General features: G+C 34.5%; 4 protein-coding genes across 6 annotated transcripts; 3 read left to right on the forward strand and 1 right to left on the reverse strand.

The window, feature by feature from the left end:
* Positions 1 to 485: 485 nt before the first annotated feature.
* Positions 486 to 6,849, forward strand: LOC108980071. 3 transcript variants are annotated; one of them, XM_018950890.2, is made up of 8 exons: positions 486 to 717; positions 2,295 to 2,450; positions 2,662 to 2,724; positions 3,213 to 3,279; positions 3,522 to 3,622; positions 4,188 to 4,232; positions 5,180 to 5,650; positions 6,326 to 6,849. In XM_018950890.2, the coding sequence occupies exons 2-8, from the start codon at positions 2,316 to 2,318 to the stop codon at positions 6,494 to 6,496; spliced, it is 1,053 nt and encodes a 350-aa protein (XP_018806435.1). In that variant the 5' UTR covers positions 486 to 717; positions 2,295 to 2,315; the 3' UTR covers positions 6,497 to 6,849. The 3 variants fall into 3 exon arrangements, with proteins under 3 accessions (XP_018806435.1, XP_018806440.1, XP_018806446.1); XM_018950895.2 differs by having other exon boundaries at positions 518 to 717; positions 2,290 to 2,450; XM_018950901.2 differs by lacking the exon at positions 2,662 to 2,724 and having other exon boundaries at positions 519 to 717.
* Positions 6,850 to 27,265: 20,416 nt separating this feature from the next.
* LOC108980052 (non-specific phospholipase C4-like) lies at positions 27,266 to 35,684 on the forward strand. The gene is made up of 4 exons (XM_018950873.2): positions 27,266 to 28,097; positions 33,721 to 34,130; positions 34,237 to 34,407; positions 35,121 to 35,684. The coding sequence occupies exons 1-4, from the start codon at positions 27,454 to 27,456 to the stop codon at positions 35,471 to 35,473; spliced, it is 1,578 nt and encodes a 525-aa protein (XP_018806418.1). The 5' UTR covers positions 27,266 to 27,453; the 3' UTR covers positions 35,474 to 35,684.
* Positions 35,685 to 36,036: 352 nt separating this feature from the next.
* On the reverse strand, positions 36,037 to 44,954 carry LOC108980061 (gamma-secretase subunit APH1-like). The gene is made up of 6 exons (XM_018950880.2): positions 44,737 to 44,954; positions 43,465 to 43,620; positions 41,023 to 41,108; positions 38,248 to 38,373; positions 37,979 to 38,106; positions 36,037 to 36,439 (listed from the first exon to the last, which is right to left on the reverse strand). Exons 1-6 carry the CDS (start codon positions 44,847 to 44,849, stop codon positions 36,302 to 36,304), a joined length of 747 nt encoding a protein of 248 aa, XP_018806425.1. The 5' UTR covers positions 44,850 to 44,954; the 3' UTR covers positions 36,037 to 36,301.
* A 9,918-nt stretch (positions 44,955 to 54,872) lies between these two features.
* On the forward strand, positions 54,873 to 59,609 carry LOC108980046 (protein farnesyltransferase/geranylgeranyltransferase type-1 subunit alpha). The gene is made up of 5 exons (XM_018950866.2): positions 54,873 to 55,270; positions 57,478 to 57,587; positions 57,839 to 57,959; positions 58,228 to 58,323; positions 58,920 to 59,609. The coding sequence occupies exons 1-5, from the start codon at positions 55,034 to 55,036 to the stop codon at positions 59,349 to 59,351; spliced, it is 996 nt and encodes a 331-aa protein (XP_018806411.1). The 5' UTR covers positions 54,873 to 55,033; the 3' UTR covers positions 59,352 to 59,609.
* The last annotated feature ends 12,480 nt before the right edge of the window (positions 59,610 to 72,089 follow it).

Consider the following 72,089-nt stretch of genomic DNA (forward strand, 5'->3'; position numbering starts at 1 on the left):
AAAAATACATACTTAATCATTAAATAAAAAAAAATCAGCAATAACTCCTAACGGGAGCTATTAGCGGATTGACCATTTTTTTATATCTCAAAACAAAGATGGCAAGATAAAAGTAATGATTATTTAAAGCGTGAGGAGTAACGATATACATCAACAATATTTTTATATTTATTTTATAACCAACTGATTATGCCATTTCATTAAAAATAATTTTAATTTTATATAATTAATTTTAATTTCAATTTTATGATTTTCAATTTTATTTTAACTAATATAAATTTTACACGTCCAGAAGACAAAAACGACACGTCGACAGCAGACCAACCCTTAAGCCTTAACCCTTTCCACAAGAAAACTCACGAGTCTCAACCAAAGGCAAAATATCGTACCTGTCCGGAATTACCCTTATTTTCTTCGCCGAAACGCCGCCGTAATGTACCTCACTTACACTGGTTATTACTTTAAAACGAGGGGCATTGTTGGGGATTCAGTAGTAACAGTTCATGCCTGCACCGAAGCTTCTCCGTTCTCTCTCTATAAGCATCTCCATTTAACTTTGGTATTCTGTTTTGACTAGGTGGGAAGGAAATGATCTCTTTGCTCTGAAATTGTAATCTTTTAAGCGTTTGATACCTTGGATTGCATTATAAAAAGGGCCTTTGTTAGATTCAGAATTTCGGGTTGAATTCTTGCTTATCGCAGGCATTGACTTTGTTGGTAAGGTTTTGCTTTCTTCGTTTTGCGCAGTTCCTTTTTTTTTTCCCCAAGCAATCGTAATTGATTTTGCTCGCTGGCTTTTGGTCTTGGATGTGAAAGAAGAAGCTGGTTGAGCGAATATTTCTGCATAATTAAGTTATCATATGGTTTGTGAATTTTGAAGATTTATGTCTTGTGGGAACTTTTGGTATAATCGGATCAAGTGCCTTTTCTTTTGCCCAAGTTTTTGGTAATGCCGTTTTTTTTTATGTTTCTGAATTCCTCTTGATTGCTTGCAATTGTATCTTTATTGGCCTTTTAATATAGGCTTTCTTTTCGAACGTAATTGAAATGTGGGTCAGTTCCACTTTTCTACATCTCTCAGTTTTCCTATGTTAATGAACTCCGGAAGTATATTTCTGGGAATTTTATTTTTTTTTATTTTTTTACATTCTGTTGTGTTTGATTTTTTTATGAATTTTGCTTTTTGGAAGGTCTTGAAGATTTTAGTTGGTTTGTGTGTGATGTTAAATATTGCCATAGTTGTTATTATTCACTTTTGGTTCTTTCTTTTTCTTTTTAATACTCTTTTTCCTTCCTTTTGTTTGTTTGTATCTCTCCCTTGAATGCAATTGAAGATAAGGGCCGACTTCAGTTATGATATTCTGGAGTGATCTTCAAATATCTGGTCTCTGGCTTTGCTTGGCTGGGCTTATAGTTTCCTTTTATTTTCCTCAGGATTCATGTTGAAAATCATATCTTTTCTGGAGCACAAGTTGGATGATTTACTGGTTATCGTATTAAACTATTAATTTCTGAAATTATTGCCAGTGAGGTATTTGGATGCTCCCGTGGTGTCTGAATGAGTCAAATTAATTGAATGCTCCCATGTGAATCCTTTGCAGTTTCGATAGCCTTAAAGTGATTCTACTAGTTCTCTTTGGGCCATTTCCACTTGGGTGTTATTTTGTATTAAATGTCTTTTTTTATACCCTAAATTGGGTAGTGTAGCCATATCTCCATATAAGAGGTTCTCATTAGGATTTGTAATCACAGGTATCATTCTCTTAACAAGTCTTACTTTTTTATTTTTTATTTTTCCTTAGGTCTTTTGTTTTTCCTCCTCCTTAAGTACTTGCTTCTAAATTGGGTAGTATAGCCATATCTCCGTATAAGGGGTACGCATTAGGATTTGTAATCACAAGTGTCATTCTCTTAACAAGTACTGCTTTTTATTTTTTGTCCTTTGGTTTTTTTTGTTTTTTTTCCTCCTCCTTAAGTACTTGCTTGTTTATGATTATGACTTGTTGATTCTACATTCTATGATGATTCCTCACCCTTCAGATACATTCTTGTTGTATTAGTGTAGATTTGATATTAGCAGGACTGTTTAGATCTCTACTTTTTTTAGTATAAATTCTTCTTATCATATTTCATGTTGTTAGCATCATCATGATTTTATGGAGAATTGGAGTCTCAGCTGAATTTTTGTGTTTTTCATTATCTTTTTGTGATTACTATGCTTGTAGCATGTAATTCCTTAAGAAATGTTCTGCATTTTGATCTGAAGTGTTGAGTTTGTTCTTTCCAAAGTACAGTTATTTAAAGCTCAAGTGAGGATGCGTGCTCGGGTATTGCTTTCTCAGTGCTTGCCTGGGTTGGTGTCCCATGACCGTGGAAGTCAGAGCTCATCCTCCATTTCAGAGAGAGATGTGCATCTCCCTTCGCCTGCTGTTGAGATTCTCCCATCAAAGGTAGTTCCCTGATCCCCATTATGAACCATCTTAATCTTAGTGTGTCAAGAAAATGAAGAGCTATCACCATATAGTGTGGGATTCTTCAGCTGGACTTGAAAAAAAAATGGGATTCTTCAGCTGCAGCCTTTTTTCCTTTTTTATTTTGTGGTGGGAGGGGAGAGTTAAATTGTGTTCTGAGCTCTAAAACTCTCCTCATTCTCCTATGCAGACATCTCACCTGTACAAATATGCTAGGGAGAATGTAGACTTACAAGGGCTCAATGTATTCAAGGTGCTTCAGTCAGACCCTTAATTTGACAGTTGTGCTCGTCAGCATTTATACATTCAACTTATGTTACATGATCTTTCTGTTCTGATGGAAGAGGAAAAAGTAAATTCTTACATATCTTCTCTAATCCAGTTGTAGAGGCTTTCTTCAAACCCCCCCCCCCCCCAAAAAAAAAAAAAAAAAAAAAAACGAATAACATTTATAGGGGTGGAACCAGAAAAGTGAAGTTGGGGGGAAGTTTTTGGGACTTTTTAAAAATTTGGGGGCGGGGAGGCCTGAAGCCCCTCTCCGTCCCTGAGTTACACAACACCAATCTGGTTATGTGAATGCTACAAAATTTATAAGCAGTATTGTTTTGGTTCTTCCTGCTGCTACCATTTTAAAAACTGATCGAATCTTTTTTTTTTTTTTAATCATGGGTTAAATTGTGAGCCTTAGTTTTTTCCTTCAATGAGATATATGAATTGATGCCTTTTTCCAATCTGCTTCAGGGTAGAGTTAGTGTTGCTGATATCATTGGCTTCAATGGTTTGGAAATGATTGCTTCAAAACCTGATGGTAGGTACATGACAGTGTATTCATTTTCATGTGACTTTGTCCAATCTGAATTTGCCACATATTAGGACTGTTATTATTATTATTATTGTCGTCAGCATTGTTATTATTACTACTTTAGCACTCTCCTATTCTCTATATAGAGAGATTTGATATAATTTTGTTCCATTAGTGGCTTTGTTCTCCATGCAAAGATATATATCAAATGATTGATTTTAATTTACAACTAAAACTCTGGTTTGTAGGGAATATGAAATCTTGGGACAACTCTATTGATCTTGTTAATGTCCTTAAGCATGAGATTCGTGATGGACTATTGAGCTTTAGAGGCAAAACAGTACTTGAGGTAATCCAGTCAACGGGGAATTTCAATTACTTGCTAAGTCTTGTTAATATTCTTTAGTTTCTTTTTTTTACTTATAAAAAATAATATAGTAATATCAATCCCAATTCAGAAAATCAACATATTCATCCCATGGTGTTCTTGGATGGGAAAAATGTATATTTGCCGGGATTGTCTTGTTCATGACCATATAAAGAATAGCTTCTTTTTTTTTTTTTTTTTTTTTTTCTTTAATGGCTGATTCCATTTACAGAGGATTACCACATCCAAAGAATCATTGATGTGGATCTGCACTTTGAATATTTCTCTATGCTGGTTTAGTTCAATTTTCCTATTTATATATAACACTAATCTAAACATGCTTCTGATTTACATTCTAATACCTTAACTGTACTTCAGTTTTCAATATTATCTTTATGAGGAAACCTTTTTACTTGAACATTTTTAACGGTGTTGGGTGATGATTGCTTTGTCACTCATTTGATCCTTGTGACTAATTTTTCTTTTGATGCAGTATGAGTTAAGTTAAGCCTTTCAAATTAACATATCTACTTGCTGATTCTTGCAGCTTGGTTGCAGTTATGGACTCCCTGGGATTTTTGCCTGCTTGAAGGTAAATTCTGTTAACTGATTGAGACTTGGACCTTTACTTTTCCACATTTCTCGTTTATGCATCTACCTTGAAGTGTATCAAATGACTCGCTTTAGTTTTTTTTCTCTCTCCCATCTACTTCCAGCTACATTCTCTCCACACTTCTATATATAAAAAGCATATTTTTTATTCTATGCAGGAACTTGTACTTAGTAATTCATGAAAACACGATCAAGTTATTGAGGGGCACCATCTAATGTTTGGTTATTTCAAATGTTTTAAAAAAATATATATTTAATCACTGTTGATTTTAAACCAATGGACTTAAAATCTACCTTCAAGTAACACAGATGGCCTGTAGTTGGATGAAAATTTCATCTATATATAAAGGATGTCTGTCTGTTCAAGTCATTGTTTATAGTTAGAAGGCAAGTGTGCAAAACATCCATATAATTGCTTGCCCATAGAAGATATGCACTTTTATTACACCCCTATTTATTTATTTTTTTTCAAATTTTAGTCCCTGCATTCTGGAGTTCTTAAGTTTTTTGGCTCAAATCATTAGTGAATTGAAATTGACCTCATCATCATTGCAATTACTCAGTGAAATCTGTTAATTTTTCAAAATTTCTGCTTGCCTGCAAACTTTGAAAGATATTTCCTTTTCGTTTTTTTTTTTTTTTTCCTGATTGCTAATTTTGACAAATATACAGTAGGTGTTGAAGCCGCAGCCTTATCCTCCTCCCCCATTGTTATCTTGATAAGGAGTACAATTTGAACCAGAGACATTAACACTTTGGAAGATACACTTTATGAATGTATGCATCATGGAGAAAACACAAACCAGAAATTTTGCTTGAAAAATGAAAGAGGCCAGGGGCATAAACTAAATAAGGAAATACATAAAAGCAATTAAAATTGGTTCTCTGCTAATGTACTTGCTCTATATCTGATTAATTCATGTACAGGGTGCTTGCACAGTACACTTTCAAGACCTCAATGCAGAAACTATAAGATGCACAACCATACCTAATGTCCTTGCAAATCTTGAGCAAGCTCGGGACAAGCAGAGCCGACAGCCAGAGATTCCCCTCACTCCATCCAGACAAACTCTGGCTCCATCAGTTCACTTTTTTGCTGGGGACTGGGAAGAACTCCCCAGCGTCTTGTCTGTTGTGAAGAGTGAAAGCTTTGAAGTGACACCGGTAATGAGCTTGAGCTTCTCCGAGGAGGATTTCATGGATGGATGTAGCAGTGTAGATGGTAGCATCGTGGGGCAGGAATCCTCCTCGAGGCGATCAAGAAAGCTTTCCGGAAGTCGGGCATGGGAGAGGGCTTGTGAGAATGATCAGGGAGAGGGTGGATATGATGTTATTTTGATGACAGACATCCCATACTCAGTTATGTCTTTGAAGAAGCTATATGCACTCATGAAAAAGGTAAGTTTCTTTATCTCTTATGAGGGAGTCATTTTGGTGATATTATGTTAAATCAGCATACATGCTTCCAATCTTCCTCATGACCATATTGGCAGAGGATTTCTGGTAATCTCATTGTTCCTTTATAAGTACTCCTAGTAATCTGAAATTCATTGGTATCTATCTATATTTGTTACGCTGTGATTTATTAGTAGGTCTGAGAAAAGAGAGGGTTCAAGGATTTTTCTCTCTTTTTCTTGGCATATTTTGTTCAAAATATGTGAGTGCTTAAATTAAGATGATATAGTTGGGCTACCTATCCTCGAGAAATAATTGAGTAAGAAAATTATGAGATATGTATATGTTTGTCGGAGGCATGTAGATGCTGGCCGAGAGCCTTGTTGTAATAACAGAAGCATCTCATATGCCATCTCTATCCTTCTGAGATTAGAAGTTTATGCCCATTAACATATATAACATTTGAACAAATGCCAAACAATAGAAATAAATTAAAATTCTTGGTAGTGCCAGCGGCGGTTGAATATATGTAAACATCACTCAAGCTCTGTGGATTTGTAATGGGTATGTGTTACGTGCGTGATTTTTGCACTTCTGCCTTGTGTTGTTGATTTGCGCATGTGGAATTGAGCTGCAACTATCCTACTCATCTTTTACTTATTTTCTTTGGATAACCAGTGTGTGAGACCTCCATATGGAGTGTTGTACTTAGCCACAAAGAGGAATTATGTTGGCTTCAACAGTGGAGCACGGCACCTGAGAAGTCTTGTAGATGAAGAAGGCATTTTTGGAGCACATTTAGTCAAAGAGATGGCTGATAGAGATATTTGGAAATTCTTTCTCAAGTGAACAAAACATTCAGAAGTGCAGAAAAGTAGCCAGTAAACTCAGTTACAAATTTAGATGATATTTGTTAATTTGATATGATATAGATCACATTCATTCCTTTATTTTTTTCTCTTATCTGGGAATTTTTTTTTTTTTTTGGGTGGGGGGAGGGGAGGTGTCAGTAATATTGATGGAATTGAAATGTTATTTTCCTGCTATGCCTTCTGTAATTTTTGTTTTCCATCTTCTTCTCACAAAGTAGTGTTCCTTGTTTAAACTGTAAATCACAGTATTTATTTTGTTCTTCCATATTTTGTGTAATATTGTGTACTGGCTGAATTGGGAATTGAATATGTACAGGCAATTTTGAGTCTGATTTGGGATTGCAATATGTAAATGTGTTAATAATCTCAGTTTTGTTTGGTTTGAGTTTGAGAAATCTGATGAGTCTTGCTATTAGCGATATTTTTGTTGGTCTTAAAAGAGTATTAGTAGTGAAATTTAGTCAAGATTTAGCTAGCTTGCTTAAAAACCATCCACATCAAACTCAATATATCTATAGTAATTTTAACTTTCACATTTTTATATATTTTTCTGCGTTCACTTCTGCTAGTCTGTAGGGTGGCGCCCTTTTGCTTTACTTTTTATTTGCTATCATTGTGGCATTGCCCCTTTCCACTTTCCAGTATTATGTGGTTTTGGAGGTAGTTCTTGTCTTTACATGTGTAATGTGGTTTTGATTGAACTGGACCCACTTGTTGGTTTATGCTAATTGTAGATGCTTTTTTGGAATTAGCAGTAAAGTGTGAGATCTCTTGATTTTCACAGAGAAATTTAAGTTGAAGTGAATAAAATTATTGATTATGTGCACTTTTTAATAACGAATAAATATTTTAATTTTAGAATTAAAATAAATAAAAAGATCAAAATCAATATTTTAATAAAATAGTGATAAATTTTGAGAGTTTGTTATTTGTAATTGTTGAAAAGTGATTTAGGCTAACTAAATTAGAAAAAGTGAATTTCTTAGTCAAATTTTGGCTAAAGAACGGCTAAGCCACTATAATGTTCTTATATGTTTAATCATATTTAAGTGATTTATTTTGGATAGGCTCATTAAATCAGGCCAAATCTGCTTAACCTTGTCAACCCTGTTGTTAATTATGAAGCTTTATTTTATAATTTTTTCATAATAATATATTATAGAGTACTTGTATCCATCCTAGCTTAAGTTAGAATTGCATGCTATTTTCTATTCCAAAATTTGAAAGCTTTGAAATTTTAAGGGTATTTTGGTCACACAACTTCTATGTTAAGGGTACTTTGAGAATTTGACAAGTTCCAAATATTTCAAAGTAACTCTCAAATCTCCATTGATTTATGAACAAAAAATTTAACAGTATCCATTTATTACAAAATATGAAATATATTGGTCATCATGTTTTTAGAGAAAAGTCAAATTAACAAAGTGAAATTTCATGTTTCATACTAACTAGCTTATAATATAATATACTTCAAGTGGCATTGATAGAATTTTTATCACAAAATTACATAATCAACATTTAAAAAATAAAATCTATTTTTTATGGCATACCAAGAAAATTATTATTATTTTTAAATAAAAACAGTAAAATAGATAACCTAAAGTAAATTACCTGATTTATAAAAATAAATAAATTATTAAAGTAATATTAAAAATTAAAATATTCACTGGATAACTAGCTACGCAGTATGCAATGCGCTACTTACAAAATTTTAAATATATGATGTTACTACTACAAACTTAGTTTATGGTTTACTTATATTATATATAATCTCTTTTTTATAATTCCTATATAAATTGTTTTCATAGTTCACCTATTCTCTTAACTGCAACATATGTAAAACTTAGATGTAAAATTACGGCCTTTATTCATGGATCAGGAATGCAAGTTTGAAATTTATTTTTCTCTTTCTTATTTTTTACTCAGTTTTTTATCAATTTGTTAATGGTGTGTTTTCCTTAAAATTTTCAATTCAACTATTTATTCTAGACCTAAAAGTACCCCCCCCCCCTCCAAAGTTATAATCTTGGCTTCGTCCGTCCACGTGTTCTAGTTAATCAATTTTAATAAAAAAAAATAAAGAAAATAGTAGAAATTTGTGGAGCAATATTTTCCATATTGAATCATTTGACTCGACTCTCTAAAATGAAGCTATTATGCTTATAGCATATTATTGTTGTTGTGAAAACACATTTATATATGGAATGATCGTGAGACCCTTGCATGCATATGGGTTGTGCTATATACGTACACGTGGCCTCATGGCTGTGCAACACGTATACCTGTCCGACACTGGTTATGGTTTTTCTACTAACCTAGTTGATCCCATACATAGATCGTGTTACTTACTATGTATGTGTTCATGCAATTTACTTTTCTGCCGGCAGAGCTTGTATTGACACCTCTTGCGAAGGATATATTGCATGCCAGAGAACTATATACGTAGCTAATCAGTTCGTTAGGGAAAATGAAAATGAAAATGAGGATTTTGCAAAGGATATGTGTTTCTCAATGGTTGATGTTCATCCCTACCTTTTTGAATTTGGTTGGTTTGGAAGAAACTAAAAATAAACAATCTGTTGGGCATAAATACACACGGTGGGAGAGGATGGGCAACCAATGATACAATCACGAGAAGTCCATGTGATACAAGGCGAGGAGAGGCTAAAACTAAACGAAACACATCGTTTGGGACCATAGGATAAGGCAAGGAGTCATTGTAACCATCAACAAACCTCAACGAACAAAGTCTATCTCGTTTAGGATTTATGCCAATAAGATAAGTCTTGTTGAGACATCCTCGTTGTAAGGACACTATCAACTACAATTGGTGCCATTTATGAGATTCGAACCCACGACCACATGGTACTCTCAACCCACAAAGTGCATCAGGTCCGACGATATCCCTTTCAAAGGAAGTTCTTTTGGAGGAGACACAATGGGGCAAGGCAAACTCCTCAGCGGTGAAGGAGCGAGATGGGGGAAATTGCCTTTGGCAGCCAAACTAGCACATTCACCCGTCGGGTCAACTGAAGCATATCTCCCTCATCAGCAACAGAGGTGCTGCACTTGTCAGCATAGGCATCATACAAGATCTCAGCCCCTGGCATTACCTTCTCTTTCACTCTGGCAATGGCAACAGATGACACTTCTTCTGTAGCATCGCCTCCCCTCCTATGCGGGCATTGGCATTCGATAGAATTTCCTCCATTGGGGTTGCACCACTTCACTTAGACCCAATTGAATGCGTGCATGCCTTAGCACCCTTGGCGGGAACATCAGAAGCGTCCCATTCTCATCCACCCCTATTGACTCGACAGAATCACTAGAGGTCAGAGATGAGGAGAATGATGGCGACAACCTGAGAATCTAGAAGGGAGTCGAGAAAAGTGTTAGGGGTTGATTACAAAAAAACTTGGATCCATGAACGAATCAAAGTCTTAGGCTTCTTACCCAATCACTTCCACAAGGCGATCAACATGTAGGGGAGGAGGTGGTTGGCGAGTCTCCCTTTTGCCTTCAGGGATACACTACAATAAATAAGGTCTTTTAGAACAAAAAGTTTCATCCCAAAAAACTGGCATTTCATCCCAAAATATTTTTTGAGATAAAAAACAATTGTCCCAAGTTCATCCCTATAAAACTGTCCCAAAAGGTTTGGGACGAAAATCACAAATTCATACCAAAAAATATCTTTTGGGACGAAATTAAGCTAGATCGTTCGATCGCGTTCGAACGGATTTTTTTCTGGGACGAATTAAATTCGTCTCGAAAATCCGTTTGAACGTCGGAAATAACGTTCAAACAATGAGTAACAGTTCGAACGGGTATTTCATGACCAGTCGATCGATACCAGTCTGTTCGACCAAATACACATGAAGAAACGTTCGAACAAAAACATTGATGATCGAACGCAAATACTGAATTAGTTATACTAAAGCGTTCGAACTGCGAGAAATTTTTTACCGTTCGAACTCTAAATTTCAATGTTCGAACAATTGTGTCTGATTTATCTATGTTCGAACCTTTGATGAGAGTTCGAATGGTTATTATTTTCTTGAACAATACTTAAAACCAAATAGATATTTATACTTCAAAAATACATTACAAATTGTTCAAAATAAATAATACTAATCTAATAAGTCAGAACTAAATAAATAAAATACTAATAATACTAATAAAATTATCAGTACGTGATATATAATTGTTCAATATGCAAAAACACTTATAATGAAATTCAATTGTTTGGAAGCCTGACTTGTTGCATAAGCATCTGCATTTGAAGTTATATCTATCTTTGTTGTTCTTGCATTTGAAGTTACAGCTCTCTTTGTTGATCTTCTTGTTGTTTTATGCGCATTTACATATCTGCTTGTTTCATCAATTGAGCCTCTAACTCCTGCTGTTTTGCCATCAATTCTTCGATCCTAGAATTTGCATTTTCTAACGCAATGGCAGTAGTTCTTGACATTGATGAAAATCCTGAAGGCTTTATACAGCGACCAAAACCCCTCAAGTAGCTCGAACGTTGACCCAGAACTTGTGTAAAAATTTCAAAATCACTTGTTGATGAATTATGATCTAATGCAGCTTCAGCACGGAGGGCAACCATTTTATCCTACACACAACATATAAAATTAATATTGACACAATAATTTAAATATGGTTAATTAAAAGAAATTATAATACTTACATAATTTTCACGAGCATCGGGATGATTCTACTCTCCATTACTATTAGTATGTGATGCAGCATATAATTTTGTCAGATCAAAATTGGTGTCTGACTCTTTCTACAAGAAACATTGTTAAGATATAAAATCTATATTAAAAACAAACTACATAGAATAAAAAAATTAAAAAAAAAAAATACATTACCAATTTCTGAGAGAGGCGATAGAAAGATCTTGAGCCTGCATGATGATGAATCTTTAACTTTGATATATTCGTTTTGTTTATAGAATTTCGCTCTTGCATAGAAGTTGTAAAAGTTAGCAAATGAAAAATTACAAATATGACATAAAGAATTCATTTAATGTACCTTATATGATGGATCCTCAAACATGTCTTAAAGTTTTCCCCATTCTTCAGGTTGGACATCCTGAAAAGGATGCTGGCATGCATCTTCCTTGTTCTCATATTTCTTGTAATGATCGTAACATCTCGTCTTATGCTTGCAAAATGCATTACACATTAGCTCTTTGACAATCCTACGCTCATCTCTCCAACCAAAATTTAGTTCGAAGTCATCCTTAAAAAAGTATATACACAAAAATATTATCATTTAGAATATTAAATAATATCAATAAAAATTTATTATTTAAATATTACGTATCAAACAATGCTTCTTTATAAGCTCTTTCACATCTTGTGAGACTTTATGCCATGAACTCGTAGCCAAAGGTGCATAAGTCCGTGTAAAAGCACCCACATGCGAAACAAGCCAAGTTGCTTGTTGTCCCTCGCCTCCGGTATGTTCGTCAAGAATGTTAACCTTAATCTTTCTTATTTTACGATATTTTTCCAATATCACGCCTCTAGTAGTGCCTCGTCCGTGACGAGATTGTACTGTTATCTCTATAAAATAATATTAATTATTTACCTTGTATCAATTACCTTATATCTTAATGAAAAAAATGAGTATTAGCTCTTTACCTTGTTCCGTAGAGTCAGTCTCTAATGGTGAGTCAGACAGAGAGTTAGGAACAGGTGGAGATGGGATGCGAACTTCCTTCCTCTTTGGTGGCATAATTGCGAGATACTGTATAATGTGAACACAAAACCGATCAGTCATCTATATCAATTTCATCTATAGATTCACTCTCATCATCTGTAGATACTTTAGATGAGTCAACACTTTGATCAATTGTCGCCTCAACTATTTCAGCCTCAATATCTTCCCTATGTAATGGGATCATCTCATACTGGCTCAAATCTACAAATAAGTTAAAGGCAGGCTGACTCTCTTGATATGCTTCTTGAGTAGAGGGATTATCTTTTTCTTTATCTTGTCCCTCCACCTCAGGGATAATATCATAAATATTTCTAGAAGAAAACTTTTGTACTACTTACCATTGATTTTCTAACTGAGGATCGTCTAAATAGAATACTTGAGATGCTTGGGAAGCCAAAATAAAAGGATCATCTTCATACCATTTTTTTTATGTATTAATATTTAGAAAATATTCATCCTGGCACTTTCCCCTTCGAGGATTGCTTAAATCCCACCAATCACACTTAAATATATAAGCTCCCCCACGTATCTCATTTCAATTATATCTATGATAACTCTATAGAAATCAACATTGTCTCTATCATGACTCCCTTCGACAAGGACACCACTATTTTGTATTTTCCTATAAAGTTTTCAATCAATTGTGTGATATCTACTTCCTTGAGAAATACATGCAGAATATTGAGCAGCGCGTTTCGAGGGGCCACGCGCCAGTGCATATAGTTCGTCTGATATATCGTTCGGATTACTCGCATGCATTTGTACAACCTAGATATTAAATAAAGTATAAACACTCAACCGTTAACAATCCTCTTTATTTAAAATATGTTAGTGCAAAATTACATCTGTATTAATGTCATTATCCGTTGTTCAAACCATTTCGGGAACTCATGTTCATGTCTCTGGTCTATATCATTTACTCTCAGTTCTTTTAGCACATTAATATGATCACTAATTAAAAATTACGAACAATAAGTATATTTGTATAATTGTTTAATAAGTAAATTCAATGATTAATTAACAATTAATTTGAACTTACTTTAAGTGGCTCTCTATCTCTGGACAATTATTTAGCACGTATCACTGAGCTTTCTCGAACTTTATTTCACACAAATCATAACCATGCTGAGCACCAAGTAGACGTACTTGTTGGAAAAATACAGAAAATCCGTTTCGTTATCTTGCTTGGTCAACATTAAAGTTTCTTTTCGGCCGATCAAACCTTGTGTCAACGCCGTGGAAGTATTTGGAACAGAATGTATGCCACTCATCATCAATATATGTTTCTGCAATTGATCCTTCTAGACTGGCCTTTTACCCAATATGCGTTTCAAATTTCCAAGAAACCGTTCAATGGGATACATCCATCAATACTGGACTGATCCTGCAAGTTGAGCCTCACGTGGCAAATGAACAGCTAACTGAACCATGATGTCGAAGAATGACGGTGGGTAAATATTTTCCAACTTACACAATATAACTGCAATTTCTCGTTCCATACGTTCCAAAGCTTCTACATTCAACGTTCTAGTACATAAATCTTTAAAAAATGCACTCAGCTCACTTAACGCAAGTAGCACATCTCTGATCAAGAACCCACGGATACCAACAGGCAAGATAAGTTGTAAAAATACATGACAATCATGGCTTTTTAGTCCAATAATTTTCCAATCATTTGTTCACAAACACCTTGTTAAATTCGAGGCATACCCGTCCAGTAATTTAATCTTTTGCAACCACTCACAAAATGTAGCATTTTCATTCATTGACAATGTATACCACCCAATTGGCATGTAAACAGACGAATTCCTTTGTTGCAAGTGCATTTCAGGTCTTATTTCCAACCGCTTTAGAGCTTTCCGTGAGTTTATATTATCCTTCGTTTTACCTTCAATTGACATCAATGTTCCTAATATGGACTCGCATATATTTTTTTCAATATGCATAACATCGAGACTATGCCGTAATTTTAACATCGACCAGTAGAGAAATTCAAAAAATATACTTTTTTTGTCCAATTCTACTCATTCGCACTTTGTTTTCTCTTCCGTTGTTTATTACCAAAATCATTACTTCCGACATTTACAAACTGTGCAATAACATCTTCGCCAGACAATAATGGTGGAGGGTGCCCCCATTCAACAGTGTCGTCAAATATCCTACCATTTCCACGCCATCTATGGTCATCAGGTAAAAATAGGCGATGACCCATGAAGTATAATTTCCTCTCATACGTAAGCCATTTAGGTTGGGCATGCTTGTTACAAGTCGGGCATGCCAATTTTCCCTTAATGCTCCAACCTGACAAGTTTGCATAAGCGGAAAAATCATTTATTGTCCATAACGCTGTAACATGCATCTTGAACGACTTGTCTGTTGATGAATCAAATGTTAAGACCCCATTCTCCCACAAATTTTTCAATTATGCTATCAGTGGCTGCAAGTGTATGTCTATATCATTTCTTGGTGATCTCGGACCTGGAATGAGCAAACTCATCATGAAATATGGATCTTTCATACACTTCCACGGTGGTAGATTGTATGACATAACTACAACTGGCCAAGTATTATGACTAGTACTCATGTTCCCAAACGATTAAATCCATCTGTTGCTAACCCAAGTCGAACATTATGAGGTTTTTCAGCAAACCATTGGTGCTCCAAGTCAAATTCCTTCCAAACTTGAGAGTCTGTAGGATGTGACAAAAAATTATCATTCTTGACTCTAGATGATGAGTGTCATGTCATATCCACAGCCGTTAAACGTGACATAAATAACCGTTGTAATCTAGGTATCAATAGAAAGTGACGTACAACCTTCCGCGGCACATTTTGCTTCTCAGTTGTCAATCTTGATTCATGGCAAATGGGGCACTCGTTCAACTACCATTCTTTCGCCAAAATAACACACAATCATTCTTACATGCATTTATTACATTGTAATCAAACCCGAGTCCTTTTTTCAACTGTTTTGCTTCGTAAAAGTTGTGGAGTAAAATATTGTCTGATGGAAGTGCCTCTTTAAACAGCTCGAGCAACATATTGACAGCCTTAATAGATATTCGGCACATGGATTTTATATGAAGCAGTCTCACTGTAAATGACAATTTATTGTGCATTCTACACCTTGGATATAACTCATGCTATGAATCATTCCACAACCGGATAAAAGTGTCATGGCAGGAATCATTTGAATTTGATGGATCTGTTCCACTTTCATCCATAAACATTTCCGCACCAATGTCGCCCAGCATTTGCTCCATATCCTCTTTGGGATCGTCACCAAAGGATGACTCAGAATGTACATCTTCATTGATGTCTTCTTCTTCATCTCTAAGTTCAAATGATGTTGGATACGGTTCTCCATGTAAGACCCAATATGTATAACCTTGGTCAATACCTTTGGCAAACAGATGCTCTCTCACCAACTCTATTTTATGAGAACGTAAATTCTTGCAAAGTCGGCATGGGCATCTAATACGACCGTCATTGCCAATTGTATAAGATGCGAACTCCAAAAACTTATTGTAATCCTCACCCAACCAATCTCTAACTCGCATCCAACTCTTATCCATGTCTAATGTCCTATTGCAAACAGTCACGTGCAACAAAAAACAATCAATTATCTAATATGTAGTGCAATTTCTTTATTTCATCTGGTAGTTGGTCCTATCTCATTCAGGATTGTAAGATCATAATCGCTAACATACCAACTATTATCTGTCACGTCCAACAAAATTTCAGCAGCATCTCCCCATAGTTCTTCAAATATGCTCGTTTGATCGTGCACACTGACGAGTAATACATCGTCAATGCACATTCACCGAAACTGCATATCCAGAGAACAATAAGGGATGACTCTACCAAAATCATAATGTCGAATGCAACAGATATAGTTTGATAGTTTGATAGTTTGCGAGAATGATTTTACAATCCCAAACTGTCCACTCTGAACAATTCAAGAGTTATCAATCATAGTTTAACATGATTGATAACTCTCGAACGGATCTAAGATTTATTTCAATGCCAAGTAAAAGATACAAAAATAAAAGACAACAGTAAAAAAAAATGTGAGAATACAAGATGATAACTCCATATATATCATGGGTATTTTAAGTACCTAAATATATCATGAGTATTACTTATTAGCTTAATTATACATTATAGTTAATTTTAAGTATTAATTAAAATTATCTTTTATTATTTGTTAAGTGGTCCTCATAGTTTAATATTAATTATCTTTTATTATTAGTTAAGTTAGTCCTCATAGTTTAATTAATACTTAAATATTAATATGAATTCAGGTATTAATAATTCTTATGTTTTTATAATATAATTTTATCCCTTTTAAGTTTGTTGTAAGATAGTTTTTACAATTATTATCTTTTAAATATTAATATGAGTTTAAGTATTAATAATCCTTATGTTAACTACATATAATTTTAACGCATATTAAGAAATTAGTTGTAAGATAGTTTTTACAACTATTATCTTTTAAATATTAATATGAGTTTAAGTATTATTAAACCTTATGTTTTTATAATATAATTTTAACACATATTAAGTAACTAGTTGTAAGATAGTTTTTACAACTATTATCTTCTAAATATCAATATGAGTTTAAGTATTATTAGTTCTTACATATATATACTATATATAATCTACTATAATATTACATATTTATATTAAGGTTTAAGAAAGTTTTACAACCGTTCGAACACGGTTATATCTCATTCGAACATGTTTATTTGTTCGAAAGGTATATAACCACGTTAAAACGGTATCAACCCAGATTCCAAACACCAGCCAATTCAGATGAGTATTATCTCATAAAACATCATCACAAACTCATATTTAGAAAACACTACAAACATACAACATATATACTCCGAATAACAACCCTCTAACAAACATACAACATATATATACTTCGAATAGCAACTCTCTAACAAATATACAACATATATATACTTCGAATATCAGCCCTCTATTAAACATATTTTGTGTTTAATCTAACAAACATCTACACAATATATATATATATATAAACTACAAAATCAATAAAAAAATGATAGATTTAGAAGTAAAATGATAAAGAAAGTAATACCTTTAAGCAAAATATACTAAGCAATCATTTTTGTAAGATGATAGAATGAATGATTGTGTAAACAAAATGTAAGATTTTGGAGAGAAAACGGAGAAGAGTGAAAGAGAGGAGAGAAAAATAAAGTGCGGACTAACGGCGTGCGGGAAGATTATAAGTTATGACCATCCGTTCAAATGTAAATAAAATGCGGTCGAATGCGAAAAATTTTAGCACGCCAATTTTCCCGCCCGAAAAAATTTCTGGATTACCATTCGATCTGCTAAAAATTGCGTTCGGACGGTAATTCAGGAATCTTTAATTGGCGGGATATTTGCCCACCACTGCAATAATCCGTTCAAACGTAACAAATAACATTCGAACTGTTATACAGAGTCATTAATTGGCGGAATGTTTTTCCACTATTGTAATAATCCGTTCGAATATTTTTTTCGTAAATCAAACACAAAAAATGTGTTCAAACGGTTTACAAGTACCGTTCAAACATATCACCTTAATGTTTAAATATATTTTTTTCATCATTAAATGAAAAGTACTGTAAGATCATATGTATTAGTTATATATACTATCATATATATAGTAATATATACTATCATATATTTAGTAATCTATACTAAATATCATAGATATAGTATAGTATAATAAAGTATACTATCCTAATGTAAGATGCAGATAGCTATTAGTAATATATACTATCATATATATTAATAATATATACTATATATCATATATATAGTATCATATATATTATACTATTTTAAATTAGTATAAAGGAAAATATATTAATAATATATACTATATGATATATAGTAATGTATACTATATATCATATATATCGTATCATATATATTATTCTATACTAAAGTATAGTGGAAAATATAAAATCATATGTATTAGTAATATATACTCACATATATATAGCCTCAAATATACTAAGATCACATAGTAAAGTATAGAGAAATTTATAAGATGAATGAATATTAGTAATCTATACTCTATATATAGTAAAGTATAGTATCATATATAACTTATATACTAAAGTCTAATGGAATATATAATATGATATATATTAGTTAAGTATAAACTCATAGCATATAGTACTATATGCTATCATATATATATATATATATATATATATATATATATTACAACCTCATATATAACACTTTGATAGTAAAATATTATGATATGTTACTATTATACTATAATAAAATACATATAAGTTATTATGTTTTCATTTAAAGTATTATACTATCATAATATATATTATAATATATTATAATATTAAATATATATTACAGTATCTATAATCTACTATAATACTATATATATTATATTAATTTATAGGATTATAAATATAATATACATTTAATATGAATTTTTACAAAACTTAAAACAAATACCGTTCGATATTAACATTCGAACAATAGTGTAAAACTGTTTGAATGGTACAATATAATGTTCGAACGGTTATGCATATATAAGTTATCGCGGACAGAAATTTCTCTCACACCGTCGTTCCTACCGTTTGAAAATGAGAGAAAACGTTTGAACGCCCATTAATAGCCGCCGTCTGCTGCCGTAATCAGCACCTACATCAAACACACTTCCTCCCAAGTGAAGGTATGCATTTTAAAAGCTATGTTACCGTTTATTTTATGATTTTATTCTTTTTTTAGAAAAATTATATTTTTTCATCAATACTCACCATAGAACACCATAAATCTACCGTAGGATGTTTAGAAATGAAGAGTAGTATGTGTTTTGTCAAAGAAACCACGGAATTGATGGATTTTTGGGTCTTTTCATGGCCGTTGAGTTGACTCAGCCATGGCCGAGTTCGATCTGGTTTCTGTTCGAACCAATGTTTTGAATACTGTACCGGACGTCGTACCAGTCAAGGCACTGGAACGAAATATTTCGGTACCGGTACCGTTTCAGGATAGCGTTTCAGATTAACATTTCGGGATAGTTAATATATAAATAAATTATATATATAAATATATATAAAAATTATATTTCAAAATAATAGTCTATATATAAATAAATTATATATAAATGCATATATATATATATATAAATTATAAATAGTCTAGTCTGAATTAGGGGTTAAAAAATAAGTTTGTAGTTTGAAAAAATGGAAAAAAAAAAAAAAGCACAGGTAGAAATATCGGCTGGTACCGGCCGAAATATAGGCCGGTACAGGCCGAAATTTAGTCTGGTATGGCTAGTACCGGCCAGTATTTTAGCCGGTACGGAACATATATAGTACCTGTACCGGCCGGACGGCCGAAACGAAAAATTTCGGCCGTACCGGCTGGTACAGTACGAAATTTAAAACACTGGTTCGAACGCATTCGAACTATTTAACCCTTACATTCGAACAACTTTTAAACGTTCGAACGGTTTTAGTTGTCCATTCGACCATATATTATATTCGTTCGAACGCTTTATATTACATTCAAACCATTTTGTTTATATCAGCTTATTAAATTGTTTTCATCGTTTCATTGAATTGTTCTATTAATTAGTTTATTAAAGTATATAATTTTATAAATATTTTCGTCGTAATTAGATTTTATCACTAATGTTGAATATATACTTTATTTTTATAATTTCAGGTTCATAATAATGTCTTATAGGGGCTATAAACGTGGTAGATCAGGAGAACCTTCCATCCAAACAGTTCGAGAGCGGACTATTTTACTTGAGCGACATGTAAAACTATCTGATTTTGTGGCTCTTATATGGGAGGGTCATTCCCTCCCATCAGTATTCAATGATCGTGGTTGGGCACCAATCTTAGATCAACGAGAAGAAGGAATGAAGTTCATTTCCTACATTGAGATCGTTATTGAGTTCTATAAAGAGCTCGGTGGTGCCAGCCCAGACGATGGAGGGGCATACAGGATCTGTGTTCGAGGAGCTCCTATTATATTTTCAAAGGACGGACTCACTACATATATGGGTATTCCTAAGCTTCTTGATGCCTATCTGAACCTACAGCCTAGAGAGTCTGATCCTTCAGGTGATGCAGAGATGTCTTGGGACGAGAGACCAGTTTACACAAATGAGATCGATACACTTGCTGATCATGAGGTCAGAGACTTGATTGTTGGTCCAGATGCTCCGGTACATGATGGGACAAAGAGTATTAGGCAGACAGATTTATCTTCTTTCTTCAAGATCATGAATTTGATCATTGCGAACAATATTGACACTCGGTAACACAAGACCGAGGTCGGCATGGATCGAGTCAGATTTATGATATGGGTCGCTCGTGGCATCTCGATCGACCTTGTGGGTTATATATTTGAGAGGATCCGATCAGAGGCACGGTTCATTACGACATATATACTGTCATTTGGGATCCTCATCACTCGAATTTTGCTACATGTAGGGGTCGTGCCCGAACCTGCCAAGCGTTCCCGAGAGCCGATGGGACCGATCAACAGCACTACCCTGTCATAGAACACGGGACACTCGAGATTTCATTTTCTTGGAGCTGTTCCTGACAGGGCTGAGATTCAGAGATATGCACAACCGGGAGATATTGGAGTACCGGCTGGTGAGACATCTACACAGGCCGAGGCATCACACACATCTACTAGTGAGGAGATGGCCAGCATATTGCATGCTGAGATTGGCTTACACACATCAGTAGTGATTGATGCAGTGCATACTGCCATGTCTGAGTTGCGTTCAGAGATTATGGCTACCATCTCTGGGTTACATACAAAGGTTAATGAGTTACGTATAGAGTTTAATGTCATTAATACAACTCAGGTCACGCTCAGTACTCGTTTGGCACAAGTAAAGAGACAATTAGTTACAATCAATGATGTGTGTAGAGACCTCGCATCACAGTAGTTTCTATTTTTTATTTATATTTTTGTGTTATAATTATTGTCAGTATATATGGTGTTTTGATAATTTGCTTTATTTGTAAATTATATTTTATCTTTTTTGGAGTAATTATTGATTTATATTATGTGATGTATGGTTGATAATATTTATTTAACTAAAAATCTTATTTAACATAAAAAAAATTATTAAAATATTTTTAAATTAATTACGTAAAATTAATTACAACCATTCGAACACAACAAATTATTGTTCAAACTGTTGTGAACTTTTTCCGCCATAAGAAATTACTTCCCTGCCAATATTTTTATGTTCGAACGTGTTTTTTACCGTTCGAGCCGGAAAAAAATTTTGAGATGATTTAATTCGTCATAGAAAAAACGGTTCAAACGGTAATTTGACCGTTTGAACGATTTTGTAAAGTCATTAATTTTACAAAATTTGTTGTAGTCATAAGGGCAACGGAGTAAGGCAAGGAACATCTTGCAGTACCATCAAGATGAGTGGAACAACGATGAGCATGTGGTTCACCGCTATGTCCTGCGTGCTCGATACAAAGTGTTTTTCACTTGGGCTCTAAAGGAGCAAGGGCAACCCTCTTGCACTAGCAAGCAAGCCCAGGCCCCGCATATCTTGGAATGTTTTGGCCCACAATGCGTGATCTATCCGATGTACATGACCAAGAAACGATCGACATTCTCCTAGATTAGAGCCTCCTCAAAGCTGGCGGAGTCTGGGTTCTCTTTTACCAACGCATAGACATCATTTAAGCGTGACAACTCTCCCCTGGTAGGGACCACATCAAAGCAACGATCGTAAAAGACAGAACCCTAGGTAGACCTGATCGAAAACTCGTGAGTATGATTCTGATGAGGAAGCGTATCATTGCAACTACTGAGTCATGATCAAAGGCATCTCCCATTGGGATCACCCAAAGTTATTTCTCTAATTGTAAGTGACTGAGGAAGCGTTGCAGGTACCACTGAAAATTGCATCAACACAATCCAATCAATTGTTTTTGTCAAATACATCCATATCAAACATGATGAAACCCAGATGGCAAAAACTCGTATCAATATGAATCATCAAAAGTCCATTGTTTTCATATATAAATAAAAATGGATACATCAAGAGTTTAAAGAAAAGAACTTAATTATACAGATAAAAGAGGTGGATCTTTTCCACTGAAAATTCAACAAGGAGGGTGGAATTTGGATTAATGGGATATTGCCATAGGCTTGCGTCGCCGCTGTCGTTGTGCCAAATTGTGCGCGCATTGATTCATGGAACGATATATTTTCCTAGCTTTCTATTCTTTGAAAGATAGGAGATGATATTTGGTATCACTGATGGTTGGAAGCATGGTCCAATCTTGAACAATAGTAGAATTGGATATTGCCTCTATGATGGAACTTGAGTCCCCTTCAAGTAATATTTTTTGCAGGCCCAATCTCTTTGCTTCAATAATTGCCATCAAGGCTGCTTTTGCTTCCCCTAAGTTTGGACTTACACTGCGAAAGAAGTCAGTAATTGCATAGATAACTTTTCCTGAGTCGTTCCAACATAGAGCTGCTATTATGGACCCTTTGTCCTTTACGGCCACATTGAATCTGATCATAAAATAGCCAACTGGATGTCTGGATGTTATCTTTAATGCATGATCATTAACATTAACCCAAGCTGCTGTGTGATATTGGAAAATAGAGAGAATAGACTCTACAAAAGACAATGGTGATGGGGATGAAGATATCTGGTTGTGGACTTTTTTGTTTCTAAGAATCCAGAGGCTATCCATAGCTATGGTGGTAAAAAGTTGGAAGGAATACTGGTCTTCTTCAGGAATTTTAAGGACAGCTAAAGGGTTAAGGATGTTTTTTTATCTAGACAAAGAAGGATTGTCTTGAAAAAGAGGTGATGTCAATCGGCCATTTAGAATGCCTCCACATAACTCTAGAATAAATGTAGTTAAGAAAAAGGTGAGGAATGTCTTCTGGTTCAGTGTTGCATAAAGGAAAAATAATTTGATATTCCTCAAGATGGATTACATTGTTGATCTTTGCTTTGGTAGGAAGGATATTGTGACTTATTTTCTAGAGAAATAATTTCAATCTATCCTGCACTTTCAATTTCCATAAACTCTTCCAGTTAAGAGATTGATTGTTGAGATTGGAAAGATTGTTTACATTGACAAGAGCAGTATATGCTGATTTCATAGAAAATTTCCCAAAGGAGTGATGAATCCAATTGATCTTGTCTTGAACATCCTGGAAATTATGATTGGTCAGAGAGATTTTTTGGATTTCTCTTAATGAGTGTTCCGAAAAGAGGGTATTGAGGAGAAGAACATTCCATCATCTTGGTTCGTCAAGACTGAGTTCAGAGATGGACATATTAAAATCAGGCTCAAGATTGTAATTGGGATTTGGATCAGGGATGAGATTGGACATGGTAGAAACTCAGGGATCAATCCAAACCTTAGTAAAGATGCCATTATTGATTTGATAGCATATGCTAGATCGCAGGAAGTCTCTTTGCTTGAGCAAACTTTTCCAGAACCGAGAGTCAGAAACTTTAGAAGGGACTTCCAAAAAAGATTTAGTTCCAAGGTATTTTTTAGTAATGACTTCCTTCCAAAGACTTGTTGATCCATTGAGGAGAGACTAGTCGTATTTTGTGACCAAAGCTTAATTGAAAGAAAACATGTTTCTGATGCCAAGATCTCCCATAGATTTAGGAAGACAAATGGACTTTCAAGATTTTGAGACAAATTTCTTTTTTTTCCCTGTCTTCAAACCCCCACCAGAATCTTCAGAAAAGAGAATCCAAATTCTTTGTTATTGCCTTTGGGATAAGGGTGGAGGACATAACATTAGAATGTATAGAGCTTGCAACTGCTCTTATGAGAACTGTTTTAGCAGCTTGAGAGAGAATTTTTTATTTCCATCCATGGAGTTTATTTAGGACTTTCTCCATTAATTCCACAAAAAATTTTCTCCTATCAGCTCTATTGGAAAGGGGTATCCCTAGGAATTTAGAATTTGGGGGAGAAATTCTGAAATTGAATGAGCTTTTGACCGCATTGCTTTGGCCCGAGTGGTGAAGGAAAATCACTTGCAATGACATGACACGACTACAATGAGAGCTAGCTTGTGATGACAATATCGAACAACAGACGCAGAAAAATGAATGAAAAAAGAAAAAAAAAACTAGGTAGCTTGGTTTTCTTTCGAAGTGAAAGGGGACCGGATGGAATCTTATCCCATTTTTTTTTTTAATATTTTAGATTGGACTATAAGCTTAATTGGTTGGTAATTGGATGAGTTCATGTTCTTAGTCAACTTTACACAACCAAAAGTCCAAAGTCCCAAATCTTCCATTTATAATAAGAATAATAATATTTAAATACCTATTTTGCAACTAATCAATGTGGTTATAGTGTTATCACTTCATCAGAAATTCTGAGATTTTTTATTTGAATTTCAATGTTTTATTCAACAACAATTCATTTAAGATCGTGTTAACAAAAATAATTATAAAACAGTTTGCATGTTTTAGTTAAGATCTTGTCCCAATTAGGCGATTTGGTCTCATTTGTTTACACAGATGAGATGAGATGAGATAAAAGTTAAAATTTAAAAGTTAAAAAAATATATATTAGAATATTATTTTTTAATTATTTTTATTTTAAAATTTTAAAAAATTAAATTATTTATTATATTTTATATAAAAATTTAAAAAAATTATAATAATTAGATGAGATAAACTGAGATGATTTATGAAAACAAACGGGTCGAAACTTACATGCAAAAGCATAGACGTCTACAAGTGAAAAAGAAAAGTGGTCAATTAAAGTTCCTACTTCGAGAAACAACTTGAAAAGCATATGAAAAAAAAAAAAAAAAAAACTCATTTTCTTCTTGTGATTCACTCTTTTACCTTTTGTTTATATATGTATTATTTATGTAAATCATAAACTCACTTTAATTTTTTATTGGTTTATTTGATCTCTCTCTTTTTCTTTCATTCATTATCGTTTTTTACATGTAATAACACTTTTCGAGCTTTCATTCTTCTGTCTTTTTTCTTTAAGAAAATCATATTACCAGCTCCATGCATTCATATTTTATCAACATCATTGATTCACATATTATCAAACATCATTATTAAGTAATTTCGCATCTTAGGATTTAGAAAGCTAAAAAAGTTAAATGTTTAGTAAATAATAAAAAATTAAAAAAATGTCTCGTTTCACTTCCTCATCTAAGGACTCAATAAACATCGAACCTTCTCTGCAAAGAGGTGGAAGATCACTTGTTATCCCTATAAATTATCATAATTACTAATAGAGAAATTTTATTATTAAGTCGGTGTAAAGATTATAGTATATTTGACTACGGTTTGGATAGTGAGTTGAAATAAAAGTTAAAAGTTAAATAAAATATTATTTTTTAATATGATTATTATTTTGAAATTTGAAAAAGGTTGAATTATTTATTATGTCTTGTGTGAAAAATTTTAAAAAGTTGTAATGATGAGATAAGATAAAATGAAACACTTATTGTATCCAAACAGGACCATAAAGTATTTACGCAATATATAGAATTTAATTTAAAAGATAAATTTTAAATTTTATAAATTAAATATTATCGTAATGTAGATGGTGTGTTATACACATTGACTTGATAATTTAATAACTCCATTTAATAATAGATACGGTTTTTATAAAGAGTTAAGCATTGACCAGCATATTTAGATATGTACTGATTTTGTTGGACAGAAGTGCAAGGCAAGCCAACTCCATCTTGCACCTTCCATCCACCTAGTCTTGCATGCACGCATAGGCTTAATTAGCATATGCTTCTATACATTCCTAAATTCTAAGCCTAATTTGTTTATTCATGTTTCCATATTTGATTTATCACACTTTCATGTCTTGCCCACTTAGTTTGTAACGCATGCATGGAGCTTAATGCATCCAATATATTAGAATATTGATAAAAAAAACTCTCCCTACATTTTTTTTTTCTTTTTTATGATTGGGGAAGGGAGGTTTCGAAGTCGGGATTATATCAATCATGTCACAAACTTTTAATAAGTCTATTTATATTTTGACTTAAAATAATATATTTATTTTTTAAACAGAATGTATATAGTGAGATGACATAATAAAAAATTAATTTTTTAATAAAAAATTTTATATTTTTAAAATAATTATATAATTTTTACGTATTTTACAACTACAAATAAGATTAAAATAATCGGAGCGTATAATTAAAGGGAATCTTTTGTGGAATCAACGTGCACCTACGTCAACATGTTTTACTGGCCACATATGAGTACAGCCAATTTAAGCTGTTAGAACTTAGAGATGTAAATAAATAAATAAAGATAAAAGTGGTCTCCCATACGCAATACAAACCTTACCATTTACGTTAACTAATTTTTTACTTTCTTTCCCCCCACCATAATTTCCTCCATTCCTTCCTATTTCGTTCCTCCTAATTGGAAGGGCTGTTTTAGTTATATAAATTTAAATTATTTTATTTTATTTTATTTTGAGTTAAGGATAAGTTTGAAGGGTGGAATGAGATGTAAAATTTTTATTTCATCTCATTTCATCTCATCATTATACATTTTTCAAAATTCTCATATAAAATATAATAAATAATTCAACTTTTTTAAATCTCAATTTATATTTTTCAAATCTTAAAATAATAATAATATTAAAATATAATATTTTAAACACTCAAACAAAACATAAAATTCTCATTAATCTATATACAATTATTAAATGGAGATTATTTATATAAATTCATACAGTTATATTTTAAAAAAAAATTTAAAATTATAATAATATTTTTTTTAAAATAATACTTTTTTTTATTCTCATTTATAAATGAAATGTAATCTCTCATATTATAAATAAAACTCTTTTTTTTTTAATCTTATATAATTATTATAAATTTTTTTAAATTTTATATAAAATATAATAAATAATTTAATTTTTTCAAATTTTAAACTAGAGTAAAGTAAACGAATTTTCGCACAATCTCATCTAAACTAATTATCACATCTTCATCTAAACTGCTTATTGTATTAAAAACAGCTAGCTCTCCCACTCCCTCTCCCTATAAAAACAGCTAGCCGAGACCCAGTTCTAGAATTTCTGATTTACAGCTGCAAAACCTCGAAAGAAAGCCACCATATATAGCCTGCCCCAAGAGATCTATTCAATGGCTGCCGAATCCAGCAGCGGCAGCGGCGAAGCCTACCCCATCAAAACCATCGTTGTTTTAGTCCAAGAAAACCGCTCCTTCGATCACATGTTGGGATGGATGAAGTCCCTCAACCCTGAAATAAACGGCGTAGACGGAAAAGATCAGTCTAACTCCATTTCAACAACCGATCCTGCTAACTCCGAGGTAATCTACTACGGTGATAAATCCGGGTACGTGGTGCCGGACCCCGGCCACTCGTTCCAAGCCATCTACGAGCAAGTGTTCGGCGAGCCCTGGACGGAGGAATCCGCCGCGAAAAACCTGGCCCCGGAAATGAAAGGGTTCGCTCAAAACGCCGAGCGAACGGAGAAGGGACTGTCGGAGACGGTCATGAACGGGTACTTACCGGACAAGGTGCCGGTTTTCAAGGAGTTGGCGGCGGAGTTCGCGGTGTGCGACAGGTGGTTCGCGTCGATTCCGGCATCGACGCAGCCCAACCGACAGTACGTGCATTCGGCAACGTCGCACGGGCTGACCGGCAATGACACAAAGCAGCTGATTGCAGGGATGCCTCAGAAGACCATCTTTGAATCGGTGCATGAAGCTGGTCTTACTTTTGGGATCTATTATCAGTACCCTCCGGCCACCCTTTACTACAGGTAACGACATTAATCTCAACGCCAAATTAATTATTTATATGTTTTTAACCACAATTTCTAGATTCTTTTTTTTTTACTATTTTCTTCTCGATTTAACTATACAGAAATACTATCAATTCATCACATATCATATTATTTATTATAATTTTTTTAAATTTATACATAAAATATAATAAATAATTTAATTCTTTTCAAATTTTAAAATAATATTTTATTTAATTTATCTTAAACATATCATTTTATCTCATCTCACTATCTAAACTAGCCTTCAATAAATTTTAAAGTTTTTGACTAATTATGCTGAAAATATTTTAAAAAATGTCATCCACATGAGCCACTTGCTATATATATAATGAGACAAGCTCAAATAGAAAATTTATGAATAAAGTGAGTGCTGTTTTTAAATGAAATATATCTTTTGAAAGAGCAACAATATTAACATATTGATATTTACAATTTGGTTGTTCCAAAACTATATGAAAATATATATTTACAATTAAGCATGCAATCTATATTGACTAAACATACATAATTAACGTGGAAGTCTACCACACCAACTTGTATAAAAAAAAAAAGAAATTACTATTGTTGTTTTGAATTCCTTTTTAATTATAGTGAATTTCAAAATTAATTATTTATATATGTACACGACGTACGTGGCTTTATTTACCACTGTTTAAGATATTTCTTTTTATATATGTGTGTACATATGGACAGATTTTAAGACTGACTATTTTCTTTGATACAGAAATAAAAAATAAAAATAATTTATAAAAGATTAATGATAAACACATAATTACTCTTTATCCTACTAGCTCTTTCACCTAATCATGTTTTAAGATGAGAATATTTTGATAAAATCATAATATTTTATAAATTATTTTCATAAAAATAATATTAATTTAAAATGAAAATGATTGTGAATATAATATAATTGGGTACCTCAGAGTATTAGTCCTTTTAGGTTTGGTGAACAACCAAAAGAAGAAAAATTTTAGTTTGTCTTCTTATTTTAATCGCGGGTGTATTAATTTTTTAATTAATAATTAATTAAAAAATGATTTTTAATATATTAATATATTTTTTATTTTTTAAAAATATTTAAATATATTAAAAAATAAAAACTCATATTTGCATAGAGCGATCATTGCTGGCGGCAGCCTAGCATGACATTTAGATTATCATATATATTAATTGACTCACATGCATGAATTTTCAAGTAATTATATTATTATTAGTATGATCAGCCAGCCGTGCGGTCACGGAGCATAGTTACCGAATAATGCATGTGCATAATATATATATATATATATATATATATATATATATATATATATATATATATTATGCACATGCATTGCACATGAAAGTCCTAGCTAGCTTTTGGCTTTCTGGCCTTCCTGATTTCCCACTTAATCGAGTAGTTGGAGCCTACAATAATGGAGACGCCTTTGTTTGAAAGTTGAATTTTATATATTACAAATGCTGCTTATTATTTTTATATCACCACGTATCAATATATGACTTTTTATTTTTATTTTTTTATTTAAATATATATATATTTACACATTAATATGTGTGTTTAAAATATAAAGATAAAAATAATAAATCATATATTAATATCATGTGTTGTAAAAAATGATAAGTAGAATTTTTCTTTATATATACAATAGCTGGTTGGCAATATATATATATATATATATATATATATATATATATTATACTTGGTCCCATGAGTTTGCTCTCTCAGAGTTGCTGTTTGGGTATTTTATTTTTTAATTTTTCTTAGTATTAAAAAAATGACTATTAATTAATGAGTAATTCTACATGTAACCGTAAAGTATGTAACTGTCGTGTAATTATTTTGAAAAAAAATAAGATCTACTATTAAAAAATTAATTTTTTTCATGTAGATTTCATATTTTATTCATTTTTTTCAAAGCGATTACACGACAGTTGCATAATTTATAGTTACAAATATATTTTTTCTTAATAAAGTGATGTATTTTTTTATTTTTAAAAAATGTTTAAAAAATATTTGAAAGAAAAAAAAAAAAAAAAGTTACAATTTACAGTACTAGTAGGAAGTTTGAGAAGACAAACTCATGGGACCGAGCATCCTTACCGTATATACATGAATCGATGTACTTCTATCTAAAAAGTATAAACCATGATCCAATCCTAAAATAATATTATTACACAATTTGAATAATCCCAGATAGGACTCATTGCCCATGGATCTATTCTCCTTATAAAACAAACAAAAATAATTAAATGTTAGCAGAATTTGTCTTTAAGTAAGTAAATTATATTCAAAGAGAAATTAATTCCATTGAGATAAGAATAGTGATCATCATCATGAGCCGAACCTTTAAAGTTTCCATTTTTTTTTAATAAAATAGCCACCTTTTAACCTAATCGTACGTTGTGAATAGATACTTGCATGTGATCATTTAGTGGCTTGAGATTTTGTAAGATTGAAACGAGGTGATATAATTTTAGATAAAAGTTAAATATTAAATAAAATATTATTATTATTTTAAAATTTAAAAAATTAAATTATTTATTATATTTTATATAAAAAAAATTAAAAATTATAATAATAAAATGAGATAAAATAAAATCATTTCTATATCTAAACATAAGTAACTGTTATTAAGAAGTGAGGTTGAGTTATTATAATTAGAAAAGTTTTAGACATAAGTCTCACATTTTGTATATCTATTTAAAAATATATATTATTTTATTTTTTTATTCACGTAATAAAAATAATTTTAGACATATTTGTAAGTAAAATAAAATAAAATAAATAAAATGACATATTTTTAAATGAATATACATAATATAAGACTTATAAATAGCACCGTTGTTAAGTTATCTCTCGTTGGGAACTCCCGTTGGAGATTAGTAGTATATTTTTTATGTGTTTTTTTTAAGTTATTTTTTATATAGATTTTTTTAATAATTTTAAATATTTTAAAAAATAAAAAATATTTAGAATATTAATAAAAAAATATTTTTTTAATCACGAAGTAAAATGTTTTTATGATTTTTTTATTTTACTTCGTGATTAAGAAATTATTTTTTAATGATTTTTTTTTTACTTTTATTTAAGGAAGTGTTTGTAATGATGTTCTAAATTTATTTTATTTTTTTAAAAATACTTTTTATAATTTTTTATTTTACTTCATGATTAAGAAAGTATTTTTTAATATATATTTTTTTACTTTTTAATTAAAAAAATATTTTTTTAATGATGTTTTAAATTTATATTATTTTTTTAAAATATTTTAAAATAATAAAAAATTTATATAAAAAAATTTTTTAAATAAAACACATATAAAATATCACAGAGCTCCCAGCGGGGCTGTAGCATCACCCTTATTATTATTACGATCATCGTCGTCGTTATCTAACTAGTGGATTCACTGGCCAGTAATTAATAATGGCATTTAACAGTACTTTCGATAATTTTTATCCCAAAAAAAAAAAAAAGGAAGGCGGCTTGTCCTGTAAAATGATCATTAATTACTGGCGAAACTAACAATTCAGGATTATATTATTATAATAAGGCGGCTTGTCCTTTTAATGATCATTAATTTCATCGCCGCCTAATAATATAATCGTCTGATTTGGATATAATAATAAAAAAATATAATACAATTTATATTATTTAAATATTATAATTTTTTAATATTTTTATATAAAATATAATAAAAAATTCAGTTTTTATAAAGTTTAAAATAATAATAATATTAAAAAATAATATTTAATTTAATTTTCATCTCAATTCATCTCTTTTCATTTCAATTCACTATCTAAATATTTCTTAAGTATTAAAATAAAATAATATACAAATGTAATGTGATTGTGATTCCATATTATATAATAGAGACATATCATAAATTTCAAATAATTGTTTTTCACCTTCAATCAAAAAAATGTCAACACCTTTTCAATGTTATGCCATTATGGCTGTGAAGAAGAGATAAAACAAAGAAAGATTGAAAAGACCTAAAGAAAGATGCAAGAAAGTTACGGTTTTTTGGATTTTAGTTTGGGGTTGAAAATGATTTTTTTCCAAAAAGAAACAATGAAGTAGTGGTAGTTCAGGGTGAAAATTTTTCCAAAAATTTATTCCAAAGTTTTAAACTTTAAACAAGGCTGTACGTAAACTTCTTTTATTTTTTATTTTTTTGAAATTTATTATTAAAAATATATATTTTTTTAAAAAAAAACTAAATAATAGATCTTTTAGATTTTTGAAAGGAAAAATATGTTTTACAAATTTTGTGGGTTATTACAACTTTTTGTTGATTTTTTATTTTTTTTTTGAGAATCAATTAGAACTTTTTGTTGATTACGAAAGTTGTTGATGCAATTTTTTGTGGTGCTTGCAACTTCTTCTCGGTCACCTACAATCAGAGAATCAACCTTGAGTGATCTCATGAGTGGAGAATCCCTCCAATGGTTAAGTAGGAGACAAGTTGTATTCTCTTAATAGAGAAGTTGTATGCATACATACATATCTAATTTGCAATGCATGCATGCATACATACATATATACACCGGAGTTGATAGCATTCTACCGGCAAAAGTGTCTCTTACACGACATATCTTATCGATCGGCATGAACCTCTAACGAGATAAGCCTCATCGGTTAAGGTTCTCTACCGGTTACGATGGCTCTCCTTACATTATCCTATGATCCTAAACGATACGCTATATATAATTTCATTTCCTCACTTCGTACCTCATGAGCTTCTTATGATTGTTCTTTTGGTCACCCGACAATCTTTCATCATCCACAACGTATATTTATACCTAACAAAAGCTATTTTAGATTTTGGGATCGAGGGGCTATATAGGGAGAGATTTTCAGAGGTTTCAAGGGGTATGGGAATTTTTAAATTATTTTAGGGGCCATAAGCTATTTTTATAAAATTTTATGGTGGCTCTCCCTACTCTACATGTGGGCCAAATGCGCAAGGAATATAAACAGATTATAGAATAAGAGACCCTATAGACAACAGGCCGCGCTGAATGCATGCAATGATGAGGAATAGAGATGATCACTTCCACACGTACTTAGGTTGAATTCCATACCATCAAGGATTAGAAACTATCTAAAATCGACGGGGCATCGTACGGACAGGGCCTAGCCAAGAGTCAAATGGCTAGAAGACTCCAACAAACATCCTATTTCAGCTAGTCTCCATCCATTCCCGATACGGAAAAGCTGCTTTTAGCGGTTTTGATATAGTCCGGATATTGGACTGTTATGGCCAAAAGCCATGGCAGTTTGGTTTGTGTTGCACTTTGGTGGTTTGGACTGACTGAATGAGATCTCCACTTTCTCTTTCTCGTGATCTTTAGTTAGGAAAAACGAAAACATAGAAATAGGTTTTATGAGTAGTTTCAACTGTTTTAAGAGTAATCCAATTGCTTGGCAATGAACTTTTGGTTTGTACGCATTTGAATGATTTGTTACCACCGATGAAGGAAAAAAATGGAAAATGTTCATTAAACAAATACTCACTTTGCTATTTTCTTTACTTGGGAATTAATGTCTACCATTTCCATCATTTTCTAATTAATCGAATGATTTGATTGTGATCTCTAGGAATCTTAGAAAACTGAAATATTTGGCACACTTCCATGACTTTGATCTACACTTCAAGAAGCACTGCGAGGAGGGGAAATTGCCAAACTATGTTGTGATCGAACAAAGATGGTTCGACCTTTTATCCATACCTGCAAATGATGACCACCCTTCTCATGATGTCTCAGTAGGTCAGAAATTCATCAAGAAAGTGTATGAAACCTTAAGAGCAAGCCCACAGTGGAATGAAATCTTGTTCGTGATTACATATGATGAGCATGGTGGTTTTTACGACCATGTTCCGACGCCTATGACCGGAGTCCCTAGCCCCGATGACATCGTTGGCCCGGCACCATATAACTTCAAATTCGACCGCCTTGGTGTTAGGGTTCCGACCCTCTTGATTTCTCCATGGATTGAGCGTGGTACAGGTATGTCTTGCATGTTCTTCCTTTTTAAAAATTATGATTTTTTAAAGTAGCTTTGGGAATAATTAAATAGAAACTGACCGTACGTTGATGATCAAAATAAATGCAGTGTTGCATGGGCCATCAGGACCATATCCCACGTCAGAGTTCGAGCATTCTTCGATTGCAGCAACTGTCAAAAAGATTTTCAACCTCAAAGAATTCCTAACAAAGCGCGATGAATGGGCGGGCACTTTTGATGTTGTTTTGAGTAAAGATAGCCCAAGAACAGATTGTCCAGGTAAACCTTCATTACATCTTTATAAATTGACACCAACTAGTCTTTATGTTCTTATTTTTGTAAGAAAAATAATGTTTTTCATCGTAAATTTTATTGTCACCCATCACATGATCTATTATGTGGCATATTTTAAGCACATATCGTTTTAAATTAAAAGCCATTTAAAATGTACCATATCAATAAATATATATATCAACATGCACACCACCAAGGTGGTAGTTTAGTTGGTATGAGCTGGTATTCCATAGCCTCGAGGTCAGGAGTTTGAGTTGGGCGTAAGTTGAAACCGCTTGTGAGAGTAGTGCCTAACCAAAAGTCTATGGGATGGGCTTTGGACCGACTAACAGCTTGGTGGTGTCGTGGTGACGGGCACGCCCATTGGGTAGTAGCTATGGTTTAAACTGGACATTCCACAGCAAGGAGGGGCTCTTAAGGTCACGCCCAGGGAGGGTAATTACACTGGTCGCCCCCATCTCCCCTTTAGCTGAGAAAAAAAATATATATATATATCAACATGCACTTCCTTGATCCTTCACTTGAAGGCATGACTAAAATTAAAGGACTACTGCTAAAAGACCTCAAAAAAGTCCTAACTAATACGGTTATTACCAAAAAATATATTGACTCTCTCTATTCATGAACACAAAGATGTTATGTTAAAATTGGTAGCTAGCTAGAAACCATATTAATTTTGATGCAAAAAAATATTGCAGTTAGTTTGGGGGAACCTGAGGAGATGCGAGAGGGTGGAGCAAAAGAAGATGCAAAACTGAGCGAGTTTCAAGAGGAGATAGTACAATTGGCTGCAGTATTGAATGGGGACCATAGAAAGGACATCTACCCCGACAAACTGGTGGAAAATATGACTGTTGCAGAGGCTGCTAAATATGCTCAAGATGGATTCAAGAAATTCTTGAACGAGTGTGAGAAAGCCAGGGCAAGTGGAGTAGACGAGGACGAGATTGTTGAATGCCCCACATCCCCCGGCCCATCATCATCATCATCATCATCACCCAACAAATCCTTCGTGCACAAGATCTTTTCTTGTTTGATCTGTAGTGATTGAAAAACTTCCATCAGTACCCAACAAACCCCTTTGGTGCAGTATTCTTAATTATTCAATTCGTTTGGATTTATAGATTTATTTGTTCAATAATAATGTACTGACACTGCCTTGCACATGCAGTACTATTCTTCTTGTATGATTTGATCATGTTATTATTGTATGTTTCTCGTTATATTAATGCCAAATTATTGAAGAAGTTTGAATACATACCGAACTAATTCGGGTTATTCCGAATGTATCAATGCTTTCATGCTTCTCGATTCTGCTAATTTAAGCAGCAGGAGGGGGCATCATCCAGAACGCATCTTTTGTAGCTGCCGTTTCAGATACAAGTTTCATAATAATCTGATTTCATGATATTTGGGTCGTGGAGAGGGGGTGGGGGGCTGTTTGTGCTTTGGCTGCTGCTGAGATATGTATTGCGTCAATTGAGAGTCTGGATGTAGCTTAATTTGTTCCGCGACGTCGGGCGGTGGAGGCGGGCGAGAATGCGTTGATGGGGGTAGATTTGGCAATAGCTAGTTTTTTCTCTGTTGATGTTTTTGCCATCCATGCTAGTATAGTTGTCACCAAAAAAGGGGGACTTGGAATTTTGAAGGACAAAGGATACAATTTGGAACAAAATTACACACAAGTTACGACTAATTTTTCAGCGATTCCCCACATAGACTATTTAACCTGGAATTGGACGATATTGATGTTTTAAACACTCCCGCACCCCGACCTCTTTTTTTTTTTTTTTTTGGCTTTCTGGATTAGTTAAAATTCTTGTATACAAATAAACTTCGATCAACAGCAATGAAGACTTTTTAAAAGATGGTGCCTCAACTAGTTTCCCTGTCTGCTCCGATTTTCTGTCAATCTTCTCCAGACCATCTTTCCGCAATGAATCAACGTCAAGCTTGCAATGAAATAAAGGAGAGGTATACCGATGATGCAACCCCCCGACGCAAAATTTACCAGTGTCTGAGAAGCAAAAGGCAAAAATTAGTTAGATCTATTCCAGCCGTAATTGCCAAAAATTCAATATAAACTTGAGAGAAGCATTGGAGCAAGGTTTTCCAAATCCCCAACATGATCCAAAGCAATACAACTGGGACTCAGCAAATTTATCCAAATCACAAGTACAGCAATTAGTCCAAAGATACTAATTACAATTTTAAAGTTATTTGAAGAATACAAAAATGATATTATAATAATCAACACCTGAATTCAGACTCATTTACTTTGTTCTAAATTAGACTTGCTCTTGATTTTTCTGTTCACTAACATCTCTCGATTGGGTCTCAACTATAGAGATAAATCAATTATAAAAACTATAGATTAAGCATTCATACTTCCTTCCCCTAAACGAGAACTTAGATTTAGTAGCTCGTTTAGCCCTCAAGTTCAAGTCAGGTTGTACCATTACCAGGGCCCACCGTGGCCACAATAAATTCCACAATCCAGACCATTGAAGTCATGGAAGTTTAAACTTAAAAGAATCATAACATGATAGAGCTCGTGTCCTACCTACACCACCAGTGATCAACAACTATCATCTTCTTTGTTACTACCACAATTCCAATTGAAACACTTTTACAGTATATCTCCTTCTATTCTACATAGAACAACATTGAATCTGATAAGCGGTACAGGCGTCAGGGAAGCAGAGAGAAAAGGAGGGGCAGGGGGTGGAGAGGTGTTGGCCCACTCCCATATTTATTGTTAATTGGGAGTCTCTATGAATGGCTTCTTCTCTTTTCCTTTGACTTGTCCAACTGACCATTCAGGAAAACTGTTCCAGACGCTTGTAACCCTTCTCCAAATTAAAATTAAAAACCAAAACTTATCCTCAAATTTAAATCTGAGTCAGTCTAGGTTCAAAAGCAAACAATCCAACGATCATACCAAGATATATGTCAGAAAATTTGTTTCCAGATGTAAAAGCTTGCTTATATATGTCAGCACTTAACATGAAGTTTTCTCTCCTTTGTAGGTTACAGTTTACACTACGACTCATGAAGCTAGGTTCAAGTCAATTCCCGGAAAGGCAAACATTTTATCAGGTACTCCAACTCCAACGTATCCCTAGGCCAGAATTTCACTATTCCCGGGAGTTGCGTTATTGCTAGGGCATATGAACAGAGCACGCAAAACAGAAGATTTTTTTAGTTAGCAAGACAGCTTATAATTACATATTTTCATTAAGAGATTTTTGAAAAAAATATGAAGCCACTACAATAAATCATAACTTCTGAACTAATCAAGTTATTTGAACCCAAGATGGGAAAACAATGGCTATTTATTCTCTAGATATTCCAATTTCAGGGTCTAGTCAAAGGGGTAACTCTATCTACATCCAATCATAGAAGCTCAATCTATGTTTCAAGACTAATTTTCATGTGCAGTTCGACAACAGATTTTTTTTTAATATGTAACTTCAACGGCAGATAGTTACTGAGTTCTGAATGTATAACTGTTTAACGAGTTTACAGCATGGATTTGTAAAGAGCAGGTTCTTACCACCATTCCTGCTACAAGATGAACTACAGGAACAAAAACTTGGTCCACTTTGTTCCCTTCTGCATATCCATTAAATGCAATGACCATGGAGAAAGTGTGAATCGTAACAAATGCAAGAGCAATGATTGCTGCAATACATAGGGCAGTCATTGTTAGTCAAAAAACCCCCCATAACACCAAAAATTTTCAGATTAACTATCATCAATTAAGTTCAAGTAATGCTATGATATATGATGCATATGAGAAAATGATAAGACAAGTAAACTCACCAGAAACAAGAAAAAAGGGTATCTGAGAGCACCTGTCCACAAAAAACGTAGCTGGACCAAATGCTGGTGTTAAGAGGCTAAGACAGAAAAACACAGCATGTGCCACACCGTGACCCAAACCACCAGCTGCATACAATTGATTGAAATTAGCACCAGGCATATTAGAAAGAGAAGATGTTGAGTCAATATTGTACAAAATGTAATGTCTCGGAGAGATTTCCCCAAAGGAAAAAAAAAAAAAAGGAAAAAAGAGCAAGGTGGAGGGGAGTGATTGTAATGCATTAAATCAGATGTATCTACGACTTCAAAGAGGGACAACAAGCTTACTGGTCTTAACTTAAAACCCTATGCAACTACTGTGACATATGGTACATGTTTTTTAGCACCATGTTGTTGGAAAGGACCATTTTTAATAATTAATGCATTTCATTACAAGTGCATAGGGGCACAACCCAAGTGCATAGGGAGTATACAAAAGGAAACACCCAAGTAACAAAAAGAGGAAAAGTCTTTGAAAGTCTAGAAAACAAAGAGATATAAAGTCGTGGTGAGCAGCCATCTAAATATAGAGGGTGCCAAAGATAGTAGCTTTTAACTCTAACACCATCCTTTCTCAGCTTTCAAAAGTTCAAACATTGCATTATTGCCAAATACACCACATTAAGCATAAGGAGACCCATCTTCCAAACAACTGAATTTCTGTGGCCTTGGATTAGCCAACAGGCCAACAACTCCACCACTCATTGGAGCATAACCCACTCAATCACAAAAGTGTTGAATATCGTCATCCATAGCTCCATAACCAACTCACAATGCAGCAAAAGGTGATCGATGCTTTCCCCATTTTGCTTACACAAGGTACACCAATTCAAAACCAAACTGTGTCCCTTTCTCATATAAATGATTAGGATCTTTTGTGGTGCCGCCAACCAAACAAAAAAGCAATCCTTGAAGGTACATTGTTTCTCCAAATACACTTCCCACAGAAACGAAGAGCCAATAGAAGAGATAAGCACATTGAAATAGGATTTAACCATAAAAGTATGTATTTTGGATGAGCTTCAACATATTAGATCATCACCTCCTCTTCACCTGAAAGATTACAACTTGTTGAAGAACGAAGAGAACATCTTTATTCCCAAATCATGGGCCGCTCTGATAAAAGTTACATTCCATTGGGTAACGCTGTTTGAAATTTACAAGTGTTTTACAAGAATAAATGATACAGCTTAGGGAAGATAATTTTTCAAAGGTTGACCAAAAGGAGAGAGTCCCTCTTGGTCAGTGCAACATGCCCACCTTTGGAAAAGTAAAGCCGCTTCCACCTTGCAACAAGTCATTCCACCTTTTCTATAATCTAAATGCGCCTTCAAAGGTTGGAAATCACCATTTGAGAATGTATAAAATAGTTTCATATTTGTTGGAGTTTACTATCACTTGTTTTAGATGATATACTTTCTTTCAAGGTGTTTCTCTTGCATATCTCTCATGCAAGAGATATGCAAGAAAGGATCATGAAACATTCTAAACCTGGAAACAATAGTCTTAGGATCTTAGCAATCTTTCTAACCTCATTTCCGTTCTACGATCACACATATCTAACTAATAGCATATCTAGTATTGGTGAAAGTGTCAAGCGCACTTAAGTGCAAATGTTGCCTAGATCCTAGGCGCAAAGCACTATTGTGTGACTAATTGAAGTGACGCGCAAATTTTTAAAACATAAAATCCAAAAAATAGAATAAAATCTTTTCAAAAAATAAAAAACAAAGAAGCAAGATAGTAATAAATTAATAATAGCCTATTAACTCAATTTGTTAGAGTAATGTACCATAAAATTTAAATGTAGCATTTTAATTCTCTTGTTCTTTACAAAATATACACAACCATGATATTTGAGTCATAATCAAAATAAGTATACGGTTGAATCAAAATATATCCAAAAGCAACATCAACAAAAGCACAAGTATGTATGTATTGACTTTTATGCTAACATAACCAATAAAATGCAATCCCAACGTATATAATCTTAGGTATTGACCACAAATACATAGCCCAAACAAGCAGTAAAAGTGAGCACTGGTATTTTATATAAAAACTACAAAAGCTCACTTTCACTTATACTGATTGTAAGAGTTTCTTAAATTGCAAATACAGTTTGTGAAGGTGGCTATGTTGGTCATTCCCCTGTTTCAGCTGTTTTCGTGAGTCACATAACCCTGCACCCTCTATTTTTTATCCTCTTGGTTAAAAGTCACTATGTGACCCTCTTTTTTTCTTTAAGTCTTTTCATCAAGAAACCATGTTATATTTTTTTCAATTTAATTTTCAAAATTGCTTAGGTCCTGCTACTCAGAGCCAAACTTTGGATTTTTGCCAGTCCCTAATGCTCAACCAATCTAAAACCTCCATAATTACTTTAACAAATACAATTTTTTTGTTTTTTTTGACCAGTAATAAAATAACCAGGTAATTGACATATAGCAATCCAGATATTGAAAAAAAATAAAAAAAAAATTAATGAACAATAATCTAGCAACCAGCTATTTGTTGGAAAAAAGCAACAAAAAGCAATAAGCAGAAACTGCCAAAATTGCATCCAAAATGGATGGTGGAGATTATGTCTGAAAATCGGGCTTTTGAATTTTTTATGCCAACCAAGAAGAAAAATATCATCACAACGCCTGCTCAAAGGTAAGCTATTGGAATATGTGCTTGTTAGAAAGCAACCATGAGATTAAACAGGTAGGAGAGTGAAACTTATACAGATCTTACCCAGAGCAATTTGCATTTTATCTGTCTGAAATAAGCGTGGCTTTGAGACTTTGTCAGCAAAATTATCCAACAAATCCTCCAACCTCCTATGTAAAGCCACCAGAGAAGTTAAGCTATGAGAGAGAGAGTGAGAGAGAGAGAGAGAGAGAGAGAGAGAGCCCAATTTATATCCATCCCCGATGAATATAATACAAACAAAATATGGTTTAAAAGCATGACTATCGATATACCAGCATTGATGCACCAGGTCCCATCAAAACACCGCATTTAAGCAGACCAATAAAAAAAACATCCCTATAGATATAAGATTTTAGCATATAATGGATTACTTTTCTTCCTTTTTCCCTTATGACAGGTAGAGGATTCCAACAAATGTTACAATAAATATCAAAACTCATGCAAGAAGAAATATAAATTATATCAGTACTAGGGAGGGAGAGCAACCATTAAATTTCAAGGAGAGAGGCTATCGTCCAGACAAGAAGGAAAAGTTTAAGAGCCTTTTTTTGTGTGAAGAAGTTTAAGAGCATTAAAAAGTTGATGGTCCAAATCAGAACTTTTTATTTATTTTTTAAATATTAACTTAATTTAAGAATTGAAAATTAAATGATACATAGCATTTAGGAGTCAGATTCTTTAGGTTTCACAAAACATTAAAACAGAACTTTGTTATTTGTAGCAAACAGAAGCACATCTAACACTAGGAAGGCATAAGAGTGGGAAACGATTGACATATTATAACCATCGACAGGTTTAACTGACTGTGGCATCAGTTGGATGTAAGAGAACATGAGCGGGAAAAAACTGCAGAGCATTCAGATAAATACAGCTCCATTAAGCAAAATATTGCCATAGAAAATTTGAAAATGAAGACTACATTGGCTTACCAAACCAAGTTCACCATATATGGTAACAAAATACTTTGAACTCCCTCTAGTTCACAAATTACACTCACTTTCGCTGGTGAGCGTGTGCCGGTAATAGACTCCAGATAGTATTTTAAATTACTAACATCTGTTAGCTTTATGGATGAGAACTCACTCTTAAGTTTTCAAAATGGTCAATATATCTAAACTTTCTTGCATTCATCCCTCCCACCCTCTCTCTCCACTCTTCACTGTCAAACTTTTTAATAAAAATAATCCAAAAATTTTCTGCAATAACTTTCACATTCTGAGCTCTTCTTCTCCACTCTTCACTGTCAAGCTTTTAAATAAAAATAATCCAAACATTTTCGCCAATAACTTCCACATTCTGAGCTCTTCTATCTCATTTAACCAGCAATGATTTTGAAATCCAAATCTATCACTTCATGCACAAAGAACAAATCCAGAGCACGAGGTCCAGTATGGCAATATGTGGATGATTGGTGCGCTAAAATGAAGTCAGCGGAAGGGTTGGGGAATATTCTCTAGATTTATAAGATTCGATGTGGGCAATGGAGCTAAGATCATATTTTGGCATGATGTTTGGTGTGGTGATCAATCCTTCAAGGCTGCTTTCCTGGAGTTGGTTAGACTTTACAAGGAGGCATTAGTGGCACAATTTTGGCAACTCTCCAATAACACCAAACAAGAGAATATCACTTTTACTCGATCAGCACAAGATTGGCAATCGGAGTTTTTTTCCTTATCTTTCAACCTATTCTACTCCCCTAGGTTGAGAGGTAGTGGAGAGAATACATTTTGGTGGATCCCATACAAAAGAAATAACTTTTGGTCCAGAAATTTTTACCACACATGGTTATTTGGCACAAGTATTCTGTTCACGCATGGTTACCATGCATTGCAGGTGATGCCCTAAAGGTTTTTAGATTTGTTGGCTTGTTGGAGAAGTCAAGATATAGATCGTTTCAACGTAAGATTTTGGCGAATGGTCCCTTTATGTCTGATGTGGTGCATGTGGAATGAACCTAATGCTCAAACCTATGAAGATTGCAAGAAGACAGTCGATGAGCTCAGAGCCGTAATGTTAAAAACTCTTTGTCTAGATTTCGGCTTAGAATAGTTTCCTTTCTAGTCATATCGATTCTATGTCCTCCTAATTTCCTTCTTCTTTCTAGCCAGGAGCTCTCACTGGTATGCACCGTGTACTTGGCATGTGCCCCTTTGCACTTTTAATAAAATTGATTGACTTATAAAAAAAAAAACTTAAAGCCCCACTTTTTATTGGTAAATACATGTTCACAAAAGAAATAAAGCCTCATCCAAGCACATATGAATAAATAACATGTGCATGTATCTCAATTTGGCATGTGAACAAAACAGGAGAACTCAAACCTCCATGAACACCAAAAGAAAAATAATTTCAGCAACCTAGCGTTACAGGTCTTCAAAATAGGAAGAACGGGTTCTGTTTGCATCATGTTACAAAGAATAGCTCAAACTCACACAAACTTGCAAAAAAAATGTATTGGAAGGAAACACTAAGATATGAGCTTACTTGTATACTTTCCAGAAAAGAACCCGAAGCCCTTCTTGAAAAGCAATGGATGTGAATATAAGTAGTCCATAGGGCCACCAAGATGTTGATTTAAGAGGAAGAAAAACCCTCCACACTCCCGACAGCACAATCAAACTTGTTAGCCATAACAGTGTACTGCATGCAACAAACAAGAGGGCTATATTAACAGATTATGTTAAAGCCAGTATGTGGATAATCCTTTTCTTTCCTTCTTGTCTCTTTTTAAAGTCTTTTTTTTTTTTTTTTGGGTATAAATGCAAAGTATGATGGCAGTCCAACATTGCACTTAAAAAAAGTTTCTTAATAACTGGTAGAACAGGAATATAATATTCTCATTATTTCAATAGAATTCCTTTAGGAAGAAGAAGAAGCTAATTCAATCCAACGCAATGCCAGATAAAACTTGTGCTAGAAAGAGTTCAAATCGTTTCACTTCCTACTGACCAGGAAGAAACTGAATTACACAATAATTAGACTGAAAGAAGTTTCACAGCTTTTGTGCAACAAGAATAGAACATACAGTAATACAGAAGTGCATATATACAATATACACAGAATATATTTGTGCCTGGGGATATACATGCATATAGTCATGATCTGAAGCATATATTAAATGGAAAATGATAGACATACAACCATTTTTACAATATTTTATACAACTATGTTTTAAATGAGAGGCATTTTTGTAAAATACATGTATTGATATATAGTCATGATTAGAAGCATATATGGGTGGTACCCAGGAAGCTAAATTCTAATGTTAGCCTAGCCACTTAACTCTCTCCCTCTCTCGGTCCTCATATTTCCATTCTAGTGTCTAATAAAGCACCATACTTGACAGATTACCAAGTACTACTTAATATTTATTTATTTATTTTTGTAGAAAGAGGAAGGTACCTCTTTAACTAACTATATTAGAGAATTATTACTTCAGTTTCACACAGAAATCAATGTACGAATACAATGAACTCATAAATTATTTTGAAAAAGAAACGCACTCAAACTGCCACATACTATTCACCAAATTTTTTCTTCCTCTTATCAGATAATTAGCTACCACTCTGTTTGGTTTCCGAGATAATTATCCCTCGAGCCGATTCTTACGCTTTCTCGGGTCCGAGGACCCCTAACTTTCTTTTCTGTTCGTGAATTCTCGGGAAAACTTGCAGCGAGAAAGAAAATTAAACAAGATCAAAGACGCATGCATATAAAAGACAAAGGAGGGGAAGAATTAACAAAATGGGAGCGTACCTAGAAAGGACAGTGAGGATCAAGAAGGGCTTCTTGGAGATGACGGAGACGAAGAGAGAAAGAGAGGGGCCTAAAGCTAGCAAGGCGTATCCGATCCCTGCCGCTACCGTCATGTCTCCTCGCAATATCTTCTTTGAAATACCAGCTGATTGGCTTCGGAAGACAATCCAAAAGCCAAGAGCCGAGAACAGCTTGAGAGACTTTTGACTTCTCTGTCTCTAAAGGTCATTACCCAAAATATATACCAAAACTATTTTTTTTTTCCCAAATAAAAGGTAACGATTATATGCTCAAAACAAGTGTTGATTATGTTTAAAAACTAAATAGCAAAATAATTGAAAGATTCTAATGTATGAAACTATTTTATAGTATTCATCTCAACTTTTTCTTTTGTGAAGACTCCCTTTTATAGAATTAGAAATGCAAATCTTTAATGAGACTTATTATTTTTTTAATTTTTTATAAAAAAATTAAACTCATATCAACCTCCTCTATATATTTAAATACATATCTCAACTTATTTACATTCAAACACATTTCAATAGGATCCACTATACGCTACTATTCATATATCAATTTATAGCATTTTCATTTTAGAGAACAGAACCGCCAGATGCTTATAGCATCAAGCAAGTATCAAGAGTCCTCTCCCCCGCTTACTTCTGCTGGAAAAAAATTTGTCAAAAACCTTGCAAGAAAAAACGTGAAAAAAAAATTTATGGGAAAATATATTACAATACTTTTGTGCACCTTTCAAAATTGCCTTATTAAAACTTTGCAAGTTGCAAAGGAAAGTCCTATTAGAAAAACCTTGTTGAAGGAAAATGAGTACAATCTGCATAATTATTGGCTCCCACCATAAATGTACACAACTTATAGCAAAAGATGCTTGAGACGACAGATTATAATGTTGTTTACCAATCTCTTGAAAGTTATAATTTCTAATATTTTAGAGAATAAATTGTCAAATTATCACTTATTTGTATTTGCATGACATCAATATCGTTGTTTTTCTGGCGTACATAAATAAAATAACTTTGTTGAAATATACTTAATTTTATTTCATTTGATACAATCTGCTCTTATTTGTGTGATAAAAGTAAATCTCTAAATAATATTGTTGGACTATCTTTAATTGTGAATAATTATTCTCAAATGTGTTAATATCCTGATCTTAACCAAATGGATTTCCGACTTATTTGATGAATTATTTGAAGAAGTGGTAGCTATTATTTGCTTTGCAGATATAAAAAAAATAGCAATATAATCACATGTAAATAGGTATCTCGTTTTTGGTTTTCCTTAATGCAGATACGAAGATAACATACATGTGCATATCTAATTAATTGGAAGACTTCCATTTGAATAAAATAATGAAGAAATTACTATATAAGTCCCTGGAGTTTAACCTTTTAAACTTTGATTCTCTGGCTTAAAAAGGTTTCGAAGCATTAATCCTTCGTATTAGATCTATTTTTCAAAATGACCAATCTATCAAAAACTCTATTAGTTTGTGACAAAAAACGTATGCCATAGCCAGTAGTAGAAGGACCTGTTGCACAAAATTAACGAGTTGAAGTTACTAGGGGTGCTGGACGGGGTCGGGGGAGGGGAGAAGTTGGTTCTCTAGCCCTTGTGAGGTGATGTCGGGGGGCAGATCCACCGTGCAAACAGTCCAAAATCCGCCAAACAACCTAGATTTTACAAATTCCTTCACCAAATTCATAGATAGATCTATCTCTCAAATCCACAAATCGTTTATCAAACAAAAAATATACAAACACAAATCTAAAAAATATCGTCTCAAATAAAAAAAAACTACAACGATGCAAATGGCAAGACTGTGGGTCTAAGCAAAGAACCATGGCCACGAATGGATGTGGGTCTCTCTTCGTAAATCTACGACCATTCGTGGCCTCAGACCCATGGCCACGTCACGTCGTGGCTTGTGGGTATTTCATAGTCACAACCTTCAAAAAGAAAAAGTAGAGGAGCATAAGAGAATAGAAGAGGAGGAAAAAGAAGAGAAGGAGAGCTTGGAGGTAGAACACGGGAGAGAGAGAGAGAGAGAGAGAGAGAGAGAGAGAGAGAGGAGATGAGAGAATGAGGTAGGGTTTGGTGATTTTCTTTATATAGTACTCATTTAAACACCAAAACGACGTCGTTTTATACTTAAGAATTGAATTTATTTTTTATTTTTTTAAAAATATATATATAATTAATATATAATTTTACGTCAGGTGAGCTTGGGGCCAACTTGGGCCCCGTTCCCCGATAACCAGATGCATGCTGGCAGATTCCGCCAGCATGTCCCTAGTCTGCAAACTGGTTCCCCATCCACCCGAAGCGAGGGCCGAAAGGTAGGGGCGAGTGATAAGGTTGCAGGGACCTGCCGCCTACCCTTAGAAATCACAATGTTGCTATTGACACATCACTACACAAAGGCATCCAAAACCTTTACAGCTACTTCACCATATCATAAAAGAGCAATGCTACACAACCTCCCCAACCTCTACACACCACCTTTTTTTTAAATCTTTATATTTTTTAATATTTTAAAAAAAAAAAAATTGAATTTATTCTTTTTAAAATAATTTTATTTTTCTATTCATTATTCATATATTAAAAATTTGATGAAAGAAAAAAATAATAAAATTTAAAAAATGTGTGGTGTGTGGAGGATGAGAGGTTGTGTAGATTTTTTATTAAAAGTTCAAGAAAAAGAAAAGAAAGTACCGAATAATCCCCAAAATCTCATCCCCACGCAAAACAAAAAGTCTCAAACCTGCACTTGTAACATCATGAACAAAATTGACTCTCAAATAGCAGATTGCTCACAATGCATCATTTTCGTCACATGTTGTTTAGTTTCATCAACTAAGCATTTAGTCTTGGTTGCAACATGCCTTCAACAATGTCATCTAGATATGGGTGGTGGGTCATTCGAACCCAATCCACTTAAACCGCTCCCGGTCATATAAATCAAAAATAAAAAACAAACATGATGGTTTGGAAAACCACATAGCCTCTACTTGCAAACATTCTCAAATGCTCCCTCAATCTACATGAAAACTCTTTGTTCTCACAACCTCTCTTTTGTCCCATCTGTCTCTGTATTTCCCTCTTATTGTCTCCATATCATAGTCCATCTCCGTATCTTAGACTCTAAATCCTTATCTGTCTATGTGACTATTAATTACAGGATCTAAACTTCCCTCTCACTCATCTATTTACATTGTATAGAATCCGGATTTGGACTTATCACGTAGGGGTGGGGAGCCATAGTGGTTGGAAAAGGAAGTATGGCTCTCCACTCCTATAGGGTGAGTAGCAATCCTAGTGTCATCATTATCGTCCTTGAGGTATGGTGGTCGGAGGTCGCCATAAGTGTACCATTGTGGCCCATTGGCTCCTCTAGTACATTTGTGGATTCCACAAACTTTGGCGAACAGTTCTATCATTGCTCAAAAAATAATGTTGGGTTCATCGAGGATCCTCACCCTCACAGATTTTATTTTATTTTTTTATTTAATGATTAAAGAAGTATTTTTTAATGAGTTTGTAATTTTTTTTAAATGTTTATAAGAGTTGTTTGTGTATTAAAATCTTTTTTTTTTCTTTTGCATATTGTTTGTGTAGTACATCTCCATCATATTCATTATTTTGTATATTTGTGCAATATTTTGGACAGAATGCTACTTCCTTTACAATTGCTCTCCATCATTACAATTTTACTTACAGTTGTTTTCGATTCTATGGTTACTTGTTTCTGTATATTTTTTCTATTTTTGTGCACATTATTTTTTATTTGCGAACATACAATATTTATTTAAAATTTACTTGTTTATTGTATAGGTTAGCCTTGTGCTCTTGTTTGAAAGGGTAAATTTCAATATCTATTCCGCGATTGATAATAAACTGACAATTCCTGTGATTTATAAACAAATGAAGTGATTAGAAGGACAAATGTATAAGCTCAAAGAGGAAAAAATTAGGAAATTATACAAATAGAAAGAAAAATGGAGGCATTTTGTGGGTTAGTTTGTTTGCCTCTTTGAACTTCTTTGGAGTTTTTATGTGTATTTATATTATGTCATTGTGGGTCGAGTTTAAAAATGATGTATCTGAATGGATAAAATGTATCAAGCCCAAATGCACCAGGCTCAGTCCACCACAAGATGCATCAAGATGCACCAGGCTTAGTCCAGCTTCGTCTTCCACCCCACCAGATCTTTCGAGCTCTGTCTCCCGTGGTAGAAACACAATCGAGCTCCGGTTCTCGCTCCACCAAATCGGTCGAGCTCTGTCTACCATTGCAGTAGCACTGTCGAGCTCTGTCTCCCGTTGCATCAACGTTGTCAAGCCATGTCTCTCATCGCACCCAGCAATCAACTAAGGGAACACCTCTCCCAAGTGTCCCACTCCCTCCCTGCCATAAGTCGATGATCTGCGGCTGCACCAGGCAATCAACAGAGGGAACACATCTCCCAAGTGTCCCAGTCTCTCCTCGCCTCAAAGCAGTTTAGTCCATCTCCCGCCAAAGTCGATGCTTTGTGCTCGCACCCGATGATCAACAGGAGAACACCTCTCCCAAGTGTCCCAATCCTTCATTGCCTCAACGTGATTGAGTCCATCTCCCGCTAAAGTCAATGCACCGCACTAGTACCCGGCAATCAACGAATGGAACACCTCTCCCAAGTGTGCCACTGTCTCCTTACCTTAATTCGGTCGAGTCCATCTCTCGTCAAAGTAAATGCTCCGCACTTGCACTCGGTAATTAACGAAGGGAACACCTCTCCTAAGTGTCTCACTCCCTTCCTACCGTAAGACGATGCTCCACGCTCGCACCCCGGTGATCATAGGAGGGAACACCTCTCTCAAGTATTCCAGTCCCTTATCACCACCCAACATGGTGGAGCAAGCTTCCTACTTGGTTCAAAGCCAAGCTTTGTGCTCGCATTTGGATAGCAACACCAACATCCTATCTTCTCCAGCAAACATCGAGTATTTACACCAAAGCCACAACTGCCACTAGCGGGTTATCTTCGGGCTCTACAACCGCCTCACTCGGGTTTTTTTTTAGGAAGAGTCAAGACTGCTTAAGATGGACTTAGGGGATCGACGGGCTCATTGGCCACTTAAGCGCATGTTACAACATCAAACTCTAACATCAATGCCAAAATGGAAACATCGAACAACAACCCGCATCAAGGCTCAAAAATCCATTGAACGCTTGAAAGAATACACACTCTTTACTTTCAGGCTAATATTCGCATCTAAGCTGAGCTCCGTGCTTGCAACCTTACTAGCAAGGTTGAGTCATCTCCCACCTAGCTCTACAAGTCGAGCTTCGCCCTCACACCTAGCGCGGTGGAGTCATTTCCCACCTAGCTCTACAAGCCGAGTCCTGTACTCATGAATCATCACCATTTAGGCAAACGGAAGACCAATGACCAATTTTCAAAGTTTATTTTTTACTACAGGTAGTTTGGTGATGCAACATGCAATAAACCATAAATGGACCATGAACAGACCAACATGGCAACAAAATAAATTAGCAATGTGATTCTAGAAAGATTGCAACTTCCCAATATTGGCCGATGTATCATCCTGCAGATTTTATTTTGTCAACAAGTTTCTATTTGAGAAAGTTTCTTTAGTTTTCTTTATTTTGTCAATAAGTTTCCATTTGAGAAAGTTTCCTTAGTTTTCTAACGTCCAGTATTGTAATGCCGGGATGATTTTTTTCCCTTTGAATAAAAATTATGGTGGTTTGGTTGCTCATTTTTTTGTGAAGTCCTTGTTAGTAGAAGACACAGATCTTCTACTTGAATTTTGTTGTTCTTCCATTGCGCTTGGCTCAATGGCAAGAAATGAAAATAACCAATCCTAGGATGAGGGTTGCGGGGTACATGCACTTTGGGAAACTGTTCAAGCTCAGAACCATCAAAATCAGCAATGTTTTGAAGGGATCGAGCACATGCTATAGGAAGTGTTTCCACTACATCCCGGACATTGTTCCAACAAGTGCCCCACACGAAAATCTGTTAACGTGGTGGAGGGTGATGATTCCGCTAGGCAGGACAGAGTTGAAATGAAGAGGAGGGTGAACTCATCGTCATCTTCAAAACCCAATGCACCATTAATCACAAGTATGCAACTTGATCATTGATAGTGGGAGCTGCTAGAATATAGTACCAAGAACACTGGTTTCTTCTTCGCAACTGAAAACATAGAAGCATCCTCAACCATATAAAATTAGTTGGATCAAGAAGGGAGCCAAAACAAAAGTGTCTGCCATCTACCGTGATTCATTTTCAATTGGTAAATTCTATTAAGATGAAGTAGATTGCGATGTTTTGGAAATGGATGCTTGTCACATGCTACTTGGGAGGCCGTGGTAGTACAACGTTGATGCCACATACAAGGGGCGCGACAATACATGCACATTTTGGTGGCATGAATGTAAGATAGCATTGCTGCCCGCAGGCGAACGGGACCATGCCTTTGCAATGTTTGAGAAAAAAACTACCTTCCTCACCAAGCCTGAAGACTAGTTCCTAAGTGATGCGAAGGAGTGCGGGGAAATATTGACGATGGTCGTGAAGGGAAAAGAAGCGGAAGAAGTCCCCGAAGTGCCTCTACCCATACAACAACTATTTACTAAATTTTTAGATCTTGTTCCGTTGGAGTTACCAGCTGGACTGCCACCCATGCGTAACATTCAACACCACATTGATTTACTGATGGGCCCAAGCCTCCCCAATTTTCCACATTATTGAATGAGTCCCAATGAGCACAAGATCAAGTTGATGACCTCATCCGCAAGGGGCTAATCCAAGAAAGTATGAGCCCCTGTGCCGTACCAACTTTGCTCACTCCGAAGAAATACGGTAGCTGGAGGATGTGCGTGGATAGTCTCACCATCAATAAAAATCATGATGAAGCATGAGTTTCCTATGCCGAGGCTGAATGACATGTTTGATAAGCTTGCAGGTTCTAGAGTTTTTTTCGAAACTCGACTTAACGGCTACCACCAAATCAGGATTCGGCCTAGCGATGAGTGGAGGACAACATTTAAAATAAAAGAAGGACTCTAAGAATGGCTGGTGATGCCATTCGGCTTGTCTAATGTGCCCAACACCTTCATGAGGGTTATGCACCAAGTTCTCAAACCTTTCATCGGCAAGTTCGTCGTTGTTTATTTTGACGACATTCTCCTATACAATCAATATGAGCAATTGCATATGGAGCATTTGAGGGAGGTACTTTCGATTTTGAAAGATAATAAACTATACCTTAATTTGAAAAAAAAAAATGTAATTTCCTTACAAGCAGGTTATTATTTCTCGATTTCATCATTGGTGCCGAAGGGATTCATGTGGATGAAGAGAAGGTCTGAACCATTCAAGACTGGCCCAACCCCTCCACCATTACTCAAGTCTGTAGTTTTCATAGACTAGCGACTTTCTATTGACGCTTTATCCGGAATTTCAGCAACATCACCGCACCTATCACGAAATGCATAAAGAAAAGGTGTTTTGAAGTGAGGGGGAATCTGATGCAGCACGCAATAAACCAGAAGTGGACCATGAGCAGACCAACATGACAGCATAATAAATTAGCAATGTGATTCCAAAAAGATTGTAACTTCCCAATACTGGCCGATTTATGATCTTGTAGATTTTGTTTTGTTAACAAGTTTCTATTTGAGAAAGTTTTCTTAGTTTTCTTTACTTTGTCAACAAGTTTCCATTCGAGAAAGTTTCCTTAGTTTTCTAATCTACATTATAATAACGTTCAATACTGTAATGCCAGGATGATTTTTTCCCTTTGAATAAAAATTACGGTGGTTTGGTTACTCATTTTTTTGTGAATTCCTTATTAGTAGAACACGCAGATCTTCTACTTGAATTTTGTTGTTCTTCTACTACACCATTTGATTTGAAGATTCTTAAAGCCTTCTTGTTGAACAAGACGACCTTAAGAATTGCATGGTTACTGGAAGATATAAAATATCCTAGGCTCAAATGCACTAGGCTTAGTCCATCACAAGATGCATCAGGATGCTAGAGGAAGAGAGAGTTAAGGAAATGAAAGGGAAAAAAAACTAAGGAAATGAAGAGATGCCAAAAGGAAAGAAAGGAAGCGACGGGAAGAAAAAATGAAGCGATATAAAGTTGACTTTCTCACCAACTACTGATAGGGGCTTAATAAAAGAGATTTGAGATCAGATATTAGGGGGCTTTTGGACTTCTAGGCGACTGGATGCAAGAACTTCATCAACCTCCAAGCAGAAACTTCAGTCTTATTTATTTTCTCCAGACACTAGGGGTCACCGACCCCATTTGTACAATAAGCTACGAGAGACCATGATAGATTCTCATTTATAGTATATTTACCATCCAAACAACTCGTGGATGTAGGCCATTTATGTCTCATTATCCATTTATATTTCTTTTATATATTTCGTATTTACTGAAATGGACGTATGTATGGACACTGGATCATTGCTTTAAACCATAGTTATGGACTCCAAATAACACAAATCGAGACTTGAACTGTCACCGTGAGCTAAGACTGTTCCTCCGGGTTCCGACCCGAGAACCCCTGTATATCCAAACTGGAACTCGGACCGAGTTAGCCCGGGTTGGAACCCAGATGAATCTGGTTCATCTGGGTTTTGGATTGAACCCGATTTTTTCTTTTTAATCATCGAATGACATCTGATGAAATTTCTAAATAACAGTGGATCAAAGCATTTCATCGCCCCATCGTTCTTTCGTGCAAATATCAAAGTCACCTCGATGGTATCAAACCCAACTAGGAAGATGAGCATGGGAGGAAGAGATCATCGGGAAAATCCTGGAAACAAGATGAAAATTACATGGTTTTCTAGTTTTCTTGGAAGGTTTGGTTTTTAGAAGAAGAGAAAAACACATGATAACGTGAATGAAACAGGTAGTACATGAAGATCATGATTTTATGCACCAAAAATTAATATGCTCCTTTTTTTGGTTTCCTTCGTCTGTATTAATAATGTTGAAGTGTTTTTGTTCAATATTCTTGAGAATTCACTCTCTTATTCATCAACTTACCAGCTTAATTACAATAAAAAAGGACAAATTTTTTTTTTTTAAGTTTTCTTTTTCAATCAGCTTCTTACAAAACAGTCAAACTGAAAAAAAATCAGGTACCGGGTTGTAAATCCGCCCGAATTTTGCAATCAGGGTTCCGGGCCCAAAACTCTAAAAAAAAAAATCCGACCGGAATGAACAGTCTTACCATAAGCTAAGAATGATTCTTTCTCATTTTTCGACCAGGTGGTTACAAAACACACATTTAACAATGTACCACGCACGTTATTTAACTTTGATGCAATATATCTTTGAATTCTATATAAGTACATTCCGAATGCAATGGAAGCGTTTATGTACTTGAGATAATATATACTAGCTTTATTTGAAATGTGAAATACAAGAATGTAGTTGTTGTGCTTATACCCAAATTGTATAAATATTAAATATAATCATTTTACCGATATTGGCAAATATTGTCATTCTACAAATGTTGCTATTATCACTACTTAGCGCTACTTTAGATATTTGAAATATTTCATAATTAATAGTAATAAAATAATTTAAATTAAAATATTTTATTAAATTTTAGAAAAGGAGAATACAAAATTAAATAAATATATTATGTATAAAGCTACAAAATTGTTTTAATATAATTTTTATTTTAAAATTTGTAAAAGTCGTATTAATTTTTATGTTTTATTTTTAAGTTTGTAAAAGTTGTATTAATTTTTTTATTTAGATAATTATTATGTAATGATTAGATTAAAATGTTAAAAGTTTAAAATTTAAAATTATTTTGTATTGAATGATATTTAAAAATAAAATTATAAAAAATTATAAAAAATTTTAAGAATTTTATGTCTCAGACGTTCTAAACGAAGCATATATCTCAGCCAACCGTGACCTACTAGTTTCATGTTTAAAATTACCAAAATATAAGCTGACAACTTATATATAATTTTTATACAACTTAATAATAAAAATTTGATTTTTAAGAGTTTTCTTTTAACTTCTGATTTAATTTTGATATGTTTGATTTTTTTTAAAAAATATTATTTTATTGTAAAGTCCGGTTGTCATTGCATCAGTGCCACCAGTCCGGAAGGTATCAAATTCCCATTGGGGGAAGTGTGAAAGAAAAGAATGTAAACCCTGGAAATAAAAAAGGTTGGGCAAACTACTTGCTTGTGAGTTGAGTGAGAGCGGAATTGGTGGGAATGGAGTCCGACGAGGTCAAGCTACAGAGGGTCCCACTGAGCCAAAGGCCCGAGTGGTCGGACGTCACTCCGGTTCCCCAGGACGACGGTCCGAGCCCTGTCGTCCCCATCGCCTACAAAGAAGAATTCGTCGAGACCATGGACTACTTCCGGGCCGTATACCTCGCCGACGAGCGGTCAGCCCGTGCACTGCGCCTCACTGCCGAAGTCATTGACTTGAACGCCGGCAATTACACTGTAAATTCCCCTCTCTCTCTTGCTTTTTATTCTCTGTGTTATAATTTTGGATAATTAGGTGTTCCAAATCGTTTTCGGGTCGGGTTTTGATGCATTTGAAATTGGCTTCGGCTTAGGAAAGAAAGCCGAATACCCCACTCCTCTATAACATATTACTGACTGTAGTCATTTTTCCCATTTTGATGGGAAATTTGATCGGCAATGGGAATGACTATCTTATTGCTACATTTTTTTTTTTTTTTTAAATCTGTTTAATCTTTACTGGGTGAAATTTCACATTCTTCTATTTGTTATGGCCTATGAGCTTCAGCTCGAATGCACCCCCCGCTCCCTTACAAAAATCGGACGGAGGTTTAGGCTGTGGTGGAAGGATCTGGTCCCTAGAATTATCTGAGTACCCCGACAGCATTAAATTTTGTGCGATCCATAGAATAAAAGTTGGATTCTTTTGTTAGTATTTGCAAGTTGGATATGGTAAAGGCCTACGGCCTTGTAAATTGGACTTTCTTATTGTATATGTTGAGGAGGTGTGGTTTCGAGGAGAAATGGTGTAGTTGGATAGCCCGCCATATCTCTGCAGTACATTTTTGGTTTTGGAGAATCACACACCAACGGGATTTTTTAATTGCTCTTGTGGCCTTCATCTAGGGGTTCCCTTGTCTTCTTTACTACAGTAAATGGTGCCTTTTCATCAGGGTTTTCTATAGAGTCTAGAAATTCAGATTGTTTATTGATTCCTCACATTTTATCCATAGATGATACGTACATTTTTTGCAAGGCAATCCTCGATCATCTTCAGTACCTGCAATGTTTGTTGCTATGCTTTGAAACAGTCTTTGGCCTAAAGATTAATATGGTTAAATCTGAACTGCTCCTTGTTGGTAATATTGAGAATGTAGAAAGTATGGTGACTGGTCTTGGATGAAGAGTTGCTTCATCGGCCATGACTTACTTAGGTCTCCCTTTGAGAGCTCCTTTTTTAAAAGCAAAGTTTATTTGGGATGAGATTCTTGAGAGGATTGAGATTCATTGACTGGATGAAGTGGCAGTATTTATCAAAGGGTAAAAGCAGAACTTGCCTATTTTTATTTGTCACTCTTCTTCTTCCTGCAGGTATAGCAAATCATTTGGAGAAATTACAACGGATTTTTTGGGGGATGGTGTGAGGGCAGAGTTTAGATTTCATTTGCTAAAGTGGTCTAAGGTGTACTCTCCATTTTTCTCTCTGAGGATTGGGGGTCTGAAGTTAATGTGGTTTCAATAGAGCTCTCATGGGGAAATGACTATAGGATTTGGGTTGGTGGGGATCTAATAAGGTTAAAAGAAGATTAACTCAAAAACTTCCGCAATAGCTCTTTCGATCTTTAAAAGAGTTTTAACTTATAGCTTCATTTTACAACAGGTACTTGGTTTAAAGCTGACAAAATATTCATTGTAGAGTGCATGGAAGTGTAGCTTATCTAAGCCCTCATGTTGTTATTCTTTGATGCTGGATGTTTGACGTGAATTAGTAAAATATTTGTCTAAACCTGGTTTTTATAATCACTAGCTGCACGTTCGTGTTATGTGAGGGAAAAAGTTCCTGAATTCATTATAGGAATATAAAAAGAAAATGAAAAGCCCTGATTCTTTTGTGGTACCTACGAGTGAAGTGGAAATCGAATGGGTTGTTTTGGGAAATAGAAATCTAAATTGTAGGTAGAGTGTAAGAGATGGGTAAATGAATGGTCATACTGGGTGAAGTGGAAATGTTGGTGTTGTAATTAAAAGAATAATAAAAATAACAAACCAGTAAAATAGTAAAAAAAACTAAGGTTTTTTGGAAAATGCTGAGGTGGCTCAATGAGAGGAAAAAAAATGCCTCAGAAATATATAGGTAATATATTTGATCAAGTTCTTGACATTCACCTGTATGTTCTGTTGTCATGCCATTTTATTTGTTCATACTTTAAATTATTTATTTTAAAAATATAAGAGGTTTTAGAACCTTACATGTTATACAAACTGTATAGACTCTGCATGGGAAACTAGAAATTGTATTTGTTTCTGAATGAGAACACTTGACATCCCAAATATTAAGATGTTTGTGGAGGAGGCCATATCTGAGCTCTTAGACGATGTTCCCGAATGGCCATTTAGCCATGGAAGGGAATTTGCTAGTTCATTTTTCAAGGAGATGGGACTAAGAAAACTTTTATTTTTCATAGGTATGGCATTTCAGGCGTTCAATACTTGAGGCTCTCGATGCTGACCTGAATGATGAACTGGACTTCATTGAGAATATTGCTAGGAGTAATTCTAAGAACTATCAGATATGGTGAGCCATAATATAAATTTTTTTCTTTTCTTTGTGGTGTATGTAAAATACAAGAGACATTCTACAAAGATGTATGAAAAACCTGAAGCTGGTGTTGTATTTTTCTTTTGAGTCATGTCAGCTCTTGTCAAGTTCATTTTAATCTATCCCTTTGACTACCAATTTTTCATTGAGTTCTTTTGGAGTATCTGTAGCTTATTTTACCCTTACCCAGGTACCGCTGCATTGATCTTAATGACAGATATTTGCAGGCATCATAGGCGGTGGGTTGCTGAGAGATTGGGAACTGATTCTGCAAGGAAGGAGCTTGAGTTCACCAAGAATATATTTTCCATTGATGCTAAACATTATCATGCCTGGTCCCATAGACAGGTTTGTTGTTCCTGTTATCTTCTTTATGCTAAATAATTGACCCAAAGCTTTAATATATGAAATCTTTACCATGTGCCCACCCGTGCAGTCTCTCTCTCTCTCTCTCTCTCTCTCCCCTTCTCCCTCTCCCTAATTGAACAAGTACTTTGAGCACCATTGCGCCAAGCTTTAGTATATTTTAAGTTATATTTGGTACTGATTGGTACAAAAATTGGATTTGAGTTAACTTTTTTATTCCCTTTTCTTTCTTCTTTTCTCTTTAATGCAGTGGGTTCTGCTGGCTCTAGGAGGATGGGAAGATGAACTTGGCTACTGTCAGCAGCTCCTTGAAGAAGACATTTTTAACAATTCTGCTTGGAATCAGGTATAGTGACATGTAAAACATCTTACTCAGTCCATCCAATATAACAAAAATGAAGGTCCTATTCATGCCCACGGGTGAAAGTTTAGTACAAGCTAATAGTTTTTATGAGTGTGGAACTGTAATTAGACAATTGACAGATTATAATAATTTACCATGATTCCATGGTGCAACTTATCATGTCTAGTTTGCCTTCTTTTTTCTTTTTTATCATGCAAGTTTTGACCTCTGCATGTTTTAAAATGGTCAATAAACAACAAAGTTACAAACTACACTCAATAGGAATTTCGTTAATTACTGATTTTAATACTGTTTAATGTCATACCTACTTCTTATTACGGCTTCATCACGATCTTATGCCCAGATTGGTCCTTCACTCCTGAAATTCTTACAAAATTTATCACTACCATCTGCATTGGATTATATAGGGCTTTGCATTGGTGTCTACGGGTTTCTTGTTTTATTGACGTGGACAATTTGCCTCTGTTTCTTTTGCTTTTTTTTTTCCAAAAAAAATATATATTATAAGTTTGGCGAGCAGGGTTATTTCTCTCCTCTCTTCTCAGTAAATCAACCATCATATGTTTTGTTTGCAACAGAGATTCTTTGTCATAACAAAGTCTCCCCTCCTGGGAGGCCTAGAGGCTATGAGAGAGTCTGAAGTGAGTTACACTGTTGAAGCCATACTAACCTACCCTGAGAATGAGAGCCCATGGAGATACCTTCGAGGGCTTTACAAAGGCGACACCCAATCTTGGGTGAACGATCCTCAGGTTTCGTCAGTGTGTTTGAAGGTTTTGAATGCCACAAATAACTGTATGTTTGCTCTGAGCACACTTTTGGATCTTCTCTGCCATGGTCTCCAGCCAAGTCAAGAGTTCAATGATGCTGTGGATACTCTGAAGCCATCAGGCCCAGATCAACCAGATTCTGACTTGGTAAAAAAAGTTTGTTCTATCTTGGAACATATAGACCCGATCAGAGCCAACTATTGGAAGTGGCGTAAGAGCAAGCTTTCCAGTGCAACTTAATATCGGAAAGGCTAATGGATAAGCTGATTGTGTCATCTCATTGTCAATTTATCACTCATATCTACAGATGGCGTTGGATACAGGGTCATGGCCCTTAGCCAGCTTATTTCGAGGATATTTCTGAAAAAAAAAAAAATCCAATCCTCATGTTTTCATTTGAGTAACATTGTTATACAGTCGGAACTTAATTTGTGGGACTACCATCCTGTTGTTGTAACCTTGAGGTGCATTTATAAAATGTTAGAGTTGATCTTAATATATTCGTTTTCTTTTACCTAGAAAATCTCTGCAAAATCTTAGTTTTTCATGAAAGATTCTGTCATTTAAAATGACTTGGGAAATGTATTTCTAGAAGGGTCATTAAATATTAAAACATCTTCCCCATGCATGCATATGAAACTCATTACAAAAACTGCAGACTGGGTTATTATTATTATTTATTATTATTATATAGTCTGATTAGGAACGCATTGTTTGGCGGCAAGTTTTGAAGATAATAATAATTGTCTGTAAAATCAACTTTGATATCTTTCATTTCCAGCCAAAAGTTTGTGAGTTAAGCAGAGAAATCAGCAGCGGGGTTAAGAATTGAAATCAAGTGAAAGGCTTAAATAAAAGAGAAATAATAGTTGTAGTATTGAATTCACAAGGGTCGTATAATCATTTTGAAAAAAATAAATAAATACAAGATTCATATGAAAAAAATTAATTTTTTAATAATAGATCTAATTTTTTTTTTAAAATAATTATATAATACTTAGACAATTATACGTAATATTATTATAATGATAATTGTGACTGAGACTGCACATACTTCTTCTCCCCTTCATTTTCAAAGAATCATTTCCAAAGTTACTGATTGGATGTTCATTTGAAGGACAAATTAGCTCTATGAAATGTGATCATTTCTTCTAAGCTATTGCTGCAAAAAGTCATGGTTCTCTCTCTCATTACCTCCGTCACTTTCCCGTTTCTGGCGCCTCTTGCCAGAAATTTTAGAGGCGCTAGAAATTTTCTTAATTTTCTTTCTGTTTCTATCTTCGTTTCTTTTCTGCCTTCTTGTTGCCTTCATTCGTCCATTTGGTTATTAAACTCATTTTAATTTATTATTATAATTTTTTTTAATTTTAAAATAATAATAATATTAAAAATTAATATTCTAATAATATTTTATTATTTTAATTCAATTCAATTCAATTCAATTTAGTTTAATATCTAAAATCAACTTTATACTTTAAAAGATCTTTTCGTTTTATCTTTCACGTTTTGTTATGGCATCAGAAAAAGTGTTTTGGTGGATTTGAAGCTATTCACTTTTCAATAATGATATCCTTATCACTTTTTTACTATTCTTCTATTAATTTTTTTTAAATTTTTAAATTTTAAATTTTATTTATTTTTTTAATAATTAAAAATAGTTTTAAAAATATTAAAAAGAAAAAATATTAAAAATAATAAAATAATAATAAAAAGATTAATCATCTATCATTACCCTCCACTTTTTCAGAGGTAAAGTAATGATTATTGCATATCATAGAAAGAAAAATGCTTACTGCAGTCGCCTCGTGCAGTCGCCGTGCAAACGGCTTTGATGTGGCAACCCAAAAACACACCGTTTTATTTTTGCAACTTTTCATTTGTCCCGCTACAATACCCCTCCCTCTCCTCCATCCCAAATCACACTGCAAGACTTTCCCTCTCTCCTCAGACCCACGCTGCAAGACGGCAAGACCCTTCCCGTGGTGGAGGCAAGGTGCGACGGGGCTGGGCTGGATGAACCGTGGTGGCGCGGCTGAAGTTGGCTGAGGGCGTGCGGCTGGACACTAGTTGAGAGAGGAAGAGAGGGTGATGAGCGAGAGAGTGAGCGGAGAAAAGAAGTAAGCCGAGAGAGGGACTCACCGAGAGGAGTAGCGACGGGCTGGGGTGGCTTGGGGTGTTCGGTGATGATCTCTATGCAGGTGGTAGTGGCCTGGAGGAGCTGGCTATTTGCGGAGGAGTCGTGCCAAACGGAAGAGCTGGGCTCTGCTTTCGGGGGTTAAAACAGAGATATTTCGGTGATGTGGTTCTTTGTCGGGTGGGGTGGAGGTGCAGTGGCGCGGGTCATGCACGATGGTGGCTGGCTACGGGTGCTATGGGGGTGGCGGTGGTTCACGACTGGGCAGCTTGAGAAGGGAAGAGCCGTGCAGATTGGTTTGTGAACTGCAGTCACTGCATATGGGTTTGCAAACTGAGGGAAGGAGAGAGGAGATATCCTTGGGTTGCAGATTGGTTTGCGAACTGCGGGAGGGAGAGAGGAGATATACTTGGTTTCACTGCAGATCGGTTTGGGAGATATACTTGGAACTTTTCTATAGTGGTTCAGTGAAACAAAACGGTAGTAAAACGCTGTCGTTTTTTTTTTTAATTTTTCACTAACAAGCCACATCAAATGCTGATTGCATGGCGACTCCCACCAACGACTGTACGTAGCAGTTCTGTCATAGAAAGTAGTAGGAGGAAAGTTGATAAATGTATTATCATTGGAAAGACGACTGCGAGATGGCTGGAGAAAATGGTGGTCGCTTGTGCTGAATCAGAATCTAGAGAGTTCTAAAAGACGTCACGTGAAGGAAACTGGTTTAAATTCTTCATTTCATTTTATTTTTAAATATAATTTAAATATAAAATTTTAAATTAATCATTATAATTTTTTTAAAATTAATTATTATAATTTTTCAAATAAAATATAAAAAATAATTACAACATTTTCAAATCTTTAAATAAAAATAATATTATAAAACTATATTCTTACAATATTTTAACTTTATAATTTTTTTTTTCAATTTTTTCTCTTTCATTTTTCAAAACCCATAAAACACGCAACTCAAACTATCTCAGTACTATTCATAAACTATCTTACTACTATTCACGAAATTTTCATCTCATCTCACTTCTCAAACCAGCCACTTCTTTAACACAACACTGTGTTAATGGTTATGGGCATTATTTGGTGATTGCTGAGTGTGACAATGGCTGTAGGAAGGACTTCAATGTCGTCCCTTAGGGTAAGTTCGAGAAGGGATGGAGCTGTTTCACTGAAGTCTTTGGCTTTATGAACTCCTTTGTTTCGTTCATTGATAACAGATGATGTTATAATTCTGGAGTTAACGTCCAAGCTCGCCGTAGGGGTCAAGTTCCACCTAAGTTGGCGATGCTAGGAGATGAATGTTCTTATAAGGCAGTGTTGTTATCAAAACCGTCATTGGTTGATCTGATGAAAACATATAAATAAGATCATGTCTGTCTATTATCATAGCATGCTTAAACTCATGAACAGAAGAAAACATACCTCCTCCATAATTGAAAGATGAGCTTGCCATTACCTTCGTGTATCCCAAAATAATCTGGTGTTTGTGTGTTGAGAAGACTTTTACTCTCTTCCCTCTTGACACAAAAATGGCTCTCATGGAGTCTAATGGGCCAACTCCATTTATATATATATGGGGTGAGAGTAAGGGTTTCCTCAAGTGCTCACTAAATAGCCTAGCCCATTATGGACTCACATTATAACTATGCTAGTCCATACATAAAAATACAACAAACTCTCACTTGGACAACAAAGTCATCCACGCATAAATTGAATACGAACTTGCATTTAAAGAACACAATCTGGATCAAGTGCATTTGCAAGCAACAAATTATGAGTACATCGATAGGATGCACAATACAAAACAAGTACCTACCATCACGATATCCAAACAAATAATATGAAAGTACAACACACATATCAACACAAAAGTAATTGCTAGATTCTCAAATGAAGCCCAACGAGACTATTTTATAGTGTCTCACTTTCAAACACAAAAGATCTCATAATTAATACAAAATATATGCACAATGAAATGTAGCAACCAAGTGCTCACAATAAATACAAAGATACATCTCCCACTAACTTAATAGAATTGAAGACTCTAACAATCCCATATGAGTCACATGCTCTCGAAATAGTTTTGGAGATAAACCTTTAGTTAGTGAGTCAGCTAACATATGTTTTGTGGAAATATGCTCAACACAAATATTAGACTCGGCTATTTTCTCTCTAACAAATAAATACTTAATATCAATATGCTTGGAGTGAGAAAAGCTCCTAGTGATTCGAGAAAAAGCGACTGCTGCAGAATTGTCACAAAATATCTTCAACGGCCTCGAAATGGTGTTCACAACACCTAACCCCAAGATAAAGTTCAGCAACCATATAGCCTGACATGTAGCCTCATAACAAGCTACATACTCTGCCTCCATTGTAGAGGAAGCTGTAAGTGTCTGTTTGGCACTTTTCTAAGAAACAACCCCTCTTGCCATCATAAAAATATAACCAGAAGTGGATCTCCTGTAATCTAAACAACCCGTAAAGTCGACATCAGAATATCCAACTACATCAAGAATGTCAGATCGCCAATATGTAAGCACTAGATCTTTACTTCCTTGCAAATACCTAAGTACTTTCTTTGCAGCTTTCTAGTGAGCCAAACCAGGATTGCTTAAGTATCTTTCAAGTACACCAACAACATAAGCAATATCAGGTCGTGTACATACTTGAGCATACATCAAACTAACCGCAACCGACGAATAGGGAACCATTTGCATTTGAGTCCTCTCACTATCATCCTAAGGGGGCATTGAGACTTACAAAATTTATCACCTTTTACAATAGGTGTTTTTCCATGAGAACGAAATTACATATTAAACCTACTTAGAACTCGATCAATATAGGTTTTCTGAGATAATCCAAGAATGCCTCTAGATCTCTCACGAAAAATCTGGATGCCTAAAATTTAAGAGGCCTTACCAAGATCTTTCATATCAAAATGAGATGACAACATGCATTTTGTCTCAAACAAAAGCTCAATGTCATTTGCGGCAAGTAATATATCATCAACATAAAGAACAAGAAAGATATACTTACTCCCATTGATCCTCAAATATATGCATTGATCAACAAGATTCTCCTTGAAACCGCAAGAGGTAACAATTTCATCAAACTTCAGGTACCATTGTCTCAATGCCTGTTTAAGCCCATAAATTGATTTTTTTAGTTTGCACACCATATGCTCTTTATTCTTCACCTAAAAACCATCTGGTTGCTTCATATACATTTCTTCAGACAAATGCCTATTAAGAAAAGCTGTTTTGACATCCATTTCATGTAGCTCCAAGTCAAAATGAGCTACAAGTGCCATAATTATCCGAAATGAGTCTCTGGTAGACACTGATGAGAACGTGTCATTATAGTCAATGCCCTCTCTTTGGCTAAAGCTTTTAGTAACGAGTCTAGCCTTGTACTTTTATACTTAGCCACTAGAATCATGTTTGGTTTTAAAGACCCATTTGCAACCTATTGGTTTGCAACCATTCGGTAACTCCACCAAATCCCATACATCATTCTGACACATGGATCTCATCTCATCATGCATAGCCTCTACCCAATGTGAAGACTGGGGACTATTAACAGCCTCCTGGAAAGAAGCCGGATCAATAGATGTTCCAACACTAAAACTCATGCTCTTGCAAATAAATCATATAATCATCAGAGATTGAAAGTTTACGTGTCCTTTGTGATCTCCTCAAATGAGCATCATTAGTTGCCCCTTCAACGATAGTAGGTCTATTGTCAATAATGGGTTCTTGAGTAATGGCAACAGGGTGCTCTATAGGCGAAGGTAAAATTATAGATGGGGAGATAAAGGGTACCGGGACAATGACACGCTCCTCCTTGAATGCAATCGCTCATGGCATTGAATGCTCACAACTAATATCATCCTCAAAGTAAACAGCTCGATTTGACTCAATGATTCTAGTTGCACGAGAAGGACAATAGAACCTGGAGCCTCTTGAACCAATACAATAGCCCACAAAATACCCAGTAATGGTTTTAAGATCAAGTTTCTTTAGGTGTGGATTGTAAGGTCTTACTTCTGCCTTGTATCCCCAAACATGAAAATGATGCAAATTGGGTTTCTTTCCTGACCATAACTCATAAGGAGTTTTAGGGACTGACTTGCTCGGTACTTGGTTTAAAATGTATGCAACAGTTTTTAAAGCCTGTCCCCACAAGAACTCAGGTAAAGACGAGTGACTAAGCATACATCACGTCATATCCATCAAAGTATGATTTCTTCTTTCTGCAATCCCATTTTGCTCGGGAGTGCCAGACATAGTATATTGTGCCTCAATTCCACATGCTTGAAGAATCTTGCAAATGGTCCTGCATTTTGTCTAGTTTCATCATATCTTCCATAATACTCTCCACCTCTATCAGATTTAATGACTTTAATACGTCTGTCTTTCTGAAGCTCAACAATAGCCTTGAAAACTTTAAAAGCTTCTAATGATTCAGACTTTTCATGAATGAGCTCAATGTGGCCATAACGAGAATGATCATCAATAAAGGTGATGAAGTACCTATAATTCCCCAAGGCAGGAGGAGTGATGGGACCACATATATCAGTGTGTATCAAATCCAGAACCTTATCTCTTCTGCCAATCTTTTCCCTTCTCACTTTGGCAGTTAGCTTTCCTTTAATACAATCAATACAAGTGTCAAAATCAGAAAGATCTAAATTAACAAGGACACCATCTTTGACCAACCTTTCCATTCTAGATTTGGAAATGTGACCCAATCGTTTGTGCCATAGCATGGAAGATGCTTCATTCACTCTACTCCGTTTGGAGCCAATTGCAGCATTCACAACATGTGTATTAGAAGAACAATGAGACAAAATGAGAATCAAGTCAATTTTATATAAACTATCACACAAAACACTAGAACCAATCACAACAGAGTCATAATGTATCGTAACCTTTCTGTTTACAAATGCAAAAGTGTAACCACATTGGTCCAAACGAGAAACAAAAATAAGATTTCTTCTAATGGAAGATACAAAAGTAGTGCCTTTTAGGTCTAAAAACTCCCCAGAGGCCAAAAGAAATTTGATTGTTCCAATGTATTCAACTTTAACCTTCACGCCATTTCCTATATTCACCATCAACTCCCCATCACTCGGCTTTCTGATGCTTCTTAATTCTTGAAAAGAATTTGTAATGTGAATTGTTGCACCAGTATCTAACCACCAAGTATCAGAGGGAACATCAATCATATTAGACTCAAAACATACTAGTGTCGTATGTGTACATTTTTTCTCTAACCAAGCTGTAAATCTCCTGCAATTTGCCCTTTTGTGTCCAAACATGTCATAAAAATTACATTTTCCTTTAAGAACTTCCATCTTAGGATTAGAAGAAGTACCCAAGCTAGCTTGTCGAGTGGACTTTCCAACCTTTTTCACCTTATATGGCTTGCTGTTGGTTTTACTCTTAGAAAATGTTTTCTTGAAATTTCCAGAGTCTTGAGTTATAACAAATGCAGCCTGAGACCTCCCCTTTTTTATCACTTCTTCCTCTTGAGAGACTATGGTAGTCATCTCACTCAAGCTCCATTAATCTCTTTGAGCGTTGTATGTAGTCTTGAGAGCATCAAAGTGAGATGAAAAAGACTCAAACACTTGCCACACTAGAAAACTATCTGCCAACTCAACTTTCATTTCTCTCAGCTTATTAAAGAAGTGAGTAAGCTTCATAATATGCTCACGGACTCCACTGATACCATCGTAAGTCGTGGTAGTAAGCAACTTCATGAGGGTTCTCTTCTCTGCTTTATCAAATTTTGTGAACTTCTTCCCAACAACATCGAGAAAATCTTTGGCATTATCAATTTGGTGAATGCTCTGCCTAATTGACTTGTCAATGGTGTGCCTTATTATCATAAGACAGGTCCTATTTAAGTGCTCCCAACTTTCATAGTGAGTTTTCTCCTCAATAGAGCTTTCATTAGTACGCTTGGCGGGGGTATCTCAGTCCTTAAGGCCAAATCCAGATTCATAATTGCTAAGCTAATAGTGAGAGACTCATGCTAATCCTCATAATTAGTCCCGATTAGTGTTTTGATGGCAGATAATTGAAGAAACAATCCAGGATTCCCAAAAGTTAAGGACATCACAAAGGAAAGTAATTAAGCATGTGAAAATGCATATCTAAATTATTTTCATTCCTCAAAGTATTAAAATATGTATCTCAAATTTATGCTAGTGTCCTACTACACAATGGACACTTAAACACGAATCTCATCTCAAATTTATTTAAGGGTCCGTAATACACAATGGACACCTAAACACGAATCTCATCTCAAATTTATGTTAGGATCCGTAATACACAATGGATCCTTTCGCATGATAAAGCCAAATAATTAAATACAATGACTTAAGATGACTAGCTATCGAAAGGATATAACCAAGTCACCAAGTACAAGGTATTTAAAAATTTCTTTATCGTCCTAAGTGTTCAACCAAATAAATATTTACCGATAGGGTAAATTAATTATTCGTATGAAACTTAATAAAATTACCATCTGCAAGCAATGAGTCCCATTTATATATATATATATATAAATATATATATATTTAAATAAACCCCTACAATATCCAATAATTTATCATGATTAGTCCTACGATAGGTGTAAACATAACCAATTAAATTATCGATTTTTTCACAAAAAGATATATATATATATATATATATATATACACACATACACACATCGTTGTATATAGAGGCTCAACACAAAATTTTATTTATTAACATTTCGCATGTCGAGTTTGCTGAAGCCCAAAAATTAAAAAAAAAAAAAAAAAAAATTCAAAATTGCCGACGTGTTTTCATGAAAATCTTACTACAAGACAATTAAAAAACTTGCCGGCATGCCTTTGTTTTTACACTAAAACAATTAAAAAACATCTTGCAGCTTTTCAGAATCGTTGGCGTGCCTTTGTCTTTACACTAAAACAATTAAAAAACATGTTGCAGCTTTTCAAAATTGTGGCAGCCTTGGCCTTTTTTTTTAAAACAATATATATATAAATAAAAAATGATTTGTATAAGTCTCAAATAGATAAATTTCATACAAGTCTTAATAACTAATTGATAAGGAAAGAAATAGATAAGGAAAGAAATAACTCCTAAAAGGAAAATATAGATCTCCTAAAAAACTCTTTTAAGTCTTCCAACACTTCCCCTCAAGCTGGCTTGAAGATATCTTTGATGGCCAACTTATTGTTCAAGTTCTCAAACTGTTTCTTTGGCAGTCCATTGGTAAATATATCAGTTACTTGTTTAGTAGTCAGAATATAAGGCAAACAGACCAGTCCACTACCTATCTTCTCCTTTATGAAATGTTTGTCAACTCCAACATGTTTTTTTGTTCTATTATGAAGTACCGGATTATGAGCAATGGCTATGGAAGCTTTATTATCACAATATAATCTTATAGGTAGTGAATTTTCAACCCTCAATTTTTCAAGTAATCTTTTAATCCATAAAACTTTACAGATCCCATGGGCCACAACCCTAAATTCAGCTTCTACACTACTCCTAGCCACCACATTCTGCTTTTTGCTGCGCCATGTAACCAAGTTTCCACCAACAAAAGCACAGCAGCCAGACGTTGAACTTCTATCTATTATACTCTCAACCCAATCTGCGTCAGTGTATATCTCAACTTGTAGATATCCATGGTCTCCAAACAATAAACCCTTAACTAGAGTTCCCTTTAAGTACCTTAGAATTCTGTATACTGCATCAAAGTGGTCAAGTCTAGGTGAGTGCCTAAATTGACTTACCGTACTAACTGCAAAAGCTATGTTAGGGCGTGTATGTGAGAGATAAATCAGTCTTCTAACTAGTCTTTGAAACTGATCTTTATTAGTGACTTCTTCAAGCTTGATAGATTGTAACTTTTCATTCGGTTCTATGGGTGTCTCTGCAGCCTTACACCCTAATAAACCTGTTTCCCTAAACAAGTCAAGTATATATTTCCTTTCTGAAGCAAAAAGCCAAAAATACCTAAAGCTGCCCAAGTCTTTAATCTTTCAATTTCATTGCTGTCATTTCCTGTTAAAATAATGTCATCAACATAGACAATTAAAACAACGACTTTCCATTAACCTGAGTGCCCATAAAATATAGTGTGATTAGCTTGACCTTGAATGTAACCGTGACTCTTTACAACCCTCCCAAAGCGTTCAAACCAAGCTCTAGGGGATTGTTTGAGTCTATACAATGACTTTTTCAAATTTGCACACTTTTTCTCCACCAATTTTTCCTTCAGACCCTAGTGGTAATGCCATAAAAACTTCCTCCTCTATATCTCTATTTAAGAAGGCATTCTTTGCATCTAACTGGTGTAAGGACCAATTAAAATGTATAGCCAAAGACATTAACACTCAGATTGAGCTTATCTTTGCCACGGGAGCAAAAGTTTCTTGGTAGTCAATTCCATAGGTTTTTGTGAATCCCTTGGCTACGAGTCTCGCCTTGCATCTTTCTACACTGCCATTAGCCTTGCATTTCACAATGAACACCCACTTACATTCTACACACTTCTTCTCCTTAGGTAAATCAACAATCTCCCAAGTCCCATTCTTTCGGAGTGCTCCCTTAAAAATTTGTCAATTTTCAATTTGGATGATCTAGTGCTTCATGAATGTTCCTTGGAACAAATAGGTGAGAAATATTGGATGTAAAGACCTTATGATTATCGTAAAGTCTATGATAAGACAATAATTTAGCAATAGGATGTGTGGTATAGGTTGTAATTCCTTTCCTTATGGGTATCGGTTCATCAAAGTTTGCATGTTTATCACTAGGAAATATGGTAGAAGAAAGATTACCAGGAATTGTAGGCTGGAATTTTAGATGACCGTGCTTTGGAGAATTTAATTGACCTTGTTTGGAATTGTTGGCTGATGATCTTTATTATTGTAATGATACATTCTTCTAGTATAAACACGAAGCTCGGAAGGAGTAGGATCATCCTGTAGCTTTTCTCCCCCTATTTGTGATTCACTTCGGGAATATTAGGATTTTCTATGTTTACTTTATTTAAAATTTTAGTTTCCTGAGTATTTAATGGATGAGATATGTCAAGAAAAGTATTAGGTAAAGGGCAAGAAGTTTGCCAAAAATGATTTTCACTCTCTTTCTCCTCCCGAAGATCAACTGGGTTAAAATAAGATTGTTTTTCCATGAAAAACAACTTTCATACTCATATGGACTTTGTTGTTTTTGGATTCAAACATTTGTACCCTTTTTTATTTGGAGCATAACCAAGAAAAACACATTTTCAGCCTAAGTGTCAAACTTAGATCGAAGGTGAGATGGTATATGAACAAAAACCGTGCATCCAAAAACTTTTAGGGGTATATCTGAGACTAGTCTATTATCAGGAAAAAAAATTTTCAAGCAAGATAAAGGTTTAGCAAATTTTAAAACAAAGGTAGGCATTCTATTAATGAAATAACATGCAGTTAAAATGGCATCTCCCCACAAATATTTTGGAATATGCATCGAAAACATTATAGCTGGTGCAACGTCAAGTAAATGACGGTCTTTTCTTTTCGCGATACCATTTTGTTGCAGCATATCCGACAAGTAGATTGATGTTGAATACCATTTTCTTTAACAAAATTCCCAAGTATTGGTTAAAGTATTATGTACCATTATTAGTACGGAGAATACTTATTTTGGTTTGAAATCAATTTTCAATCATATGATAAAAATCCTTGAGTAATTCTGCAACATTAGATTTTTCACTCATCAGGTATATCCAGCAAAGGCGAGTGTGGTCATCTATAAAGGTTACAAACTATTTCTTTCCAGATAAGGTAGTAACCTTCAAAGGACCCCAAACATCAATATGAACTAAATAAAAAGGTTTCGATGCACAATATGTTTTCAAATTATAGGAAATTTGATGACTTTTTGATAAAACACAAGTTTCACAATGAAAGAAATTACAATCCAAATCCTTAAACAAACTAGGAAACAAATATTTTAAATAAGGAAAACTAGGATTTACTAGTCTAAGATGCCAAAGTATTATTTGATCACGTACATGAATAGAACTAGAGCTACAGCTCAGGCCATGAGCTTGTTTATTGTTGAATAGAGTATCATCAAAATAATAAAGGTCATCGATCATCCTAGCACTACCAATCATCATTCTCAAGCTCTGGTTCTGAGATTCACAATGAGAATAAAAAATTATGACTCGACAGTTAGAATCGCGGGATAATTTACTGACAGACAAAAGATTGCAAGTAGACTTAGGAACATGAAGAACATATTTTAAATCTGTTCTTTCAGAAATTCTCATGGAACATGTGCCTGCTATTCATGAAAAACTTCCATCAGCAATGCTTACTTGTTTATTACTCAAACAAGGACAATAAGAATGAAATAATTAAAGGAGACTAGTTATATGGTCAGATGCACTTGAATCAATGGTCCATAGTACAGGAGTTGAACAAGTCGAATAAGCACTAGGAATATTACCTATTTGGGCCAAGGAACCAGTAGAAGTACCAGATATTGGATTAGATTTTAGTAGTTAAAGGAGATGATCCACTTGATCTGAACTGAGAAAATTGGTCTTTGCTTCATTTTCTTTTGCGTTGGTGTGACTGCTTCCAAGTATGTTGCTCTTCCAGTTTGCTGGTTTTCCATGGAGTTTCCAGTAAGTTTCTCGTGTGTGGCATGGCTTATTAGAATAATCACACCATACTCAAGGTTTTTCAATATAGTTCCTTTGAGTAGAGTATTGCCACTGTGTAGAGGCATTAGCTGCAGCAACCGTATTCGAATTATTGG

The sequence above is a fragment of the Juglans regia genome, chromosome 7 (assembly GCF_001411555.2).
Source record: "Juglans regia cultivar Chandler chromosome 7, Walnut 2.0, whole genome shotgun sequence".
Classification (NCBI taxonomy): Eukaryota; Viridiplantae; Streptophyta; class Magnoliopsida; order Fagales; family Juglandaceae; genus Juglans; species Juglans regia.

Coding starts and splice junctions, on each gene's coding strand:
- LOC108980046 (XM_018950866.2), top strand. CDS start 55,034: ATGGAGTCCGACGAGGTCAAGCTACAGAGGGTCCCACTGAGCCAAAGG. Junction 57,960..58,227: donor ATGCCTGGTCCCATAGACAG/GTTTGTTGTTCC, acceptor TCTTTAATGCAG/TGGGTTCTGCTGGCTCTAGG. Junction 58,324..58,919: donor ACAATTCTGCTTGGAATCAG/GTATAGTGACAT, acceptor TGTTTGCAACAG/AGATTCTTTGTCATAACAAA.
- LOC108980061 (XM_018950880.2), bottom strand. CDS start 44,849: ATGACGGTAGCGGCAGGGATCGGATACGCCTTGCTAGCTTTAGGCCCC. Junction 41,109..43,464: donor CTTTTCTGGAAAGTATACAA/GTAAGCTCATAT, acceptor GGCTTTACATAG/GAGGTTGGAGGATTTGTTGG. Junction 38,107..38,247: donor ACCCTTTTTTCTTGTTTCTG/GTGAGTTTACTT, acceptor TATGTATTGCAG/CAATCATTGCTCTTGCATTT.
- LOC108980071 (XM_018950890.2), top strand. CDS start 2,316: ATGCGTGCTCGGGTATTGCTTTCTCAGTGCTTGCCTGGGTTGGTGTCC. Junction 3,280..3,521: donor GATTGCTTCAAAACCTGATG/GTAGGTACATGA, acceptor TCTGGTTTGTAG/GGAATATGAAATCTTGGGAC. Junction 5,651..6,325: donor TATATGCACTCATGAAAAAG/GTAAGTTTCTTT, acceptor TTGGATAACCAG/TGTGTGAGACCTCCATATGG.
- LOC108980052 (XM_018950873.2), top strand. CDS start 27,454: ATGGCTGCCGAATCCAGCAGCGGCAGCGGCGAAGCCTACCCCATCAAA. Junction 28,098..33,720: donor CCGGCCACCCTTTACTACAG/GTAACGACATTA, acceptor TGTGATCTCTAG/GAATCTTAGAAAACTGAAAT. Junction 34,131..34,236: donor ATGGATTGAGCGTGGTACAG/GTATGTCTTGCA, acceptor AAATAAATGCAG/TGTTGCATGGGCCATCAGGA.